Source organism: Hippopotamus amphibius, chromosome 16, assembly GCF_030028045.1.
Source record: "Hippopotamus amphibius kiboko isolate mHipAmp2 chromosome 16, mHipAmp2.hap2, whole genome shotgun sequence".
NCBI lineage: Eukaryota > Metazoa > Chordata > Mammalia > Artiodactyla > Hippopotamidae > Hippopotamus > Hippopotamus amphibius.
In genome coordinates, this window is record NC_080201.1 from 56159757 (window position 1) to 56229704 (window position 69948).

Below are 69948 nucleotides of genomic sequence, written 5' to 3' on the forward strand. Positions count from 1 at the left end.
TTGTCCTAATAATGCTAAACCACTATGTCTCTTTCACTGTCATTCTCTCACAAGTGTTCAGTGGAATTTTCTAGAGGCAACATGACGTGAGATATTGCAGCTGAGCAAATGCAGAAGCAGGTATGAAAAACCATCTTCTGTTGAGTCAGACAGGAAAGAGATTTCCAAAAACATAAAACAATGCCACTCTTCTCAATTTGTTTTTGTTTTGGAAAATATAGCTATATATTTGTAATTTGGGTGAATATGTGATATATGTTTGTTATTGCTGTTTTTAAAAGAGTTTATAAGTAAATATTTCTAATTTCTCATTTGACATTCTTCAAATGTTAAATATCAACAGACTGAACCCACAGAAACAAAAGCTCCTTGGGGCCCTTGATCATTTTTAATAATGTAAAAGGTCTTGAGAACAATAGTTACAGAACCGCTGAGTTAGAAATTACAACACAGTGTTCCCTAGGGCTCCCAAACAAGGAAATGATTATTGGGGGTTGGTGTTTCCCCCTGCGGGGTATAATTGAATTGTGGGAGTGAAGTTCACTGCCTGTTTGTCCTCACTCTGCTTTCTGCTCCCCTCTCTTCAGCCCCTCTCTCCAATAGTTGCCAGGGAAACCACATCAGCACATCCTCAAAGCAAAATTCATTTCTCTCCCTTGTGTCTAGATCATGGTGGCTGGCATGTCTTTCAAGACATTTACATCCAAGGAGCTGTCAATTCCACCTGCCTCTATGTCTTTAAAATGACATTTGATCCTCACCCGTCCTTCCATTCCTCCCCTGCACTGGACAACACTTTTCACTTTGTAGTTTTTCATGTCTATCCTTTTATTTTCATGTGTTCTTGCAAAATGTGCATTGCTCTTTGGAGGCTTTTATGCTATATTTGCATGATTCATTGTATAGTATCTACCTCCTTTTGTTTTAAAAACTTTTTATTTTATATTGGAGTATGGTTGATTAACAATGTTGTGATAGTTTCACGTGTACAGCAAAGTGATTCAGTTATACATATTCCTGTATCTATTCTTTTTCAAATTCTTTTCCCATTTAGATTGTTACATAATATTGAGCAGAGTTCCCTGTTTTATACAGTAGGTCCTTGTTGGTTATCCATTTTAAATATAGCAGTATGTACATGTCAATCTCGAACTCCCTAATGTTTCCCACTTTTTTTAGCACCCGGTGGTAACGTATCTCAGAGCAATCCCAGTTATGTATCTTGTCTGTAATTCCACAGGCTGAGTGGGGCTGCAAGATGGGCATTCATCACATTTTACTTTTTTACTGTCCACTGCTCCAGGGAGAGATACTGATGATAGTTTTAAAGCATGGCTACAAGTTCTTCGACCCCCATCTAGAAGTGGGGTCTGCATCCCCTCTTCTTGAATCTGAATCTGGTCAAGCTTGTGGATGCCTCGACAAGTATGGCAAAAGTGATGCTATGTGTCTCCCAAGGTCAGTTATAAAGGGCTCTTGCCCAGTTCTCTTGGAATATTTGCTCTTGAGATCTCCCTCCCAGGGCATTCCATGCTGTGAGGAAGCCCAACTCACACGGAGAGACCATGGAGGTGCTCAAGTTACCATCTCCAGCTAAGCCTAGTCTTCAAGTCAGCCCAGACCAGGCACCAGACATGACTGATGAAGCTTCCAGATGATTCCAGACCTTAGACACTGGAGTCACCCCAGCTAAGGCACCAGACATTGCGGAACTGAGAAAAGCCATCTCCACCATGCCCTTTCTTTATGCTGACCTACAGACTCCATGAACATAATCAAACATGTTTTATTTTATGCCACTGAGTTTAGAGTGGTTTGTTACACAGCAAAACTAACCAGCACACGCTCATCCCATCCTTACTGCTTTGGGAGGTAACTAGCATCCCCGTGCCTCGATTTACATCCCTGAAAATGGGGGTCACATTCTCTTAGCATCGGCAGGAAGATGGGAGAGGCTGTGGCATGCTCGTGCCCAGTGAACCCCTGCAGCACTCAGCAAGTCCTATTGAGGTTAAGAATCAGTGGTCGGTCACTTCCAGATCACCCACAGCTGACCATGACAGCAATGGGGCAGCTTGCGTAGAGACCACAGCAAACCCCAAGACCGTGTACTGTTCCCATCCCAGTGCCTCGGGCCCCTAATGATCTGCCCCAGCTCATCCTGGCCGCTTCCCCGGTCCTCTCTCCTCCACACCCAGTTTCCCCCTCGCCTCCCCCCAGAGTTTGGGAAGACGGCAAGGAAGGGGTCTGGTCACAGACTCTGGACTCACACGGACGTGACTTGAGTCAAGCCATCTCGCCTGGGCTCAGAATCCAGCTCTGTGTGACTGAGCAAGTCAGTTACCTTTTCTGAATCTGTTTCCTCATCTGTAAAATGCACAGAGCGCCTAAACTTGCGTTTAAATCACCAGAGTGTATTAAGAGATATATAAATAACAGCTGTTGTTGTTCTTGCTGTTAGTGTTGAACCCGAGCCCCCCCACTTCAGAGCTGAATCAGTTTGAGCAAATTATCTCGCCCGCGCACCTGAGCGCTGTGGCAGCGCCTCCGCAGGTGAGTCTTTAAGTAGCGGTCCTGGAGCGCCGCCTCGTGGTCAATGCGGGCGCCGCAGCCCGCACCTGCCAACACCCGCTCCGCGCCACGCGGCGCTGCAGAACTTCAACTACTGCGCGCAGAGCCCCCACTGTTCTCTCCCCTCCGTTCTGGGACCTGATACATCCCTGAGAAGAGGAGAGAGTGTTGAGGGAGGGGGTTCCAGGCCGGACACTGAGACTTCAGGTTCGGGCATCAGATCTATCTCCCCGCGACCCACCCCTCCCCGTCCCCAGACTGAAGGGACTGGCTGGTGTTGGAGGTTTGCACAATTCAAGGTGTGTCATCGGGCTCGTGTCAGCCTGTGCCACAATCACACTACCACACACTAATTCACACACTTACAAACATTTGCACGCCCGCACACTGTAACACACATATACTCCGACATACAACACACACTGGCTCACACACACACTTGCACTCACGAAGACTGACACTGACACACAGATAGAGCCACTCTATTCCCTCCTACATATAAAACACACACACACACACACACTCCAGAGGGCTGCAAGGAAACCCTGCAGAGAGACGTGGATGAGGTAGAGAGTCCCCATGGAGTTCTTGGCCCTGGTGACTATTTTGGACAAAGCCAAGAAGAAGGTGACAGAGAAAGAGCCCCCTGACTTGATAAGCTTGAGCATCAGGGAAGCCGGGAGCAGCATCCCCGACACGGTGGCTCTCATGACCCTGTGAGACATACCTGATGAGATGCTCAAGGGCACCTATGCTTCAGGGCGTGAGTCTGAAGAATGCAGCAACCAGGTCACCCAGAAGGGCATGGAGGACCCTGACTTCTAGCCATTGTGGCCTACAGAACTTCATCAGACACCAAAACCCACAGGGAGACGTTGAAAATCACTGGCCTGGAGCAATAAGAAAGACAAGAAAGATGCCCTGCCCGAGGTCTCATACGTCAGGGCCAAGGACACTTCCGAAACCCGCGTGAAGGTGGAGGAAGCAGGCAGCCAGGTGGGCGCCGTGGTCCTGAGGAGGCCAACGACGACGGGCACCTGCGGGGATGCATCTCCACCATGGCTGAGCTCCAGAGCCCCTCCAAGGGGAAGAAGGCTCCCCGCGGCCCGCGGGCGGGCTGGGGCGAGGACGAGGAAGATGAGGTTGGCCTCCTGGAGCTGGTGGCGCTCCTGGCGCTCCAGGACGTGACTAGGTGATGGAGGAAGAAAAGGAAAAGGCCTGGGAGGACGGGAGGTTTAAATGCGCCAAAGGCAACCTGGGGGAGGTCTTGGCGCTGCTGGCGGCCTGCGGGGACAGGGAGTCGGAGGAGGCTTCGGAGGACGTGGAGAGCGAGGAGTCGGAGCCCGAGGACCCGGCGTCCAGGAAGCCCCGGGTCAAGCGGGCCTGCACGGCCTGCAGGGCCCTGGGTCCCGGCGGGCGGGGTGGCGGCTCCTGCCCCGTCGGGGACCCGCAAAACCCGAGGGGGATGCGGCGGCCCCGGCGGGCAGGACATCGTTCCCGAGACGAAAGCTCAGGACGAGGCGGCGGGAAGCAAGAAGGGGCGCGCGGGCGCCTGGACGCAGACTAAGGCCGGCCAGCCCGGGGCTCAGCCGCCGGCCCGCTCCAAGTCGCCGCTTGGGAAGAAGGCAGGTCAGGGCCGGAGGCTGCCCCCTCGGTGCCACTAGGGCCGCCCGGGGAAGGCGAGGCTGCAGATGCCAGTGGGACCCCAGCTCCGCGCTCCCTCCGCTCCCCCCCCCCCCCCCCCCCCCCCCCGCCCCGCCGGCGGTGGAGGCGGCTCCGGCTGAACCGTGGGCTCTGGGCTCCAACGTGCGCCCCTGTCCACTGCTCCCTCCCTGGTCCTTCCAGTCCCTCCTTTGCAGGTGGCGCGAGCTATCCCTATGGAGGAAGGAATAGCATAACGGGCGCCCGCGGAGGCAGCAGCCTCAGGTGATGGGAAAGTCTCAGGACCCACCCAGCGGGATTGGCTTCGGGTCACCCGGGGTAGCACCGGGGTGAGCGTGTCCGTGGACACCTGGCACCAGGGGAGGCCAGCAGTGCCAGTGAGTTCTTTTTGGCTGTCCGTGGGGCCCCAATCCCTTCCAGAATCAAGCTTCTGGCCGTCGTCTGTGCGCCCCTGTCCTCCATCCCAATCTGTTGGGTGTTGGGCTGTGATGGAGGCTCTGCCACCCACCCGGGCGGAGGGTGTCTGGCAGCTGTAGCTGAGGCAGAAGGCTGAATCTCCCTGCTGGGGGAGGAGACGATTCCAGGAAGAGAAGCCTGAGAGGCAGAGGGGGTGCTCCTGGGGAGGGGAGAAGACCTGGGGGAGGAAAAGGGAGGTGTGGGGACCTGGTGACCAGGAGCAGGGGAGGAGGAGAAGGAAGAGAGGGAAAGACCCACACCAGCCCTGCCCATCTGAAGTGCAGGTGGTACAAATGCACCAGCTCCTCAAGGCCAAGGCCACCTGCTGGTGTCCACAAACTGAATCTGTTACTCAACATGCAGTGTTTTTTTAAAAATGGGAATTACTCGCAACACTTTCAATTTGGGACAATTCACATACGGAGTGTTGGCTTTTCTCTGCAGTACCAGGCAGTGCCCCTCCCATGGACCTGTGGCTTCTCCTGGATGTCCCATCAGCTGCCTGCCAAAGTCCAGCTCTGGCGGGTCCAGGAGTACCCAAGGATGAGTGGCATCGGTGTAAGGAAGAGAGGAGGAGGCCTGTGTCAGCTATGCAGGATCTCCCTTTATTGTCAGAGCTTTGTGTGTTTATATAGTAAGCATATCTCAGAAAAAATCTTTTATGACAGCATATTTTCCCTCAGCATCTACCAGTTTTTTTCTTTTGTTATGGACCCTTCCCGTGTACCCAACTTCCCAAATCTTAGATCTGGAACATTTTCTTATGGGTCAGGGGGAACATTTTACTCTGAAATCATCCCATTAAGTCACAACATCTTCTTGCCCCCATGGGCCTAACAATTGCAATCCTCTTACTACAAAAGGTTATATTGTTCTCATGTACCCTGCAAACGCTGTGACTCTGAGGTAAGCATGTGTAAATAACTTCTTAATCTTATATCTTAAGCAAACTGTAGCCCTTAGCACCCATACCTATGCCTAATGTCTATGTCTATAGTTATGCCTGCTGCAACCATGAGCATTCTGTAGTTTAAAGAGTATACAATAAAAGCCAAACCTCTCTTTTCTCCAGCAATTAGTAACCTGAGGTGCCTGCCTTTTCCACCAAGAAGTGGTGGGAGGGGACTTGGTGGGGCAGACATGGAGAAAGAATGTGTCAAACCCTGGTTCTTTCCTGAGGACAAAGAAACAGGGAGGGGAAGTGGGTGGTAATAACCTAAACATTCCTCTCATTCCTGGTTCCCTAAATGGTGCCCCTCTTCCTAGAAATATTTCTGAGCTTCCCCCAGGGAATGTTCTTCCAGGGGAACCTTGCTCCAGAGGGAAAGAACATGCTGGGCTAATCAAGATTCCTAGTAAGCATAGTATTACAAAGAAACAAAGAACAGAATGTAAAATGGGTGGAGATGGTCTGGGGCCTGTCCTTGCGGAGCGGTCGCCTTGCGATTCTCCTGCTCCGAAATGCCCTACCAAGGACTTCTCGCCTTGCGGTCCTCCTTGGAGCCTGGTGACCTTGTCACAGCATTGGCTTGTCCAGACGGCTCCCGACAGCTGCCCCCACCTCCTGTGGGCTGACTCTCCCCTCAGCGCTGGCCTTGTAGCCCTTGACCTAACATGACAGGGTTCCCCAGTTAGCCGTCTGAGTAAATCAAACGCTAGAGGGGATCCTGTGAGGGGCTGAGGCTGGTCGGAGCCAGTGTCCGTCGGAACTGCCCCCGGGCCTGTCTTTAGAGCAGAGGACGTGTCCCCAGGAGGGAGCCACCGCCTGGCCTTAGAGTCCCTACAAGTAACCTGGCCTGGCGCTGCCAGGGGGTCAGCACGTGCTGTCCGAAGTGCAGACGCTTCCCGGTTCCGTGGGGCACCAGCCCCCTCTGCCCACAGCAATAGTTTCCCTGAATCACCATCTCCTCTGCTGCCTCTTTAGGTCCTCTGGTCCTGGGGCCGTCTGTGTATCTGTGTCCAAGGTCCCGTCCCCAGGAGGTGGGGAGCCCATTGTGCCAGGAGGGCCCCCCTGCATATCTCAGGGGAGGCACAGGGGCCCGGGTGTGTCCCCACAGCCCAGCTGGACTGTGTGAGCCCCACCTCGGGACACCCAGGGGCAGAAGCTGACTCAGGAGCTGCTGCCCTGGCCATGCTTGGAAGTGGCCTCCTTTGGGCTTCAGAGACCTCCCTGGGACAGAGGGGAGCTGACCCTGCAAATGGCCAGGGGCTGGGGAGGAAGCCCCCTCTTCCCCCGGAGGCTGAGGGACATTGGGGGCCTAGGCCTGGGCTGAGGTGCATGGGGTGGGGAGGCCCCACGTGTGACTCCTCCCTGTATCACCTGGGACCCTGCAGTAAAGTGAGTTAAGCGTCCGGCCTGGTCTGAGGGTGCTCCATGCGATGGGGGGGTGAGGGGTCTGAGGTTGGGTGACAGATGCCCCACCTGTCATGGCTATGTGGCCAGAACACCCTGGAAATACTCTGTCTCTGATTTACACCCCGTGTCCTTTGCTTCTTCAGTGCCTGGACCCCCACCTGGCCCTTAGCTCCACCCCCTACCCCAGCATCATCTCATCCTGAGCAAGCCTCGGCCCGGCCCAGCCTTCTCAGGCCCAGAGCTGGATATGTTTGCAGATTGGAACCTAAGAAGCCCCACAGTCAAGACCAATAGTCCACCCCGATCCCTGGTCCCTCGTCCTTGCTCTAGTGGGGATTTCAGCCCACATCCCTCTGAGGGCTGATCCTAGGCATACGACTTTTAAATATGTTAATGTCCCTTCCTCCTCCAGCCATCTTCTCCAGAAGAAGCAGAGTTAGCAGAAATGGCCAGTCCTCCTTCCCGACAATTACCTGGACAGAGGAATCCAGTTGGATACAAGCCTCCCCAGCTCTGGTTATACTCGCTGACACTTCGGTACACAACTAATCAATCAAGAGGTCTGAAATTGGGTGGGCACAGAGAGTGGGGAAATATGAAACATTTAAATTTTACTCCAGTCACTACACCTATATGGACCACCTAAACTCTTCCTTTTTCATCCCTCATCTGATGAGAAGAAAAGTTCATCCGTCTTTTTTTCTTTTTTCTGGCTGTGCTGCACAGCTCCGGGGATCTTAGTTCCCTGACCAGGGATCGAACCCAGGCCCTTGGCAGTGAACTTGAGGAGTCCTAACCACTGGGTCACCCGGAAATTGCCATCATTCAACCTGTTTAAAATTCCATCTTTCTTCCCTCTCCTTCTCCAGCTCTGGCTCTGGGACTTGCAGTGGGCTGGGGCACATCCTCATTTCTCCTCACCCCACTCTTTTGGGCTCTGGCTCCTCATGTTAGAATGGGAGGAGGGAAATGCAGGGAGCATGTGTCATGGTCAATGCCGTGATCCTAGCTGATTTGGTGACATCCAGTTGCTGATGGTCTCATGAAGCTCAAGTGTGGATGCTTTGGGGGTGACTAGAGATGAAGGAGAAAATAATAAAACAAGGTAACAAACTGAGGATGACAGATCATCTCTCCCCCAAGAGGACAATCGACTTAACCCTTGGCTCCAGAGGTATAAAATTAGCAGAGCATATTCCCCAGGAACTAGGATGGGACACCCTAAAGAGCTTCTATTCATCACCTGTTGCCAGGTTGGAAATTGTCTCCAAATCTAGCAGTTTAAAATAACAAAAAGTCATTATCTTGGGACTTCCCTGGTGGTGCAGTGGTTAAGAATCCACCTACCAATGCAGGGGACGTGGGTTCAATCCCTTGTCCAGGAAGATTCCCACATGCCTCAGAGAAACTAAGCCCGTGTGCGGCAACTACTGAACCTGCGCTCTAGAGCCCGTGAGCCACAACTGCTGAGCCCACATGCTGCAACTACTGAAGCCTGTGTGCCTAGAGCCTGTGCTCTGCAACAAGAGAAGCCACTGCAAGGAGAAGCCCGCACACCACAAAGAAGAATAGCCCCCGCTTGCCATAACTAGAGAAAGCCCGTGCTCAGCAACGAAGACCCAACACAGCCAAATGTTAAAAGAAAAAAAAATAGTCATTATAGCTTCTGAGAGTCGGGGTAGAATCTGGGGGTAGCTTAGCTGGGTGGTTCTTGCTCAGGGTCTCTCATGAGGCTGCAGTCAGGATGTTGGCTGGGGCTGTAGTCATCCCAAGGCTTGTATGGAGCCAGAAGATGTGCTTCCAAGATGATTCATTCCCGTGGCTGTTGGCTGGAGGCCTCAGCTCCTCACCATGTGGGCCTCTCCATAGGGCTGCTTGAGTGTCCTCGCAGCATGGCAGCTGGCTTCCTCCAGTGTAGTGATTGCAGAGAGAAAGAGAGCAAGAAAGCCACAGAGCCTTAGGTGACCTAGTCTCCGAAGTCATACGATGCCACTCCTGCCATATCCTACTTGTTAGAAGTGATGCTCCAAGTCCAGACCTTATTCAAGGGCAGTAGAATTAAGCTTCACTTCTTGAAGGGAAGAGCATCAAAGACTCTGTGGTCATCGTGTAAAATCACCACAGAGATCTTTATCATTTCCTGGCTCATTTTCTGCCAAACCCATAAAAATTAAAGCTGCATTTGCATAGGGGGAGAAATTGTTCCCTTGGCAGTTCCTGGGATTTTCTCTATTCTCCACCACAGCTTATGGATATAAAGATTTGCTTGGGGCTAAGAGGTAAAAGGTATGCAATGGACTCAAGAGCAAATTCCTTCATTTCTGAACAGCACCTTCTGGCTATATAGGAATTCACAGTTTCTGTCCTGTCTAGATGTAGGGAACAGTGAGACAGATAGTGAAATTACAGCAGAGATTCATTACAGGGCAAAAAGGAAGCCCGGTGCATCATTAGGAAATTTTTCAGAGACAAATTAAAGAATAATCAGCTAATAGTGACTTAAACATAGCAAGAAGTCAAGCAGTGGGAGTTGCTGGGTTTGATTTAGCAGCTCAACAATGTGAATTTCAGAGTGTGCAATTTCCCTGGCCTCTCCTAGTCGTCACAAAACGGCTGCAGCAGCTCCAGACATCGTATTCAAACACACCGTGTTCAAAGACAGGTAGCAGGGGAATGAAGAAAGCAGGAAATTTCTCTTTAAGGGTGAGGAATCCTTTTCCTAGAATCCCCCAGAAGACCTCCTTTTATATCACTTTGGCCAGTATGGGGGTCACATGCCTAACCCCCTGACATAAAGGTGGGGTTGATTAAGGTCAAGGAAGTTCTATCTGATACCTGAATAAAATCCAGGTTTTGTTAGGAAGAAAGAGGGGCAGGGATAGCTTTGTGGATCGGCAGTAAACAGTATCTCATACATGTTCTGGTTATCTATTGCTGTATAACAAACTGTCCCAAAACTTTATGCCTTAAATCAACATATTTTGCACACACTTATCTCTTCTCCGTGAGGCATCAGCTAAGGGTGACTCTACTGAGAGCTAAGAATTCTCTTCTAAGATGCCTCACTCCTTTGGCTGGCAAGTTGGGGCTGACTGTCACTAAGAAAAGTATTCCTAATTGAGACACATACCATGGAATGTGCTATAGAAGCACTCCCCATGCCTAATCTCACAGAATCTGTGCAGCACCCCTATAATGGAGTTACAATGATCTCCATTTTCTTGAGACCCAGAGATGTTTAGAGCTTTCCCCATCATCACACAAAGGGTGCGTGGTGGAGCTGCACTCTTTGAACCCAAATCTATTGGGTTCCAAAGCCTCACGCATTAAGCTCAGTAATTTCCAGCCCTCTGGATACACTCTGCCTCTTCCCGCCCCTTCCATGAAAGCAGGGCAGAGTGTGGTTGCTATAGAAACAGCTCTGAATCCACTCTGGTTTATAAAATTGAGTGCCTCCCGCCCGTGCTGCCTAAGAGGCAGCCCTCATTTGGGTGTGTTCTTCTGGTGCTGGCAGGACGAAGGCCAAACCTGCAGCATCTGTCTCAGCTTCCGCAGGCATCGGGCACTCAGCACAGCCCCTCACTACATGGGCCAAGGTTAATCACAAGCCGCCGGGATTCTTTGGAGTGGGGGTGCATAATTTCCCCATATGATACACCACCAGCTACGTGGCAACAATCGGGAATGTGTACCCTCCTTAGAGGATCAGTGACTGGAACGACAGACTGATCTAACCCACCGCCGTCACACAGCAAAGGCAAAACCTCTTCCCGAGTGGCTTTTGAGCTCTTGTCTCCCCTACTAGGCTGCGCACTCGCCAAGTTTAGGGATCAGACTGTCCTCAGTTGAGCCCCTCGCTGCCACTGGCTATGTGTGCGACCTTGGCCCTTACCTCCCTGAGCCTCCACGTCCTCATCTGTAAAATTCAACCTCGGGTGTTCTTGTGAAGCTTAGCGGTGATCGTTCAAGCAAAACATACAGTACAGCCCGGGGCCCGAGGTAAACCTCAGCCGTGGCTTTGAAGATGTTAGGAGCCGGAGGCTGGGATGACGACTGTGTGTGGAGCGCCCTCTGCTGGACGATGACATAACAGCAGGGCTGCCCAGGCCGGGGACCACTCTGCATCTCAGAACCTCATCTGTAAAAATAATGGACCGATGAAGCCAACATCGTGAGGTTGCTTGATGACTGATTGCGTCAGTGCGTGTAAAATCACTAGAGTAGTGTGATGAATTAAAAGTAGGTGCAAATTCCTTATCCTTCTCCCCATCTGGAGGTGGAGTTTATTAGAATGAAGTGGTAGTAATGTTGAGGCTGCCAGCTTCTGCTTACTGACTCTTGGAACACTTGCTCTTGGGAAACTCTGTTGCAAGACCCAGCTGCCAGCTTTTGGGAAGCCTAAACCACATGGAGAAGCTGTGGGTAGATGTAGCAGTTGACAATTCCAGCTGAGGCACTAAGAGTTTTTACCCTTAACCATGCTATACCACTTGATGGAGGGTAAAGAACCCCACCCAAAATAGATCTCTTGTAGGGGCTTCCCTGGTGGTACAGTGGTTGAGAATCCTCCTGCCAATGCAGGGGACATGGGTTCGATCCCTTGGCCAGAGAAGATCCCACATGCCACGGAGCAACTAAGCCCATGTGCCACAACTACTGAGCCTGTGCTCTAGAGCCCTCAAGCCACAACTATGGAGCCCGTGCACCACAGCTACTGAAGCCTTCGTGCCAAGGCCCTGTGCTCTGCAACAAGAGAAGCCACCGCAATGAGAAGCCCTTGCACAGCAACAAAGAGTAGGCCCCCGCTCTCCACATCTAGAGAAAGCCCGCTAGCAGCAACCAAGACCCAATGCAGACAATAAATAAATAAATAAATAAATAAATAAATTTATTAAAAAAAAATAGATCCCTTGTATCCAAAGATTCAGATCAAGTGGCTGAGTCAAATACTCCACATTTGCAATTTGGGCTTACTACGCCCCCAGGAAATTGAGCAACTCTGGAAGACTTTTGGCAACTCTTCAAAGAAGGACTTCCCAAGAGTATAGGAGGCATGTACACTGATTAATAGAACTGTCAACAGAAAATTTGGGTACGTATGCATGGTGATGAATCACTCATCTTCTGGTGGAATTATTTTTAATCCAGTTTTTTTTGTTTTTTTGTTTTTTTTGGCCGTGTGTGTGGGATCTTAGTTCCCTGACCAGGAACTGAACCCATGCCCCCTGCAGTGGAAGTGCAGAGTCCTAACCACTGGACCTCCAGGGAATTCCTGGAAATTAAAAAAAAAAAAGTCTCAAGTACTTAGATTCTTCATTGATTAGAACTATGCTTGAAGCTGTTGGCTGCAAGTTCCGAAGGGGCTGATGGGTGTGTGCTTTTGCTTGGGCTACCGTAACAAAGCACCACAGCCCCGGTGGCTTAAACAACAGAAATTTATTTTCTCACAATTCTGAAGGCCAGGAGTCTGAGATCAAGATGTCAGCAGCATTGCTTTCTTCTAAGGCCTCTCTCCTTGCCTTGCAGGTGGCTGTCTTCTCTCTGTGTCCTCACAAGCTCTGCCCTGTGTGTGTCTGTGTCCTAATTTCTGCTTCTTATACCACCAGTCCTATTGCATAAGGACCTTTTAATCCAATTTAAGCTCATTTTAACTTAATTGCCTCACTAAGCATCCTCTCTCCAAATACAGTCACATTTAAGGTGCTGGGGGTTAGGACTTCAAGATATGAATTTGGAGAATGACACAATTCAGCCTATAATTGCTAGGCAGGTGGGGGAAGGTTCTGGTTAGGTTTTTGTTTTCTTTTTAATTAATTAATTTATTTATTTTATTGGCTGTGTTGGGTCTTTTTTGCTGGGTCTTTTTTGCTGTGTGTGGGCTTTCTTTTTAGTTGCAGTGAGTGGGGGCTACTCCTCCTTGTGATGCGCGGGCTCCCCATTGCCGTGGCTTCTCTTGTTGTGGAGCACAGGCTCTAGGTGCACGAGCTTCAGTAGTTGCAGCACATGGACTCAATAGTTGTGGCTCATGGGCTCTAAAGTGCAGGCTCAGTAGTTGTGACACACGGGTTCGTTGCTCCGATGCATGTGGGATCTTCCTGGAGCAGGGATCGAACCCATGTCCCCTGAATTGGCAGGCGAATTCTCAACCACTGCACCACCTAGGAAGCCCCTCTGGTTAGGTTTTAAGAATGTAAGGTCCATACAAACAGGGACCAGTGTCTGATTGTTCACTGTTGTATTCCCCAGTGCCTTGAATTGTGTGTGGCACAGAGGAGAAAATAAACGTTAGTCAAATGAATGAATGAAAGAATGAGAAGATTGCCTATAAGAGACCATTTTAACCCCACTGGTTTTGTGTTGGTTTCTTCTGGAATGTAACTCTCCACCCTGAGGCCATAGTTCCTACGAAGCTGTTTCAAATGTTTGTGGTGGGAAATTTTGTTTATTCATTGCACATTTTAAAAATAGGAAATAGAATTCATCACTCCAGCTGGAAATAGTTAACTCCCTGACTAAAGCATCACTAATCCTGTTATAATTAACTCACCTTGTCTAGAAAGTGGGAAGTCTCCTAGAGTTAAGAAATGGATCCCTGTGGTTTTTCTCCTTCTATAAATTTATGTAAGTAAAAGGAAAATGAAGTTATAGCAGCTTCATTTTCACATCAGCTACCTGGTCTCTGGATATTTGAGTTTGGGACCCCTGTTCTAGTGCTGTCTGGGAAGGAGCATGTATCAGCAAGGAGTGTTTTGGCTACAAGTTACAGATAACCAAACTGACAGCAGACATAAATGAAAAGGATATTTCTTAGCTTTTAATAAAATTTTGGAGGAAGGAGCCTTCTGGTTTTAATTAGTCAAGTATGTTATCAAGAACCCAGAATCTTTCTATTCCTCCACTCATTGACTATTGCCTTCCAGCTTGTGGCCTTATGGTTACAAAGTGGCTGCCAAGCTCCAGGCATCACCTTCTCCACACAGCAAGCAAAAGGCAGGGTGGTGGGGGTGATGACAGAGTCCTTTCCTCTCATGCCTCTCCTCTTTTATCCAGTAGCAAAAATATCTCCCAAAAGCCCCCAGAACACTCATTGGCCAGAACTGGGTCACTGCATACCAATAGCTGCAAGGGAGTCTGGGAAAGAGGGGAGCTGGCTTTTTTTAGCCTTTATAGTATCACAGTAGTACGTGGAAAAGGAGTTGGAAGTGATTGTTAGATCAGCCAATCAACATGATTAACAACTGGGGTGAACTCATGCCCACTGTAAAAATAATTTTTTAGCATTAAAAGAAAGAGAGAGAGATGAAGATGTCCCTTCTCTCCTGCAGCTTCAATGGGAGGGATACTACTTTGTATCATAAGTCCTTCTAAAGAATCAGCTTTGAGGGGACTTCCTGGCTGTCCATTGGTTAGGACTCTGCACTTTCACTGCTGAGGATGTTGGTTGGAGAACCAAGATCCCCACAGGCCACACTGTGTGGCCAAAAGAAAAAAAAATTAAAATTGAAAACAATCAGCTTCGATAAAGTGACAGATTGAGAATAAATCCAAAACATCTTGTTTTCCTGTACAACCAAGAGAGTTAGGTGAATTTTCCTGTTACCAACCTCCTCCATTCTCTGTTCATTTAAGCCTGTCCTTGAAAAAAGAATTTGAACACGAGTCTGGGAGATTCTCTTAGAAATTGTCGCAATTTCCAAAGAAAAATAACCTCCCAAAGAAGCCTACATATCTGATTGGCTGTCTTCCGTGATTATTTGTTGCCATGGTGATAAGATTAAATAGCTGCTCTGTATTTCTTAAAGAATAAATAACCGTAGGTCTTCTCTATCATATCAGGAAAACATTATTTCTATCCTTCCACGAACATTATGAAATAAATACCCACGTCTTTTCTAGAGTCGATTTTTAACCAAAAAATCAAAAGTCTCATCTCCACTAAATTAACAAAAGCAATTAGCAGCGTCTGCTCACCTGCTGATGGCAAGTATAATATCAAGCCCAGCGCGCCATCTGGTGGTCCGTGGGAGAACAGCAGAACTGTAGCTGTGGTAAGTTGCCCAGTTTGCTGTATGTACTGTTACAGCTGCTCTAACAATAATACAACAGGTTTTTTCCTGGTGGTCTTAGACTGACTGGGCCAGAACACTTGACTGCTTTGACCAACAAAATATGACAGAAGTGACACTATGCCAGCCCTGGACCTAGCTTTTAGAGGACAAGCAGCTTCCATCTTGACCTCTTGGAGCCCTGAGCTGCCACGTAAGAATTGCAACTACGTGAGAGCATCCTGCTGAGAAAAGCCTCAGCAGAATCGGAAGCTCCAGACCTGTGAGTGAAGAAGCCTTGAAAATGGATCCTCCAGCCCCAGCTACCTCGGCTGATGCCACGCAGAGCGGAGATGAACACCCAGCCAAACAGTTTCCAACCCCCTGACCCACAGAATTTTGAACTCTAGTTTCTAGGTACTTGATAAGTGTCTACTGGATCATTTAACGGATAAACACCCTCCTTCTCCACGGCCACTTTCCTTTGGCTTCTAGTACCTCTCGCTGTTCTTCCACATCCCGGCTACCCCTGGTCCTACTGATGGTCTGTTTTTCTTTTCTCATTTTCTTGAGCTTCCATCCTCCAGAGGGTTTGCGACCTAATCCCAGAAGCAAAATACCATCCTTTTTGCCGTATTGTATTTGTTAGAAGCCAGTCACTACATCTGACCTTCACCCAAAGGGGTACAAATCCAAGAAGGATGTAAATGCCTGGTGGTGGGATCACTGGAGCCCATCTTAGAGGTTTCCTATCACAGGTACATGAGTTAAGATCATTATAAATGTGACCACGGCTCCATCTGGTGGGAAATATTGGCAAACAACAGAATATGTGACAAGTTGGGAAGTTTTAACAATTCTGATGTCATGAAACACAGAAGAAACACAGGACACCCAGTTGAATTTCAGGAAAACATCAACTGCCTTTTTAAATATAAGTATGTCCCATGCAATGATCCGTACATACTTATTCTAAAAGATAACTCACTGAATACCAAGGGAGGGGCAACCACAGAGCCTTAGGCTATCCAGCCTGGAACTCAGAGACAGGGCTGGTGTGGTTGGCAGAACGATGCCCCCTAAAGATGTTCTTGTCTGAATCCCCCGGAACCCGCGAAAATATTACACTACATAGCAAAAGGGAATGTTTCACTGTGATTAAATTAAGGCTGCTGTGATCAGGGGGCTTCCCTGGTGGTCCAGTGGTTAAGACTTCATACTTCTACTGCAGGGGGCATGGGTTCAATCCCTGGTGGGGGAACTGAAATTCCACATGCTGTGCAGAGTGGCAAAAAAAAAAAGGCTGTTGAGATAGAGAGAGTATCCTGGATTCCCTGGCTGAGCCCACTGTAAGCACCATGGTCTTGATAAATGTCATGAGTTGAATTATGTTCCCCAAAAAGATATATTGAAGGCCTCTCCCCTGGACCTCAGAATGTGACCTTATTTGGAAATAGGGTTGTTGCAGATGTAATTAGTTAAGTTAAAATGAGGTCAGTGGCATATATACACAATGGAATATTACTCAGCTATAAAAAGGGATGAGATGGAGCTATATGTAATGAGGTGGATAGAACTACAATCTGTCATACAGAGTGAAGTAAGTCAGAAAGAGAAGGACAAATATTGTATGCTAACTTACATATACGGAATCTAAAAATGGTACTGATGAACTCAGTGACAAGAACAAGGATGCAGATACAGAGAATGGACTGGAGAACTCGAGGTTTGGGAGGGGGCGGGGGGTGAAGGGAAAACTGAGACGAAGCGAGAGAGTAGCACAGACATATATATACTACCAACTGTAAAATAGATAGTCAGTGGGAAGTTGTTGTATAACAAAGGGAGTCCAACTCGAGGATGGAAGATGCCTTAGAGGACTGGGGCGGGGAGGGTGGGGGGGACTCAAGGGGGGGAGTCAAGGAAGGGAGGGAATACGGGGATATGTGTATAAAAACAGATGATTGAACTTGGTGTACCCCCAAAAAAATAATAAATAAAAATTTTAAAAAAAAATGAGGTCAGACTGGAGTAGGGTGGGTTCTTAATCCAATATAACTGATGTCTTCATAAGAAGACAGGGGCTTCCTATGTGGTGCAGTGGTTAAGAATCCGCCTGCCAATGCAGGGGACATTGGTTCAATCCCTGCTTTGGGAAGATCCCACATGCAGCGGAGCAAATAAGCCCATGCACCAAAACTATTGAGCCTGTGCTTTAGAGCCCGTGAGCCACAGCTATTGAGCCCATGTGCTGCAACTACTGAAGCCCACGTGCCTAGAGCCCGTGCTCCGCAACAAGAGAAGCCACGGCAATGAGGAGCCCACGCACCACAACGAAGAGTAGCCCCACTCACCGCAACTAAAAGAAAGCCCGCACATAGCAAAAAAGACCCAACGCAGCCAATAAAATAAATAAATAAATAAATAAATAAATTTATGAAAAAGAAGAAAAAGAAGACAAGGTGAGGATGCGAGGGAAGGATGCCTTGTAAAGACGGAGGCAGATGGTTCATTGATGCAGCTGCAAGCCAAGGAATGCCATGGCCACCCCCAGAAGCTGCAAGAGGCAAGGAAGGATCCCTTTACTGGCTTCAGAGGGAGCTCGGTCCTGCCAACACCTTGACTTTTGACTTCTAGCCTCCAAAACCATCAGATAATAAATTTCTGTTGTTTCAAGTCACCCGGTTTGTGGTGCTTTGTTGCAATAGGTCTAGAAAACTAATAAAATAAGGAAAAGAGAGAAAGGGAGAAAGAAGATGTGATAATGGAGGTAGAGGTCAGAAAGAGAGATATTAGAAGATGCTCCACTGCTGGCTTTGCAGATGGAGAAGAGATGGTTAGCGACCAGGGTCCTTGGCCTCCTTAATCAATAGAAATTAATCAGAGGCCAGACAAGAAATTCAGGCAAGACTTTACTGGGGCCCGTGCTGCAGCTGGGGGGAGTGGCAAGATTGTTTCTTCTGTGGGGCGAGGGTAGGGTTGTGTCCAGGGATTGGGCAGGAGGGGTGGCTGAGGTGGTTTGCCCACCCCTTAGGTGGTGGTGTGTGCAGGGGGCGTGTGCAGTACCCTGCTTTTGCTCTGGACCCCCTACTTTTGCTCCAGGCTCTTCAAGAGTGGCAGTTGGGTTTTTTGGTCTCTTTGTATCCTTCGTCCAGAATTTGCCCCCACTGGGCATGCATGCAGTTATTTTTGGTCCCATACAGTTTCTTTGTATTTTGTTGCTTGAGGAGAGGTGTGTCCAGGTGCAAAGGGTCCCAGTCCCAGCCTGTCTCAAGACCACAAGCCAAGGAAGGCAGGTGACTTCTAGAAGCTGGAAAAAGGTTAGGAAATGCATTCTACCCAGAGCTTCCAGCAAGAGCACAGCCCTGCCAACACCTTATTTTAGCCCTCTGTAACCTGTGTCAATCACCTCTGCTCCAGAACTGTGAGATACTTCATAGGTGTTACTTTAAGCCACTAAGTTTGTGGTGATTTGTTACAGAGACAACAGGAAACTCATACAGCTGCGCTGAGGACAAAGATGCAGGCAGGGAGGAAATGTCATTAGAGAGAGAAGCATAGGGATGAATGAGGTCAAGGTGAAAGGGTGAAGATGCCAAGAGGGTCTGAGCACGGGGCAGCCGTGTGTTGTGCACAGGTCAGGGAAGAGGAGGCCTCAAGGGAGGCTGGCAAGAAAGAAGCCATCAGAGAGATGACCGGAGTGCAAAGGACAGAAGCCCAGGGCTGATGCCTGTCACTCATGTAAACAGTTCAGAGCTCCCACATCTCAGGGCTGGTCCCCATGTCATCTCTGTGCTGATGGCTTCCCCATGTGGCTCTCCCACCCAGCCCTGCCGCCAGAGCACCGGGCCCTGTTTGGTTGCAATTACATGGAAACCATGGGTGATGAGTTCCAAAGGTATAAATGGGAAACTTGAATGGAGAGATTGGGGACACAGTGTTTCCCAGTGAGGTGTGGTCAGTGTGCCGGTTCCATTGGGAAAATGTAAAATCCACAAGAACAAGAACTTATCTTTCTTGTCGACCTCTGGATTCCTAGGACCTAGAACAGCAGCTCTTGAGTGCACCGGCCCCTCCAAGAGACATCTGGCAATTAAACCTTTTCAGTTGTCACAACTGGGATCAGGAGTGGAGGTGGGGCTACTGTCATGTGGTGGGTAGAGGACAAGGATGCTAAATGTCCTACAGGGCACAGGACAGCTCCCCCCCAACACACACACACACACACACACACACACACACACACACACACCCCAAAGAATGATCCTGCCCATGGCAGACAGAATAATGACTCCCAAAAATCTCTGTGTCCTAATTCCCAGAACCTATGAACATGTTAGAGTACATGGCCAAGAAGAATTAGGCTTGCAAATGAAATTAAGGCCACTAAATCAATCTAAAATAGAGAGAATAGGAATTCCCTGGTGGTCCAGTGGTTAGGACTCCTCACTTTCACTGCCAAGAGCAGGGTTGATCCCTGGTCAGGAAACTAAGATCCCACAAGCTCAGCCATAAACAAACAAACAAACAAACAAACAAATAGAAAGACTTCCCTGGTGGTCTGGTGGTTAAGGATCCACCTTCCGATGCAGCGGATGAAGGTTCTATCCCTGGTCGGGAACTAAGATCCCACTTGTTACGGGGCAAATAAGCCCATGAGCCACAATTGCTGAGCCCATGTGCTCTGGAGCCCAAGCAGAGCAACTAGAGAAGCCCGTGCACCACAACAAAGAGCCTGTGTGACGCAATGAAAAGATCCTGTGTGCCACAACTAAGACCCAATGCAGCCAAATAAATAAATAAATAGGGAGATTATCCTGGATTATCTGAGTGGACCCAAGGTAATCATAAGAATCCTTAAAAGTGGAAGAGGAGGGCTTCCTAGGTGGCGCAGTGGTTAAGAATCCGCCTGCCAATGCAGAGGTCACGAGTTTGATCCCAGCTCCAGGAAGATCCCACATGCCGCGGAGCAACTAAGCCTGTGTGCAAAAAAAAAAAAAAAAAAAAAAGTGGAAGAGGAAATAGGAAGAGAGAACCAGAGAGATGGCAGCATGAGAAGGACCTACCTGGCCTGATGGTCCCGGCTTTGAAGATAGAAGAAGGGGCCACAATCCAAGGAAAGCAAGTGGCTTCTAGAAACCGGAAAAAGCAAGGAAACAGATAAAAATTCTCTACTAAAGTCCCCCAAAAGGAATACAGCCCTGCTGACACCTTGATTTTAGCTCACTAAGACCCATTTTGGACATCTGACCTCTTGTTAGAACTGTCAGAGAATAAGTATGTGTTGTTTCAAGCCAATAAATTTGCAATCATCTGTCACAGAAGCCATAGGAAACTAATACAGGCCCAAGATGTCAATAAATTTGGTGTCAAGAGAGTCTGGCCTAGGGAACTCCCTGGTGGTCCAGCGGTTAGGACTCTGTGCTTCCACTGCAGGGGGCCTGGGGTCCAATCCCTGGTTGGGGAACTTAAGATCCCACGTGATGTGGGACCCCTCCCACAAAAAAAAAATTCTGGCCTAGAACAGAGCCTGACACACAGTAGCTGCTCAAAAGATATTTCTTGAAGGAATGAATGTTTGAAAGTTGGATCTATACAAAGGATTTCCTTCTTGTGACAAAATATTGTTTCCTGGCTGGTTCCTTAGCCAACAGCTTGCCAATAAGAGGTGCCTTTCCCCATAATCACCTGTGTTCATTCATTCTGGAATTTCATCTTTAACCTTGAGGCTGAGATGACCACTAACTTGGCTTACATGTTTGCTACAGGGAAGTGTGTTTCATTATCATGTGTTCAGGAAATAGAACTTACTCCTCAAGTTTGTGATTTAACCCTTAATGACATTGTCATTAATCTAGTTATAATTAACTCACCTCGAGCAGAAAGGCCAGAGAAACTCCTGGAGTTATGAAAACAATCTGTGTGCTTTGCTTCCTATCATAAGTTTATGTGAGTAAATGTAAAATTAAGTTCGAGCAGTTTCCGGTTTTTTCTGACAGCTTAATTGGTATATAATTCACATACCATAAAATCTACCCTTTTTTTCCCTTTAGGTTGCACTGCATAGCTTGTGGAATCTTAGTTCTCTGACCAGGGATTGAACCCCAGGCCCTTGGCAGTGAGAGCTCAGAGGCCTAACCACTGGACCACTAGGGAATTCCCAAATCCACCCTTTTAAAGTGTGCTAGTCAGTGGTTTGGGGTATATTCCCTGAGCGTGCAACCATCAGCACCATCAATTTTAGAACATTTTCATCACCCCAAAACAGAAATCCTGAAGTGTTCAAATAAAAACTCATGCATCGATGCTCATAGCAGCATTATTCATGACAGCGAAAAGGTAGTAACAGCCCAAAGGGCCATCAACAGATGAATGAGTAAACAAAGTATGGCATATCCATACGATGGAATATTATTCAGCCATAGAAAAGGCTGAATGTACAATTCAGCCATAAAAAAGGAATGAAGGGCTGCTACATGCCACTTCTTTTCTTCCCCCACCATGCTCTTCTGGCTCTTGCTTTTTGGGCCCTATGGACACCTTTGTAATAAATCCCCTGCCTTAAATTTCCTCTGTTTGAAATACCTAGAGTAGCTTCTATTGAGAACCCACAGCTCTACAGAGCTCAATTTCTGTGTGCGTATCTCTGTTCCGGGCAGATCACAGCTGGAAAGGGAGCAAGATGAAGGGTGGTTATTATGACAATGCCACAACCAAAGAAGAATTCTAGGAAAACAGAACTTTTCTTCAACCTCTACCCATTCAGGCTGACCTGGGACAAAAACCCTTGTTCAGGGGTGTGTAGGGGATGGAGGTGGGGAAGGGGTGTGTGTTACTCTAGATGCCACTGAGCCTATGGGTGGAAGAAGGGAACTCAATGTCTTAGTCTGCTCAGGCTTCAATAACAAAATACCCTTGATTGGGTGGCTTTAACAACAGACATATATTTTCTCACAGTTCTGAGGCTGAAAAGTCCAAGATTAAGGTGCTGCTTTTTGCCTGTGATGTCAACCAAGGAGATTCAGAACCAACCCTGTAAAATGGAAGTCCCCAACTATTAACCAAGGGCGTGTGAAAAAGTGATTTTAAATTTTTAACAAAAATAGTGTTCAAAATGTAAAAAAGAGGTGATGTTCTCTCTTCCCTGCAGCTACACACAGAGATAGTTTTGCATAATAAAGCCCATCTAAAGAATCTGCTCCCTAAGGAAACAAACTGAGAACACCCATCTGGTTTTCCTGTGCAATCTGGAGGCTTGAGTTCCTGTCACCAACCTGTTCTGTTCTTTTAAGACTGTCCTTGAAGGATAAGTTGAACAAAAGAGTCTTTGAGAGTCTCCTAGAAATTGTTGCCATATCTTCAGAAAAATAACCTCCGAGAGAAACCTGCAGTTCTGATTGGTTGTCTTCCTTGACCATTTGTTGCCATGGTGATAACATTATCTCTGTTATTAAAAGGAATAAATACTTGTCGGTTTTCTCTCTCTCTCTCTCTCTCTCTATCGCTCTCTCTCAATCAGAAGAGGATCGGTGGCATTTTCTCCCACAAACATAATGAAAACAAAAGCCTGTGACTGCTAGATTTCTTACTTTCAAGAAAGACATTGAGAATCCTGTCTCATTTAAGTGAACCAAAGCACTCAGCCCCAGGCATAGTCAGATCTGCACAAATGGCGGTAGCTATGGTCACCGCGATGGCAGTGAACTGTAATCCTAACTACATCAGAGCGCCCGCTGGTGGGGAGGAAGAGAACAATAAGGCTGGCCCTGCTAGGAGACCCCTCCCCTCCCTTCTCTGGATCGCTCACCACCACCATTCACCTGTTCAGGCTTGCGGTAGAGGACAGAGGGAGGACAGAGATCCTTAGAGATTCTGCAGAGGTGGGGGAATAGTCCATCCTCTCTCACCACACACTATGGACACCTACTGTGTGCCAGGCATTGTTTTATGACTTCCACACTATCCAATCTCATAGCAACCCCTTAAGGAGGGGATCTGACTTCCTGGCTTTCTACAGATGAGGACTCCAGAAACAGAGAAGTTAAGTCTCTTGCCCAAGGTCACACAGCCAGAAACTGGAGGCGCTGTGAGTTATGTAAACCCAGGTGTCTCTGACTCTAGGCATAGAAATTCAGCACAGAGGAAGTGTGGTGGGATCCAGAAGGCTCCCCATCTACCTTCAAGAGAGATTATCCAATAAGAGGCTTTCAACATCCAGCCATATAATATTCCTGGTAAATTGTGGCTAACAGTTATTGAGCACTTGTTATGTGCTATGTTCTTGGCTAAGCACTTGAGATACATACTCTCACGAAATCCTCCTGATAGATTTAGGCAGAAAAAGTATTATTGTGCCTATTTCGTAGAAGAGGAGACTGAGGTTCAGAGAGGCCCATTAAACTGCCCAAGGTTACACAGTGGGAAGTGTCGGCATCAGGATTATGAACTCACGTCTGCCTGGCTCCAGGATTTGGGTACGAGTGTGGCCCTGGCTCAGTGTAACATTTTCTGATTCCAGTCCCTCCATATCCACGGATTCCCCATCCATGGAGTGGACCAACCTCAGACCAAAAATATTTGAAAAAAATTCCAGAAAGTTTCAAAAAGCAAAACTTGAATTTGCCATGCTCCAGCAACAATTTACATAGCAAATACTCTATATTAGGTATTATAAGTAATCTAGAAATGAGTTAAAGTACACATGAGGATGTGCGTAGGTTATATGCACACACTATGCCATGTTATGTAAGGGCCTTGAGCATCTCAGGATTTTACTCTCCATGGCAGGGGTGGGGGTATCTTGGAACCAATCCCCTGTGGAGACCAAAAGACAACTGGTAGCTGCTTAGTTTTCTTGTCCCGGTTATCTATTGCTGCGTAACGAATCACCCCCAAAACCTGGTGGCTTAAAACAACAATTATTTATTTTGCTCACAAATCTGTAATTTGGAGAAGGCAGTGACAGTACTGTGTTCTACACGGTATCACCTGGAGGGCATCAGAATCTGTTTTCAAGATAGCACACTCGGGACTCCCCTGGTGGTGCAGTGGTTAAGAATCCGCCTGCCAATACAGGGGGCACGGGTTTGATCCCTGGGCCGGGAAGATCCCACATGCTGCAGAGCAACTAACCCCATGCACCACAACTACTGAGCCCACTTGCCGCAACTACTGAAGCCTGCTCGCCTAGAGCCCATGCTCCACAACAAGAGAAGCCACCGCAATGAGAAGCCTGTACACTGCATCAAAGAGTAGCCCCTGCTCTCCACAACTAGAGAAAGCCCGTGCTCAGCAACAAAGACCCAATACAGCCAAAAATAAAATAAATAAATTTATATATATATAAAAAAGATGGCATACTCATGTAAGCTGTCTTCTGGGAGCTCAGTTGGAACTGAGGGCTTGAGGTTTCATTTCCTCTCTACGTGGTCCCTTCCTCTGGCTGCTTGAGCTTCCTCACAGCATGGCAGCTGGATTCCAAGAGCAAGCATCCCAAGAGAACAACTCAGAAGTGTGTAGCATATTTACAAGGTAGCTTTGAAATTACGTAACATCACTTCCACTTTTTAATCAAGGCAGTCACCAAGGCCCACTCGGTTTCCAGGAAAGGAGACACAGACTCTACTCTTGATGCAGGAGTGGCAAGGTTTTAGAAGAGAATATGGGTTTTGAGACATTTTTATGCACCTCCAGAAAATGAAATCTGCTGTACTTCTGAAGGCGGCATAGGGTAGAATGAATTCTCTCACTTGATCTCTCCTTGCCCACTCTCTGGGAGAAGGGGGTGTTTTACTGGGGGAGGATGGGAGGCTGAAGACCCTGCCTAGCCTTGGTGTTGGAACCCTAAGAATCTAATAACTGTTTTGAGGACAAAAGGTGTCATTTGGGGAAAGGGTATCTCTTTGCGAGGATGTTTAAGGATTCATGGTCTGGAACTGCCTTTTATTGACTGGCTTACCAAACACCTCCAAATAATTTAGTGGGTAATTCTGGAACCAGAATAGCACCAAGGTCAAGATCCCAGTCTTTGGGGCCAGGCAGGCCAGGGTCCAAACCCCAGCTTTGCCACTATCTGTGTATCTCTGGTCCGTTGCAACCTCCCTTTCCTAATTTGTAAAATGGGAATCAAAAGAATAACTGGGGCGGGGCGGGGCGGGGGGGGGGGGGTGGTTAGTCCAAGGAAGACTGAGGTGCCAGATGCATCGATTAGAGCAGGATCTGGAGCAAGAACCAGTATTGATGTTTCTGGCAGCTGCTTCAGGCCCACTGTGGCTTACATTTATAATCGTTTATTCCATTCATATGGTGCCCATCCCAGCTTGTGGGGAGTTCTGATGGGGACAGGGACTGTGAACCTGGATGACCCAGTTGTAGCAGCTTGTGCCCCCACAGGGGCAGGGAGCAGCTCTGGCACCAATGGAAATATTGATACATCAGTTTAACCCACAAGGACAGATGCCCCAAGGTGAAACATGCAGTGAGCTCCCAGAGTACAAAGTCGTCCCCTCCAGAGATTTAATGTCTGTGATACTTTTTACCAGGCAAGAAAAGAGGGTGGCAGAAGTCTGTGCAAATGGTCCCATGCACTGCTGGTCTAATGATTATAGACATGAATGGGGACCCCTGGGAGCATCTTTGCTGAATATGGCCCCTGCCATTTCTGCATTGGGAGAGAGTTACTGAAAGGATTGAGATTAGGCTGCCCTACACTTCTGGGGTGAAAAAGATATGAAGAGGGTTTACAGTTTATATAAAGACAGAAAAGCACTGCATAGAGCCCTGCCTTTGAAGAGTTCTGTACATTTAGGGACCCCAACGTTTAGACTAGATAGTTCTTAAGTAGCAATCTGTGGGAAAAAAGGAAGTAATCTAAAGCAAGCAGAGGGAGGTTTGGTGAGAAATGATATTTACATAGCTTTGGAGTATCTCCCTACAGATTACTTGTTAATTACAAAAGGAAAACGAGTAGCTTTACAATGACACCATCTCCAGTAATGGGACAAAATACATTGTCTGCCTCCTGATAAGCTACACTGAAGACCCAGAATGACTTCTATGACAGTCTTTCTTTTTGAAAAGTATATAACCTGAATCTGGTTGTGAGAAAACATCAGACCAACCCAAATAGACATTCTACAAAATAACTGACATGAGATTTTCAAAACTGTCAATGTTGTAAAACACAAAGAAAGACTGATGAACTGCTCCAAACTAAAGCAATATGATAGCTAAATGGAATATGTCATCCTGGGTAAAATAAAGGGGAAAAAAATCTTTTTTTTTTTGATATAAAGGTCATGATTGGAACAACTGACAAACTCTGATAAAGGTCCGTAGTTTCGATAATTGTATCATTGCTGAATTTCCTGATTTTGATCATTGCACTGTATTTTCATAGGCAAATGTTTTTGTTCTTAGAAGATTCACATTTAAGCATTTAGAGGTAATGTGGCATGAGGTCTGCAAATGACTCAGAAAATATATACATAAACATATAGATGGATAATAATGCCATATTTAATCAATTCTCAGTTGCTCATTTTAACATGTCTGAATGCAGGCTTCCTCTTCCACAAATGTCAGCCAGGCAGCGGTCAACCTGCAGATGTCATTGGCTCTCTGCATACACCCAACCTTGTGCATGAGTGACAATGGCTTGGAAGAAAATTCTAGAGACAAAAACAGAGCACCCTTGAAGAAATGCTGCATCACGATAGCACCAAGAATGATATCTTGAGTAGCAATGACCCTAAGCAAAAAGTGAATCTGTACTTACCTAGAAATAATCCTAGAAAAGAAACTGATGTAGTATTAGAACCAACTTCAGTAGGAGGCTGGATTCGAGATCACTTATTAAAAGTCATAAGGTCAATACACATCTGTCTGCTAGAAAATGTGGGAAATTGTACCCCATTCACATTGTCAACAAAAACTTTAAAATATCTAGAAATAATCCTGCCCCAAATTAGTAGGAATCAAATGAGGACATTTAAAATGAGGACATGCCAGTTCTTCCCCAAACTAATCCTTAAAGTTAAGACAATCATAGCTTTAAAAATCCATAAAATATCAGTTTCTCAATATCAGCCTCCCTTATAGCTAGAGGTGGCCATGAACAATATTTAGGTCAATAGGATGTGATCAGAAGTGATATTTGCAATGTCTAGGTCATCTCCTGTGGCAAAGGATAGCCGGTGTCCATCAAATCTTATTTCCTCTTCTTGAGAAAACAGCCAGATAGGTTTCCCAGTCTCTCTTGCAGTTACATCTGGTCATGGGGCTGGCTTCTGGCCAAAAAAAATGCAATCAAAAGGCATGTGCTACGTCCAGCACAAGTCACTATGTCATCTCTGTGTTCTCTCTTTCCCCGAATTCTGGCTGGACAGAGGATCCAGAAGAGAATTTTGAGTGTGCCGTGGATAGGAGAACCATAAAAGAGAAGGAACTGGGTCTGTGAAGACCATCTGCCTAAAAGGAACTGCCACTCACTGTGTGAGTGAGATATAGGCAGTTTTATTGTGTTAAGCCACTGAGATTTGGGGGCTTATTTGTTACAGCATCTCAAATTACTTACCCGAACTACTGCATCTTCTCAGTGACAACACTAAATGCCCTTCTTTGCCTGTTTTTTTGCCTTCCTGCTAATTGGGAAGTGGCAGCAACTGTAGCAGCTGCTTGGGTGCATTCATGGAAGCCACATGTGGATGACAGCAGGGCCAACCCACCAGCCCTGGATGGCTTCATGTAGTGATGCTGGGGCTGAATCAGCTGCAGGGGCTGACTTTTGGGGGAAGAAAGGGAGTTTGAGGAAACTGCTTTGGGAGAAAATGTTTGGAGACAAAATAGAAATGAGTAAAGAAGGGGATTAAGAATGTGTCTCCATGTCATAGACAACTTAACTCTCCTCTTTTTTTTTCTTTGGCACACGGGCTTAGTCGCTCCGCGGCATGTAGGATCTTCCTGGAGCTGGGATCGAACCCGTGACCTCTGCATTGGCAGGCGGATTCTTAACCACTGCGCCACCTAGGGAAGCCCAACTCTCCTTTTTTTTTCCGGGAATTTCCCAAGAAAAATCCAAGACATTTCCATGAGGTAGATGACACCCCTCTCTCTTGCTAACCCAACCCCAGTTTTGTCCAAGTACCGGGTAACAATGTGCTCAAGGAAGGTGTGCCTTGCCCCAAAAGGTGAACTTTGGTCTAAACCTTGTTCCTGTTTGCTAGTGATTGATTTAGGAGTGACCATGTGAGCCATTTTGTGTCAATGAAACTTGAAGGGGTTTTGAGAAAAGGTTTATCGTCTCTGATAAAGGGAAATAAAAGAAGCTTATTCCATTCCATCCTGATTTCAGTTACTGCCTTGGGAAGTAACGTCTGGAGCTGTGGCAGCCATCTTGCCACTATAAAGTGATAAACCTAAAGACAGAAAATACTGAAGATACCAGAGCAGAAGGAGAGAAAAATCTGGGTCCTTGGTTACATCATTAAGCCACAGAACCAGTCCCCATCTGACCCTGCCTACAGACTATTATGTAAGAAAATTTTTTAATAGAAAATGTAATGAGGTAAAAATTACAGATAGGTGACCAATTTAAGGACACTTGCAGCAATCACTATAAAAATGCAAAGAGGTAGAGTTAAAAAAAAGCAATCATCAATAGCAACAAGGACACTCAGAGCCCAGATCTTAGTTTCTGACATCATTCTCCAATAAAAGGAGCCAGAGCTCCTCAGAGAAATGGTTGGTTGTAGGACTGGAGCAGGAAATATACAAGATAAGTCTGGAACATCCTATAAAGTAGTAGCCAGATAGTAAGAAAGTGCTAACACACACACACACACACACACACACACACACACACACACGAGGCTGGTGGAATCAGTAGGTCACAATGAACATCATTTCTGAAACATGAAATGGAATAGGAAAGAAAATATCAGAGTACCTTGCCCATAGTGAGACTAAGTTCGGCTTCTGAAATTTTTGTTTCAGACTAAATATATAGTTTCTGAAAATATATATGAAATATGGCTGGGTTATGATGTAAAATGTGGTTCTTACTGTGAAGCTCATTCAAAATAATTTGAAAGCCACTAATCAAGAATATGTTTAAGAGTAGAATTGCTAGATTTTAGCAAATGTACATGTTCAATTTGTCTATAGAGATGGTCAAATGGCTCTCAGTGACCAAGACCATGGTATGGTCACCAAATTCGGTTTCTTGTTTCCTCTTCTGGGACACGTGAGAAAATACACTTCTCCTCACCCTTAGCAGTGATGAGGGACCATGTTGCTGGTTCTGGACAATGAAATGTGAGCTGAAGTGACAGATGTGCACTTTTACTGAGACAATGAAAACTCCCCAGGACATTCTTCAATCTCTCTTCCCCTGCTGTAGCAACATAGAGGACTTCAGGAGAGACAAAAGAGCCTGGGACACTGAGTCACCACATGGAGGACAGCTGTCCTACAGAGAAGCCAAGAGCCTTGGTGGATTTTATGTGGGTGAGAAAAAATCTTTGTGTTAACTGAGATTTTTGCAGCTGTTACTGTACTATAACCTAGCCTACCCTAAATGGGACACTCACTAGAGTCTTTGTATCAATATATTCTCCCACCAGCACTGTAAGAGAATCTCCATCTCCCCACATGCATCTAGTTATTTTTTAAATATTTATTGAGTAATTATTATATTCCTGGCTCTGCTTTTGGCATTGAAGATACAACATTGAACAAAATAGAAAGATCAGACTTCATGGAGCTTATATCCCAGTGGAAGAATCAAATTTTAATAGAATAAATAAGAAAAGTATATTGTATTTGAGAAGGTAGTCACTCCTATGAAAAAAAATAAGGCCAAGAGAAGGGAATTGGAAGTGTTGGGTTACAATTTTAAATGAGATGGCCAAGGTAGGCCATCAATGAGGATGTGTCATTTGAGCAAAGCTAAGGAGGAGACAGACATATCACATGACTATTGTGGGGTGAGCTTTGAAGAAGAGGAAATACTACAAAGGCCCTAAGGCAGGAGTCAGCCATATGTGTTCAAGGAACAGCAAACAGGCCAGTGTGGCTGGAAGAGAAAGGGTGAGAGGGAGAATGTAGGGAGGTGAAGTCAGAGAAATGAGGGTCACCAGATTGTGGCGTGGCCCCAGCAATAGATACCATTATTGGACTTGGTGTTGGTTCAGATGATGGATGTGAACTGGGGTGTTATTGTGATTTTAATTTGAATTTCTCCAATAATAATGGGGTTGAGCCTTAGTTTATTCATCATTCCCGAAGCTCAGAAGATTTGAAGTCACTATCAAGATTCCTGCCTGGTTGTAGCATAGGACAATTCAAGGCCTGGAAGTCCAGGTGGTTCCCTGTAAGGGCACTAAGATCATTTCCCAACCCTGGAAAAGAAGGTGCTTTGAGATTAGGATCATCAGATTTAGCAATTAGAAATACAGGACTCCAGTTAAATTTGAGTTCCAGATCAATGGCAAAAACTATACTTGAGTGTAAGTATGTTCCATGCAAATTTTGCTCAAAAATATTACATTGAGCAAAGGAAGCCAAGACCAGAAAAATTCATACTATATGATTCCATTTCTATAAAACTCTGGAACAGGCAAAACTAATCTCTAATGACAGAAGCCAGAACAATGGTTGCTTGAGGGGGACAGGAATTGACTGGAAAGAGCCACAAGGGAGCTCACTTCTGGGGTGACGGAAATGTTCTATAGCTTGTCTTGGGTGGTGGTTACATGAGTGTACACAATTGTCAAAACTCATTGAACTGAATATTTAAGATCTGTGGCATTTTATTGAATGTAAATTATGCCACACCTAGAAAAAAAGTCATACAGTTGACTCTGAACCAGTCAGAGGTATGGAAGTAGGACGTGCGGATTGGTTTACACCTGAACCACACGACCCCTCACTAAAGCAGGCATAAGAGTCAGCTTCCAACAAAGCAAGGGCAGTAACCAAAAAGGGGACATGCATATGTTTGACTGTTATAACAAAGTGATCCAAGATAATAGTGGCTTAAGCAATATAGAAATTTATCTCTCTCAAATAAAAGTCTGGCACTGGAGATGAAAGAGTGGGCTGGGTTTCATTCAAATCCTGACTCTGCCCCCTACTGTGTGACCATGGGCAAGCTACTTCACTTCTCTGTTTTTGGTCAAGCCTTCCTATCTCTCTGGTCTTATCTAATTCCAGTGGCAATAAAGTAGCTTCATCAGGTGGAAAATGGAAGTAACAAACCCATGGGATGTTGTAAGAATTAAACGAACTAATGGATGCAAAGTGAGTGGAATGGTGCCTGGAACAGAATAAGTGCTCAAACGTGTTAATAGTAGTACATCTATTATTTCACAGGCCTAAGTAATTCAGAAGTTAAGGTCTGCCTGGCAGAAATCAAGACTCAGAGATTGGGAGAGAGAAGGGGAGGAGAGAGCATGAGGCTGACTTCATTTCACTTATTTGCTCAGCAAAAGTTGACTGGGTCCCTAGCCTTCTCTGTTTCAGGGCCGATGCTGATGACCAAGACAGAGTTTAGCCCAGCTCACATCCATCAGAAATTCTTCTGTTGCAAGTGACAGATATTCAACTCAAACCAGTTTGGGATAAATGGGAAATTTTAATAGCTCATATAATCAAAATCCTGGCGTGATGCTGTGCAGCTGGCCTCAAGAGCACTGGAACCAGGGAAGTGAATGGCAACAGGGCTCTCTCACTCCATCTCCTCATTGCTTCTCCCTGGTATCACGTTTATTCTCTCCTCCAGGGTGGGAACATGGCCACAGACAGCACCAGATCTCTCTCTCTCTCCACACAAAAAGAAAAGGCTTCCCGCCCCCAAAACTCTACATCCAAAAACCCAGGGAAGGACTCTCATTGGCTCAGCCTACATCCTGTTCCAGGTGGGACGTAATGACTGGCTGACTTGCCATTCCTCAGCCAGTCACCGAGAGGGGGGCGGGGCACGTAATCGAATGGCAGCTCCCATTCTAAACAAGAGAAAGGGGGGCGTTTCTGAGCTCCAGTAAATAGTCACAGCTAACCTTCGTCCTCTTTTTCCTCAGGGCTGAAACCCTGGAACAAGGAATGCAAGAGTCAGGTGGTCCACAGGACAACAGCACGATGGTTGAGAAGTTTCGTCTCCCCAGCCCAACCAAGCACGGGCCCCGACATTACATCAGGCACCCAATTCAGACTTACTTAATGAACGACTGAATGAATGCCCTGTTCCCAGAGGGTGTCCCAGTTTCACAGACTCTGAGCCAATTAGGAGTGAAGCGGGGATAGGGGTTCCGGACACCTGTGGAGTATGTCTACGGGCGCAGACACCTGCCCCAACGGGCAGAAACTTTAGGCGAAGCGCGAAACCTTGAAGACCCCGCCACCTCTTAGAGCCCAGCTGGGGGCGGGGCTTCCAGTCCAAGCATTTTGGATTGCACCATCTTCCATCTGTTAGAGGGGAGAGCCAAGAAAGTGCTTCTGCATCTCCCCACCCCTTTACCACTCCCTGACCACGAAGACGATGTATTTGCTTCTCTAACAGTCACACAATCTTCCCCTTCGCCTTGTTACGCCTCACAGCTCCACGCAGCCACACGTTTCAGGCTGCCCACCACCACCACGCAGTGGCTCGCCCCAGTTTGACGCATTGCAGGGAAGGCCGGACCAATCGGCACCGCGCTCTCATTTCCGCCATGGCCCGGGCCCAATAGCGGCGCAGCTCACACAGGGACGCGTCACGCGCCGCCGAGCCGTGCCCCTCCGCCTAGGAGGAAAGTAGAGTGGGACCAGGGGGCGGGGCGCGAGGAGACGGAAAGTAGTTCCGCGGCGGGTGCGCGCGCGCGCGCGCGCGCGCGGCCGGCCACAAGCTCAGCCCTGTGCGGGGTCGGAGCGAGGGATCCGCGGGCCCGGCTCTGCGGAGAGAGCCGCGGAGGGATCCGTGGGAGCGCAGTGCGGCGGCGCGCGGAGCGGGCGGGGCGGGGCCGGGCGAGGCGGGGCGCGCGCGGCGGCCGTTGAGGGACCGTTGGGGCGGGCGGCGGCGGCGGCGGCGGCGCGCGCTGCGGGCAGTGAGTGTGGAGGCGCGGACGCGCGGCGGAGCTCGAGCTGCTGCAACTGCTGCCGCCGCCGGAGGAACGTTGATCCCCGCGCTCCGGACACCCCGGGCCTCGCTATGGTGAGTGAAGCTGAAGGGCCGCCGAGGCTGGGGGCTCTGAGGCTGGCACGGCGGGGCAGGACCCCCGAGAGCGCGACTGGACCCAGAATGGGGAGCGTTTGGGCCCCGGAGAGCTCCTCTGCGCCCCCTCAGCCCCCCTATCGGGGGCATTCGAAGCCAGAGCGGGACGTTTGGATCCCAAAAGGGGGTTGGGGGCTTCCAAAAGCGAGTTTTAGCATCCGATGCGGTGTCTAGTCCCCAGAATGGGCGTCTGAGCCCTCCAAGGGGGCATTTGAACCCAGGATGGAGCATCTGCACCCTCAGAGGGGAAGGGCTCTTGGACCCAGGATGGGGTGTTCGGTCGCTAAGGTGAAGTGTTTGGATTCCAGGGGCGCGAGGTGAGAAACATTGGCTAGGGAAGGGGCTGATGTGTGCCCTGATAAAGGCTTTGGGTCCTGAGAGGATGCAGGAAGGGGGATCGGAGGAAAGCCGGGCTGCTGGGCAGCTCCCTGAGAGGGGGCGGTGAGTAGCTGGGCCTGGGCGGGAGGAGGCTTCACTTCTGCAGATGAGACCCTTGAGGAGGGGAAAGGGGGTTCTCCAAAGACCAACATTGCAGAGGAAGGAGGAGGAGGGTGAGGTGCAAGCTGGAGCAAGGAGAGCCTGGGGTGGGTGGCAGCTGAGGTTAGAAGATGCTCTGGAAGCCTAAGGGGACCAGAAAGGATTGGGGTCAGGGAAATGGTTAAAAGGGGATAGCGAGCTTGCCAGTGGTGGGGGGACTGGGGCCTGATAGTTGATGTGGGGGCAGCCAGGGAAGGTTCTGAGGTTACTGGCGGGTTAAGGCTCTTGAACTAGGAAGGGAGGCTGGGTTTTGCAGGGGAGAGTGTTGTGTTTGGGTCTAGGAGGAGGTGGGTTTCCAAGGTGAAGGGTAGGAGAGGACTTTGCCTCGGGTGGTGAGAGGTGAGGTGGAAGGAGATGCAAGGACGAGGCTGTGTTGGAGAAAAATGAATGGCAACCAAGGTGGGCCTAGGGTTGGAGGTGGATGTGGGTAGCTCCTTGGAAGTTTGCAGGGCAAAGCTGGGACAAAGACTCTTCAGTCTGGATGGGGAGTGGGCTGCAGAGGCCAGAGGGAGTGGCTCTAGGGTCCCCTTCCCAGGAAGAATGGGGCTGGGTAGAAGGCACGGGGCAGTGGGAGCAGGTGGGCGGAGTTGTTCGGGCCCCTATTGCGCACTGAAACCGCATGAAATGGGGGTAGGGAGCAAAGTTTGGAACCTGTCAAATGAGCCAGCTTTTTAAGCCTCGAACGTCACCCCCTCGCTGCCCCTTTCAGACCAAGAGAGCTGTTTTTTCCAAACAGGAATGATGGTTTTCTCACGGTCTCCAGCTCCACGCACCGCTCTGCATCTCCTCACTTGTGCCAAATGACAGTGCAGTACAGTGTGGCGTCGGTGACAATCGGCCGCCTGTTCCTATGGCCTCGGGGTGGGGGCTGCAGAGCTTGACTTAGTGAGGGCCTCCAGAGGGACCCCTTCGTCGGCCCGAAGGCCACTTGTTCCAATCAGGGGCCCTCGCTGAGTGCTTCTGTTAATTCACACAGCAAGGGCTTTGAGAGAAAACCAGCAGACCAGTTCTTTCCTGGTCCCCGCCACCCACAACACCCACAGCCCCCCCCCAGGTTCAGCCTCGGAACCGTGCGCAGCCATCCTCCCTGGCAAGCCGCTGCCGTGTATCAGATCTCATACTTGCTGACACAGGCCTGATGGCTTCTCTCGCCGCTACCCCATTTTCCCTCAGCGGAACCTTGCTGAAGGGGCGCTGCCGAATCACGGGCAGGTGTCAGAGGCCCCCCCACCTCCCAGATAGGACCTGAGCTTTGGCCCTACTAGTTTCTCTTTCCATTTGTAATCAGCAAGGTATGGGTGGGACAAGTCACTGGTAACTGGCCTTGGACTTTGGCCTGAGCCCTGTGGCTCCTCCTTGGCCCGGGTGAGGGGCCCTGGCCTTGGTTTCTGATCTCATCTAACACCGTTCTCTGGCACTGGATGGGGGCTGGGGCAAGCCAGAGAAATAATACCCTCTTCCCTCCCCCACCCCAGGTTTTTTTTTACCCCTGTCCAGCCCCTTGCTGGAGCTTAAGATGAGGGATATGGAAGCAGGAGACCAGCTGGGTTATTTTGGAGACAGTTTTCTGTGAAAGCTGAAAAGCTTCAGATCTGGAAAGGGAAGAAGACCTGAGAAGGGGTCCCCAGCGGTGATCCGTTTCCTGGGCAGCAGCCATGCTTTGAGATCTCCAGCTGGGAACTGGGACCTTTCCTTCCCCAGGCAGGGGAGAGGTCTCCTAACAGGGAGGGAGAGAGTGCGAGCCGTGGGCCCTCCAGGCAGAGCCACGCCTCTTTGCAGCAGCCCTATAGCAGTGTGGCAGTGCCCCCTCTGCGCCTTGCAGCCTGGCGGTGGGAAGCGGCAGACACCAGCCTGCAGAGCCGCTCTAGGGGGTTCTGCAACCTGTCCCAAGCGCTTTACCCCAGCCCCTGCCGGTGCTGTGGTAGGGGTGCTAAGGTCCCTGACTGGACTGGCTTTTTCCATCCAGGCCGGCGGAAGAGGATGAAAACAGAGGGAATGGCAGCCCTCCTCCCCAAACGGCTGCGCTCCCCTCTGCCTCTTCCCCTGCCCTGGCACCACCTGGCCTTGGTAACCAGAAGCCCATCCTCTCTTCTCACTTTCCCCCAGCAGCTTCCTCGGGTGTCAGGACCTAGGGGATCAGCTCGGGCTTCTTTGCCCATAGAAGCCAAGGGAGACGGAGGAGCAAGGGGCTCGTGGGCCTGGGGCTGCCAGGCTCGCATTCAGGAGTCTGGCAGCCCTGGGTCTTTTTTGAAAGCGATGCAGAAGTATCTCCATGGGCCTCCTAACCTTCCCTTTAGACTTTGGACTTTTCCAGAACGTGCATGTGTGGTGTTTTTCCTTCTCTACCTTCCTGCTACCCCCTGCCTTAGCCATCTCTCCTCTGTCATCATCACTTTAATTTCCCCTCACATTCTGCCTGTTTGGGGCTTGGCCTCAAGTTTCTCTTCCCTTAGATTAAAAAAAGAGAGAAAGAAAAAGGACATTTTAGACCCGTTCTAATGTGACCGGTCTTCATATTTGGGATGGGGTGAGGGGATTATTGCTAGCTTCCCATGGAAGCTCTGGAACCTTTATGCAGGATCGTGCAGATACACACAAGGGTATGCGTTAGTCTGGGGGTGGCTCTCAGAGTCAAAGCTGGAAGCCTGCTGTAGACGTGGAGCCCCTTTCCCCTAAAGCTAAATGTTGGGCTTTAGCCCCCCTCATGGCTCCTCCCTGCAGAGGATGCCTGCACCTGGCTGGTTCTCAGCACACCCGTGCGGGACAGGCTGGCCTTTGCTTCTCCTCTGCCCCGCCCCCAAGCCCCGCATGCAGCAAGGGCTGCCTGCCAGGGCCGCCTGCCAACTGGCCAGTGCCCAGAGTTAAGGGCCAGCAAGGGTTAAAAACTGCAGCGCAGCGGCGGGGGGAGCCTCTGCCACCACTGCCTGCTGCAGTCCCCTCCCCAACACGCCACCCGCTCTTCCTGCCCAAAAGAAACGGCAGAATGGTGCCCACGCACATGAGAGTGGGGTGCTGCCCCCCGGCCTGACCAGGGTTCTTGCAGGCACGTGGAGTGCCTCGGAGCCAGTAGTTAGGATAATTGCTGCTAGTTGGGTCCACCATGCTTGGACCTAATGCCTCCAAATTAGTGACATAGAAACTAGCAAAGAGCCCCAGACATCTTTCCTCTTCCCTACCCAGGGACTGGCCTGTTTCAGTTTGGAGCCTTCTAGAGCTGCCTGATTAGGCCTCTAGGGCACCTGCTCCCCTCACGCAGCCTTTGGGGCTCCCAGCAGCAGGGATGGCACCGAGGTGTGAACCCGTGCTGTGTCAGTGCGTCTGGGTGGGGGCTGGGGCAGCTTTTCTCCCCACCCGCCGAGGCTCCAGAGCACGGGGTCGGACTGGGCACCCGGGGGTCCGGGTGGTGTGATCAGGCGCTGTGTCGGGCTGGCCCAGGTTTCCAGCCCACCTTAGTCCCCGGCTTCGTGAACCGCCAGACTTTACGCCAGGTCCTGGCTTTGGCGTGACCTCCCTTGCCCAGGTACGTGGAGTGCTGTGTGGAACCGGCCTCACCAGAGGGGCCGGCCTGAGCGAGGAAGATGTGCCAGCCCGTGACTAACGTTCTCCTTCCTGCTTTTCCAGGCTGACCAGCTGACTGAGGAGCAGATTGCAGGTGAGCTCGCCTCCCTCCCTCCCTCCCCTCACCCTGAGGCAGGAAGGCCTCTGCATCCCCAGCCAAATCTCACTCCGGCCGGGAGGAGCATCTGACAGATCAACTCGTGTGTATAAGAGCTCACGCGTGCCCCAGTGACACCAAAACCCTACGGCGCTGCGCCCAGCCCTCAGCAGACGGTGTTCCTCTCCTGGCCATGGGTCATCAGGGGCTGCGGGGTGAGCCCAGCTCTAGCTGCTTAGGCTCAGAAGGTGCACTCCCTGCCTCGCTGTGGGCTGCAGAGCTCCTGGCCCACTTTAGGAGCCGCCCAGGAGATGGCTCGTCACTCCCACCTCTGCACTCCCCTTTGCACACGCTTGCAACTCGCTTTTTCCTGGGCCAGAAGTGCCTTCCCCCAGCTCTGCTCTTTACACTGGCTTTACACTGGCAGCTCCTTCTCATCCTTTGGGTCTCGGCTCAGCTGTCCCCTTGGAAAGGAGTTCCCTGACTCCCTCTCAGATAGACAACCTTCCTTTACTCTGCATCACGTCCCTCTGTTAACTGCATAGCCTTTCTCACTATGTGAAGTTATTTTATGATGTCTTTACCTGCTGTATCTCCTGTCACTAGATGAGTTCCTTATTTGGGGGCTTTTGTGTCAGTCCCTTTGTTTGCTGTATCTTTGGTGCCAACATGACAGGTGCTCTGTAAATTTTTGTTGGCTAAATAACTAAAATAAATGAACAAAGGAGTGATCACATATCTCCCAGTAAGCTAAAACAAATCCCTGGATCCTATCTAATTCATTTTTGTAGCTGGCCCCCCATCCCCCAAAACCCAGAAAGTCGCAGCTGTAGGAAGTACTGTGTGTTGTGTAGGTTTCTGTGCCCCGCTCTGTCCAGACTGTGAGCTGCTTGAGAACAGAGACCAACTCTGAGTTAAGTTCCACAGCCAGGGGTCAGCACAAAGTAGCCCCTGGGCCCCAGCAGCTACCCTAACCCCAGCTTGGCTGTCAAGTTCAATGGGCTACATGTGACAAGGACTGAAGGCCCAGCTTCTGAAGTGGGAGGAGGCAGGAATGGACTTGGCCTTCTCGCCTTTCCTCCCCCACCTCCCCAAATACACAGTCACACTTTCAGCTTCTAAACTTTGGCTCCAGTTGGCTACAGGTCCCACTAAGGAAAGCCAGAGAACCACCTAGTTTAGTGATCGTGAGCGCGGGTGCCCACCTGACCCCCTCCCCCAAAGAACAACAAGGCCTCAGCACGGGGAGGTGCCCGCATCCCCAGGGAGACTCTTACAGTTCTCCAGGGCTCAGGGGCTCCCGCCGTACCTGCCACCCACAACCCCCACTCTGCCCTCGGGTAACACAAACACACTCCATATCACCTTCCCCACCCCGCCCTGTCCCCATTAGCAAACTGCCCACCACCTCAGCCCAGCCCACACCCTCTGGGAATAGGCTGCCAGGCATCTGTTCTCTGAGGGTTGGGGGTAGCGCGCACCAGGTGCCAAAACAGGCCCAGTGGGAGGGCAGGAGCCACGTGGCTCTCTCCCCGCTCCTGATGCGTCCCCAGCTGTGGCCTTCCCACTCAGCGCCACTCGCTCCTCATCCTCCTGGCTTGGCAGCCGTCCCCTCTCCCTCCCTCCCCTCACCCACCCCACGCATGGTCCATCAGCCCTGCTCTGCTGCCGACCACCCCCACACTCCACCACACGCAGTGCTCGGCTCTGGAAACCGGGGGACTGGGCTGGCGGTACCAGTCAGGAGGGATGCCGTGCCGAGCAAAGGCGTCCTGCAGCCCCTCCTTCCCTGCCTCTCCCAGCCAGTTACCCTTAGCTGGCATTCTTCAGATGGAGGCTTCCCCTTGGCTCTCATCCCCTCCGTGACATTGGTCCGTTTCATCATTTGAGGGAGAGGCTGAAGCCAGGGACCAAAAAGAAATGTAGAAAAAGCTCAGGCCACTGTCAGCCCATTTTCCCCTCTGTCCTCACTGAGCTAGGCTGACAGAACAGGCAGCTTTACCTGACACAGAGCAGATGCTCAGTAAGTGTTGACTGAAAGAAGGAAGGGGCCGGCCCTGAGTACAGGGGCGAGAGGCTTGGGCTGGAATTGAAGTCTTGTTCTGGTTTCTTCAGGCGGGCCTGACTCTTTCGGCCTGTCTCCCGAAGTCAGGACTTCCCTGTGTCCTTGGCCTCTGACTCCTTGTCTTTCTTCCCCCAGAATTCAAGGAGGCCTTCTCCCTCTTTGACAAGGATGGAGATGGCACCATCACCACCAAGGAGTTGGGGACAGTGATGAGATCCCTGGGACAGAACCCCACCGAAGCCGAGCTGCAGGACATGATCAATGAGGTGGACGCGGACGGTGAGCCCCACGGAGCGGGTGGGCAGCCCCACTCCCGGTCCCCCTCACGACCACGGGGAGGCTGCTTCTGGTGATGGGGGAGCCGGTGTCTCCTCTGCTAGGGCTCTGGGCTCGTCTCCCAGGGCCCAGGCCCAGAGCATCCCTGCTCCCTTCCCCACCTTGCAGGGAACGGGACCATTGACTTCCCAGAGTTCCTGACCATGATGGCCAGAAAGATGAAGGATACGGACAGCGAGGAGGAGATCCGAGAGGCCTTCCGTGTCTTTGACAAGGTGAGCAGGCCTCTCCCAGCATGGCTCTGGGACTCTGGCAGAGAGTGGAACAGGTGGGGTCCCAGGACGCCCTGCATAACTGGAGTCAGCACTTCCAGGAGGCCCGGGTCCCGATGCCAGCCCCGCTGCCAACTGGCCCTGCCACCTCAGGAAGCCCCCTGGCCCTGCCGAGTGAGGTGACTCACAGCCCCTGTGCCGCAGCCTCTCTCCCGCCGCCCTCAGGGAAGAGCCTGGCGAATGCCTGGACAAAGCCCTTGTCTATCCCCTGACACCCAGGATGGCAACGGCTACATCAGCGCCGCGGAGCTGCGCCACGTAATGACGAACCTGGGTGAGAAGCTGACCGATGAGGAAGTGGATGAGATGATCAGAGAGGCTGACATCGACGGAGACGGCCAGGTCAATTATGAAGGTGAGCCCACCTGGCCCCTGTCTCTGGGCCAGCGGGAACTTGGGGAAGAAGCCACTGGGTTGGGGGCGCGGCATGGCTGAGCCCCTCTTGCCGGCTGACCTCCTGCCTCTGTTTCCCTCCACAGAGTTTGTACAGATGATGACTGCAAAGTGAAGGCCCCTGGGCAGCTGGTGATGCCCGTTCTCTTGATCTCTCTCTTCCCGCGCGCGCACTCTCTTCAACACTCCCCTGCGTATCCCGGTTCTAGCAAACATCAGTTGATTGACTGAGAATCTGATAAAGCAACAAAAGATTTGTCCCAAGCTGCATGATTGCTCTTTCTCTTCCTCCCAAGTCCCCTTCCATGCCCCTGCCATCTCTTCCTTTTGCCCTCCCCCGTTCCATTCACATCTTCCAAGGCCTGCTGCATTCATAAGATGAGTCCCCCAGTCCCCTTAGGGGGGGCCTCTGCCCTCCTCCTCCAGCCCGGGTGGCTCTCGTCTGTTTCGGTTTGTTTCTTTTCCTTTGTCATCTTATTTTGGGTGCCGGGGTGGCTGCCAGCCCTGTCCCGGGTCCTGCTGGGGAGGGGCCGAGGCCCTCCGGAGGGCTGGGCAGGAGAGCACGCCTTCGCTGTTGCATGCGACCAGCCCTGCGATTCCCTGTGCGGAGCCCAGCAGCCTGTTGGGGCCTGGGTGCCGAGAGAGGCGTTCCAGAAGGACTGAGGGCGGGGGAGGTTCCAGAGTTGTGGTGTTGACTGGATGTGGCCCAGGAGGAGGTCAAGGGGCGAGGGAGGCTTGGAAGCTGGCATTCTTTTACCACTTGAGGAGGCCAGCTCTTAGAAGGGGCCGGACAGAGTGGACAACACTCACATCCCGTCGGCTACTCTTCTGAAACCATCTGACTGGCTTCCTGAGGTTGGGCCGGGGGGGGGCCGCTGCCCTGGCCCCTCTGCACGTCGTCCAGCCTGTGTTCCTGAAGTGGTCTCAAGCTGTCCTGTACATACCTGGTGCTAACATCCCACGCCGCTCCCTCGTGACACCCCCGCCCACCCGCATCGAGGTCCCCTCGTCGGAACGGATGTGGGCATGGCTGCTTTGTAATGTGCTGGTTCTCCTTTCGTTTTTTCTTTATGCCCCTTAAAACATTAATTTTGCCCAAAACCATGCTGGGCTAGCTGAGGGGCGGGGAGAGGGAAGATGCACCCCACCACGCTCTCAAGAGAACATACCTGCAATAAAACAGTCCTGCCGGCCAGCTGCTCCGGAGCGCCGGCGGCCACGGGCAGCTCTGCCTCCCGGTCAGCCGGCCCCTCCCGCTTGCCCGTGGTGACTTGGCTGCCTCCCCCATGCCTGTGCTGTCTCTGTGCCCGCCTCTCCCCTCGCCCGCCTGCCTGCCCCTCACTCCCCAGCGGAGAGCATGATCCGTGACCTTGCTTCTGACTTTCGCCTCTGGGACAAGTAAGTCAACGTGGGCAGCTTGGTCGTCTGGATTTTTTTTTTTTTTTTTTTCCTGTTCATTTCACCTGCCCTCCACCCCCACCCCATCCCCAGGTCGATCGAGTGGCTTTTGCTGGGACCTGCCCAGCTTTGAGAATCTCTTCTCGTCCACCCTCTGGTACCCAGCCCCCAGGGTGGGGAAGGGGAGGGATGGGGCATAGTGGGAGACCCAGCCGAGAGCTGAGGGTAAGGGCAGGTAGGCGTGAGGCTGTGGATGTTTTCAGAGTGTTTTGGTTCGGGTTGTTTTTTTTGTTTGTTTGTTTTTAACCGGGCAATATTGTGTTCAGTTCAAGCTGTGAAGAAAAATATATATCAATGTTTTCCAATAAAATACAGTGACTACCTGACTCTGCTCTTCCCCTCTTGTCTTGGTTTCTGGGCCTGCTCCCTGCACGGGCCTGAAGCCCTGCCCTGGAAGAGCCTGTCCTCCATGCTCGCTCGAACGACGTGTCCTCAGCACTGCACAGCCAGAGTTCTGGTCCCAACCAGACTCATGGTGGTTGAGGGCAGGAGTCTGTCTTGTCAGGGCAGCCAGTCAGCCTGGAGTGCTCGCCGTTGGCCAGCACGCAGCCTGCACCTATAGGCAAGAGACCGACCCCCCCTTAGTGGGGGCGTATCAATCACACGAATGACTGCAAGATGAGGCCTGAGAAGGCCCAAGGCAGGTCCGTCATGTCACAAGAGCATCCCAGCTCCCTGGGGAGGCAGCATCAAGCTGAGCCGTGAAAGGTGAGTGGTTACCTGGCTGTGCGGGGGAAGGAGGGGCATCATCCCAGGGAACAGGAAGGCGGGTCAGGCCCTGGGGGCCTAGCCAGGTGGGCCATTCTCCACAGGGCACTGGCCAAGAGGTGGCCAGTGTCAACCAGGCAGCCTGAGTGCCGAGCTGGAACTCACAGCAGGGAGAAAAGAGCCGTGGTCCTGAGCTCACAGCTTCAGTCAGTTCCTGGAGGGCACAGGACTAAGATTTGAAAGAAAAAGCCCAGAACAACTGCAAACCCTAGAAAGCTGCTCAGCGTCCCCAAGCTAAGTGGGGATGTGAAAAAGAAAGGGTGGGAAGCCCCGCCCCCAGCTGTCAAACCCATCCTCTTCCCTCTCCAGGGGCGCGGGAGTCACTGGTCAACAGGTCATGGAACACCTGAGCTGCTCATGGTGGACTGTGGGGGCTGGGCAGGAGGCGACCAGAGACAGCTCAATGGGGTAAAAAGACTCCCGCTCACCTTCACCTGGCCTTGGGAGGGTGGAGAAGCCTGGCAGGGCCCAACCTCAGGGGCCTTCCTGTGGCAGAGAAGAGTTGGGGCTGGATCTTCCCAGTGTGGGCCCGTCACCAGAGCCCAGCATCGTGAGAGGGGAAGTTGGGAGCAGCAAGCCATTTTTCCAAAGCCCCAGCTTCTGTACCCCCTTTTTCTGCCGTCTGGCAGTGGCTCAGCACGGGTACAGTAAAGGCAATAGAGTGTCATCGTAAGACTCGGGGTCCGGGGCACTTAACCACATGCATGGGCTCAGGTAGATGACTCTCTGCCCCTGTCTGGAAAGTGGGGCTACGATAACACGGACGCGGGCTAGCCGAGGCTTGGTGAGCCTGCAGGAGCCGGGCCTGGGGTGCAGTGAGTGCCCAGGGAGCAGAAGCCACTTTCCATTGGGTTCTTGCTACTCTACAGGCTCTCTTCTAAGCTGTGTTTCCATGATCTCGTTGAATCCCTCTAGCAGCCATTTGGGCTGGATGCTATTAGTCCCCATTTTGCAGACTAGGAAACTGAGGCCTAGAGAAGTGAAGACACTAAGCAGAAAGTGACAGAGCTGGAATCAGAGCCAGATCTGACCCAAGGAGTCCATACTCTCAGCTGCCTGGCTTTAGAGTAAATAGTCTTTTTTTTTTAAGATGACTTCAGGTAGGCTAGAGACAGCCAATGGGATGGCTAGGCTGAGGCTGGGGTCACAACTGTGGAGGCTGAGATGCGAGCTGCCTTCTTAGCAGCCAAGATACCTGTGGAAAATTCTGGTCGAGAAGAAGACAGGTTTTGGTGACTCACAGAATTGGGCTCCAACTCAGTGTGACCACTCACTGCAGTGTCTGTACACTCACTAAGCCTCAGGTCCCACCTCTGTCACTTCCAACCTGATAATCTTGGAGCAGTGACTTCACTTCTCTGAGCCTCAGTTTACCAGTCTGCAAAATAGAGAACAGGAAGCACCTCTCAAAGGAGGGTCATAAAATATTGCGCCACTTTTTAGACATCCTCTCATTTACTTCTCACCCAGGCCAGGTTGAGTCCTAATAAAACTGAGTGCCCATTTATGACATGCATCCTCCCCAGTGGGCGTATGAGCACAAGGTAAGTTATCATCAAGAGCTGACAGGAAGGGGCTTCGCTGGCGGTCCAGTGGCTAAGACTTTGCGTCTCCACTGCAGGGTTTGATCCCTGGTCGGGAAGTTCCGCATGCTGTGGGGTGCGGCCAAAACAAAAAGCTAAAGGAACGGAGGCCAGGGTCATCGGGGACAGCTAAAACCTCGTGCACCACACTTCTTGGAAGTGGATGAGCTGGGACTTGAACCCCAGGTTATCCACATCGCAAACGCCCACACTTTTAACCACCGCACTGTGTTGCCTGCACTTCTCTACCCTTCGTCGTTTATTTCCCTCCTTGGGCCCTGTGTTTTGAAAGACTTTTACTCCCGTGCAGCCTGCGTTATTAAGAAGTCATGACTTCCCTTCCCCATGCCTTATTAATCACAGACACAGAGATGGCACTCCGCGCGGCTAACGGACACGGGCAGGCAGGGAGGGGCGAGCATCAGCTGATGTCTGTCGTGGAAGTCATTTCCAGCTCAGGCTCACAGATCCGCTGGGCCAGCTCAGAGCCTACCGTGAGAAAGTGACGAGATGGGGGGGACACATCGGGAGGTGCCCAACTGGGGCCCACAGGAGGGAAATCCAGATTCCCCTCACTTCCCTGAAGGGAACTCCAACACAGTGGCTCTGGAACCGCTTCTAAATGTCATTCCTAGTGTGGCCAGCAGGTGGGGCAGTGACCGCAGAAGGCCCGAGAGTGGCAACTCCCAGGGCACTGGCCAGGGTGCGAACGTGTGCGCGTGCTTAAGTCCATCTGCGCTCAAAAGGCAGAAATGAATCAAGAAATGAAATTAAAAGTGAATAAAGTCTCCTTGAGGGAGACAGACCTGTTCCTAGCATGTCACTTTTCTTTTTCTTTTTTTTATTTGGCTGCGTGGGGTCTTTTTAGCTGCAGCATGAGCGATCTTTTCATTGCTGTGCGCATCAGAGCGCAAAGGCTTAGTTGCCCTGTGGCATGTGGGAGTTCAGTTCCCTGACCAGGGCTCGAACCCACACCCCCTGCGTTGAAAGGCAGATTCTTAACCACTGGACCACCAGGGAAGTCCCCTAGCAGGTCACTTCTTGACCCCAACCCCAGAACAAAGCAGACGCCTCCCTTAAACCATGTTCTCAGTACATTCCACAGCTTATAAAATTGTATTTTTGTTGCTTATTGTCATACATACTTCTGTGATTATCAAATTGTCACCCCCCCACTGGATTGTGAGCGAGGTAGGGTCAAGGCAATGTCAGTCACTGCTATCTCCCCAGGAGGCCCAGAGCAGCCGTGGGCCCAGAGCAGGCTCAAGGGAATGTGTGTTAAATGAATGAGTAAATGAACAAGAGAGGAAAGAAAGGAGACATCAGAGGCCAGAGTCAGAACTGTGAGCACAACAGAAACACTCTCTTGGGACTTCCCTGGTGACGCAGTGGTTAAGACTCTGTGCACCCAATGCAGGGGGCCTGGGTTCAATCCCTGGTCAGGGAACTAGATCCCACATACATGTCACAACTAAGAGTTTGCATGCCACAACTAAGGAGCCTACGAGCCGCAACTAAGACCTGGTGCAACCAAATAAATATTAAAACAAACAAACCAACCAACCACTCTTCTTTACTTGCCTCATTTCCTTCCAATCCTCAGCCTAGCCATCTCCTGACCTAGCCATCTCCTCCTCCAAGAAGCCCTCCCAGAGGTCCCCTGAGACTCCACCCTCCCCAACCCCCAGCCCTGCCCACTCTGAACCGTGAGCCCCAGGAGAGCAGGGCCAAGGCTGTCTGTCACCGCCGTGTCCCCAGCATCATAGGGACAAAATCTGACATACGGTAAGCCCTAGATCAAAGCCTGCTGAAGGAATAAACAAAATGTCTGTGCTACAGCAGACTGCGGCACGGGCCATTGTGGAGGCCCAGAAGTACTGAGAGTGCCTGAGAGGAGTGATTAAGTCTTCAAGGAGGAGGAACAGCCTAAGCAGGACCTTAAAGGGCAAGGGTGTGTTCGACAGATGGAGAAGAGGAAACACTCTTACGGGAAGGGTGAACTCAATGAGCAAAGAGGTGTAGGCCCCAAAGGTCGCGGGCTCTTTGGGGAAACTTCGTTATCTGCTGTGGCCAAGCAGAGAGCGTGGGAATCGACCTTTGGCCTCCGGGCAGTGGGAGCGCTCGGAGTTTGGCAGGCAGGGGAGGGACCACTCAGACAGGACCTCCAGGCAGGACCATGGCAGCCAGCAGAAAGGCTACCCGAGCAGTCAGGGGTCAGGAACCAACCAGGAGAGGAGCTTCCAAATCATCCTGGAGGGGCCACGGGAGTTGTTTGAAAATCCCCGCCCTGGACTTTCAGGGCCACACATCCAGTGTAGACATCCAGGCCAGAGCTGGTGGGGGTCTGAGAGGAGGGGGGCAGATTCCTGTGATGTCAGGCCTGGTGGGTAGCAGAAAACGAGTTTCCAGGCTTAATCTTCTCCTCCCCCTAATCCACATCTGAAGAATAGGACTGATAATGGCACCCACCTCGGTGAGGATGCTGTGGTCCAAAAGCCCAGCCCCTCAGTGTCATCCAGTGAGTGTTAAGGGGCCAGAACTGACCCACCTTCCCGGGGCAGCATGGAGAGAGGAAGCAGCCCTGCCCCACCTTGACTCCTACCCAAAATGCAGCCCCTCCACCCCATCCCTTCTGCAAGGTCCTCCAGGGGCACTTTTGGGCTGGTTTGTTCCCACGGCCAGGTTTGGTACCAAAGGCCTGACCCCATCTGGTGTTTCTTGACCTGTTTTTTGGTTTGTTTTTGTACAAGTCAACATGTTTATTACTATATTCGAGCAATACAATGTTACTCTGGCAAGACTGCTATAAAAGCTTCTAAACTTCCTCATTTTTTTTCAGTATTACATGTTTTTTTTTTTATTGTGGTAATACATCCATAGCATAAAATGTACCATTTTAACCATCTTAAAATGTCAAAGTGACATTTAGTACATTCACAACATTGGACAACCACAGCCGCTATCTAGTTCCAGGACATTTTCATCACCCCAAAAGGAAACCCTGTACCCATTAAGCAGTTGTTTGACTTATTTTTAACTCTCGCAGATACCCCTTCAAATGAAACATAGTGACTGGGGGGAAAATGTCAAAACAATGGAGAAAAGTGTTGTATTCAAACCACATTTGCCCAGATGCCAAAGACAACAAAACCCACCACCACCACCACCACAACAACAACAATGGCAGTAACAGTAACACGTATTATGGGTTTACTCCCCGCTAAATTGCTTTCAGGGGAAACATTTAATCCTCCACACAGCCCTGTAGGCTAAATTCTAGATTATGATCACCATTCTATGCAAAAGGAAACCAAGGCAAACTCATCAGCCCAACAGTGATCTGGGCCAAGGAGATAAAAGGACAGACCAGGGATTTCCTGGCGGTCCAAAGGTTAGGACTCTGCACTTTCACTGCAGGGGGCATGGGTTCGATCTCTGGTCCGGGAGCTAAAATCCCGCAAGCAGTGAGGCATGCCCAAAGAGAAAAAAGAAAGAAAAGACCAGCTCCACCTGCAGGATGCGCTTTGTCCTCACTGTGTGACCTGGGGCTGGTGATTGCCCTCTCTGGACTTTGCTTTCAGCCTCTGTAGAATGGCTCTAATAATAGCCAGCTGGAGGAGGAGGGTACAACTCACGAGGAGGTGGACTCACTTTAGCCGCTGCTATGGTCTTTGGGAAGCTTATGCCTCATCTACTCCTCCACACCTCCCCAGGGGCATATTTACTGTTTTAACCCTGAAGCAAGTGAGAAAGGGGAACCAAGGCTGGAAGGAGTCTGGGGGCTTTCCCATTCACCTCCTCCCACCACCGGAAGCATCACTCCCTTTCATGCTCACTCCTGGAAAACCCTTGAATTCTGTGCCCGAGGGCAGGGGATGGGAACAAGAAAGGAGGGAGGGTGGATGGCTAGACCTCACCCCAGCAATGAGAAGGGGAACTGAAGACTGGAAATCACCCCAGAGGAGTCCAGGGTGGGGCCAAGACTGATCTGTGTCCCCAGCAGCTGGTAGAGTCAGCGCCCACTATTTGTTGAATGAATGAATGAATGAATGACATTTTTGTGTGGGGTCCAAGGACACAGGCAGTGAGGTGAGGCTCTGCGAGGGGGCATAGGGACAGGCATAGGACTTAGGTCTGAGTCCTTGGGCGGTCCCTGGGTTCCGGACCTCCCACCCCCTCCTTCTCCAGCTTCTCCCATAACCCACAGCCCCGCCATCCACATCTTGCAACTCACCAAGCCATGCAGTTTCCCAGGCACCTGTCCAATGGTGTCGCCCACAATGCAACAGTCTCGCCTTCTTCACCTCCCCTGGGGGGACCCGGCCTCCCAAGTCCGATGGGAATCAGAAGTAAAGGGGAGGCAGGGAGCGTGTCTGAGAATCCCTGGCTTCCATGAGGCAGAGGGAGGGTGGCTCTCAGAGTGGGTGGGGCAAGGGTAGGGCTGTCTGCTGGGGATTTGGGGTGGGCATCCAGGGCACCCTGAATGAATGAGGGTCAGAGACAGAACCCTAACCAGAGCAGACCTGAGCACACAGAAGCTGCTGGGAACTTTTCCAGCTTCTAAATATTTAGACAGTGAGATGGATGCGTGAAGCGAGGGCCAGACCAGGCCGGCCAGGCCACCGGATATTTTGGGAGAACTGTTCTTTTTATGCTCCAAGATAATTGTTTCCTCTCCCTCTCTCGCTCCTCCCACAGCCCATCGCGGCCACTGCGAAGGAGAGGAAATAGCAGCTGATCTCCCCCTGAATCCAGGGGGTCAACGTTCTAGCCGGCAGGGCTCCAGGATCCATCTCTGGGCTTGTCTACCCGCAGCCATCAGTCATGTCCCTGAATTTCTGGCTCCTGCTCCCGGAAGACAGGGCAGGAGATCACGGGGCAGATGTCAGCAGAGAGAGCAGGCTGCCTCGGACTGCGCTTTGGACGGTGTTCCCACAGTGCCGCTGGATGGCTGTAAGGCAGGCGAGGGTGCCCCCTGTCCCTCGCCCCAGGCTGACAAAGGCACGCAGCTCCCCTCCTTCCCCCCTTGAGCAGTGGGGGCCCTTGAGTCCTTCCTCCCTGAGGTGGGATGGGAGAAGGACGTCTGCAAGTTCCCTTGGCCAGGCCTCAGGCAGAAGCAACAGAACCAAAGCTTGACCCTCTGGAAGACGGCCTTGCGGAAGAGGATGAAGACCCAGGGGTCCAGGATGGGGTTGAAGGCGTTGAAACGGAAAGCGAGGAGGTCCCCCATCTCACTGCTGTCCGGGGCGATGGCCTGGGTGAAGCCGCGGATCTGAGGGCAGAGTGAGGTGTCAAGAAGTACCCACGAGTCCTCTGCCCCCACCCCCCCGCCCTCGGTCCCCTCCCCCCACTTGCTCACTGAGAGAAATGATGGAGGGATGCCCTGTCAGAAGAGGAAGAAAATAAGATGAAAACTGAATAACAAGTGCATCCGGGGAGCAGAGGGAGAGAAAGCCCCAGGAGACAGGCAGCAAAGCCCTAGAGGGAGAGAGATGGGGCGGCCGGGCTGGGTCCCAGGGCTGTGCCTGTGTGTGTCCAGTCTCTGCGTCCTTTGTAACCCCCCAAAGGCTTGACGACCCTCAAATCTAGCCCAGCCCTTGCATTTTACAGAAAAAGAAACCGAGGCCCATAGTATAGACAGGAGGACTGGGTGCCCCAGGACTAGGGTCGGACCTGCTGCAATTTGGGAGGGGGCAGGGCGGGAGTTCCTGCAGGGAAGGGGTGAGGCCAGGAGATCCCAAGGGCAGATGCATGGTGGGGCTGGGGAAGTGGGGAGCCCAGTGACAGGGAGATCAGACTCTGGCATCAGAGAAGCCCAGGGCGCAGACCTGCCTCTGTGTCATCTTGGGCAAAAGACATCCTCACCCCTCATCTGTAAAAGCCATGACAGGACAGAGATTTCGGCACACTTCTAAACCTCTTTTTTTTTTTTTGGGGGCACACGGGCTTAGTTTCTCCGCGGCATGTGGGATCTTCCTGGAGCTGGGATCGAACCCGTGACCTCTGCATTGGCAGGCGGATTCTTAACCACTGCGCCACCTAGGAAGCCCCCTCGGCACACTTCTTACTCAACACTTGTGGAACAGACGCGGAAGATCATTTTGGAGACTATCAAAGAAAGGATTTCTAAACCACTGAGCACAGGGTGTACAGACAGCAATGAATGGTGGATCTTATTATCACTGCAGGGGTAGGAGAAGGTTGGTAGGGGGTGGGATTGGTGGAGCTGCGGGGCTAGAGATGTGGAAGCGGGGAGACAAGGGTCAGAAACGGGGCAGAAGCAAATGGGGAGAGACTTCTCCCGCAAGTTGGGAGCTGTTTTCCCCTGGACAAAGCCTCTGACCTCTGAGTCTCAGTTTCCCCATCCGTGAGATGGGCACAAACAGCAGAGGATCGAGCTGGGAGCTCCCCTCCTCCCCCGACCACCCACCGAATCTGCCCAGGGGGACTCACCGTGAGGGGCAGGGAGCACACGGCCATGATACTCGTCATGAGGGCCAGGAGAATCAGATGGTCCACCTCGTCCTCGCCCGTCCGGGGGCCGGGGAACAGCGAGCCGTGGTGGCGCCTCTGCTGGCGGTACATGCGGCAGAGGCTGAGGGTGACCGAGCCGTTGCAGAGGACGATGGCGGCCACCAGCAGGGCCACGAGGCTGGCGTAGGCCAGCGAGAAGGCGCAGCCGCCCAGCTCGGCGGAGCGCATGCGGATGAAGCACCAGCTGCCCGGGCAGTACTGCTGGTGTTGCCCGAGGCCCAGCAGGGGCAGCGAGCAGAAGACGGTGCAGAAGGCGTAGATGGCGGGCAGTGCCAGGCGGGCACGGCGCGGCCCGTCCAGCTGCGCGTAGAGGTAGGGGTGGCTGAGCGCCAGGCAGCGCTCCACGGCCATGGCGAAGAGGATGAGCGTGGAGGCCAGGCCGAAGAAGGTCATGGCGAAGGCGAAGGCATCGCACAGCGCCGGGCGGCCCCGGGCCAGGCCCAGCAGCGAGCTGTTGCGGGCATAGGCCACGAACACGGCCGGGCTCAGGAAACACGTGCCCAGCAGGTCGGTGACCGCCAGCCCGGTGACCAGCACGGCGAAGGCCGAGGGGCGTGACTGCCGCCGCGCCCCCAGGATGCCCAAAGCCAGCCCGTTGCCCACCACGCCCGCCACGAACATCAGGGTGCTGGTGGCCGGGCCCACCGAGTCCCGCACGTATGTGAGGTTCCGGCACGAATCTGGCATCCCCGGCCTCCGGCGGCCGCCCCGGGCCGGAGGGGTCCCCGGGGGTGGGAGGGGGCGAGGGAGGGGGCGAGGCCGGGGAGCCGGGTCAGCCCCTGCGATGCCCACCGCGCCGCGATGCCCACCGCGCCGCGCTCCCGAGGGCCTGGCTGCAGCTGGAGGTGGGGGGAGGTGGTCCCTGTCAGCTCACCGCAGTTCTTGCTGTGCGTCTGGCTGCCTATTTCTATTTCTCTCCCCTCTGTCTTCCCCAGGCTCCCTCTCCCTCTCTTTCTCCCCTGTTTCTTTCCTTCGCTACATCGGTCTCTCAGTCTGGTCCTTTCCTCTCAAGCCCCTAGTTCTTTCCTTCTCTGTCTCTGTCTCTTGCTGTGTGTCTGTCTCTGTCCCCTCCCTGGTCCACCCCCCTCTGCCTCTCCCTCCTTCCCTCCCTCTCTCCAGACAGCCGTCTATCCCCTTCTCTGCACTTCTGCTTTCACAGCCCCTTCTCACCACACCTCTGCGGTCTCTCTCAGCCCCTCCTCTGTCCCCTCGCTCCTTCTCCAGGGTCCTGCTCTCTGGGTCAGTCTCCGAGTGTCAGCTTCTCCCCACTTCCCTCCCTCCTCCCTCCCTCCCTACTCATCTTGCCTGCTCGCCCCAGCTTTTTCATTTCCTCTCTCTGCCCCGCCTTCCCTCCCCCTGCTTTCTCCGGAGGTCCCTCCGCTCCCTCCCGCCTTCCCTGGCCTGCTCCCTCCATCCCCCCTGCCCAGGACATCCATCTCCCGCCTCTGCCTCCCCCTCCCTGTGTCCTCTCACGGTCCCCATCGCTAAGCCACCTGCCACCTCCGCACACTCAGGACTCTGCCGCCCTTCCTCCCTTCCCAGCGTCAGCTGGCCAGCCGGCCGGGATGGGAATCACCTGAGTCATCGTCACTCTGGAGCTGGGAGCTCACCAGCAGAGACCTGGACAGGACCTGAGGGGCACAGCTGACCAGTCTGCGAGACTGGGGTGGCCTCTGGTATCTATTCTGGGCTCAGGCCCTGCAAGGTTTGGACATTGCTGAAGGATTGAGAAATGACCAGGAAATTCCTCTCTGATGTAGTGTTTTCCAGGCACAACTGAGATTTCTGTTCCCTGGACACAATTCACTCCTTCCACGAGGCTGGGGGAAGAGGTGGCCCTGCCAGAGAAAAAATGCCACTCCCTGGAGCCCACCCCCAGCTCACGTGCTCACCCAGCCCGCAGAACCCTGGGTGCCTACGGGGTGTGGGAGAGGAGGGACTTGGCATCCGCTGGTGGGGGACAGCCCCCCAGGATTTCCACAGCTCAGTATCAAAGGGGAGCACCCTCCCACCCTCTTGCCTCTCACCCCAGCACTCCCAGGCCCCAGGCCAAACTCTGGGGACCTTGACTTCAAGGAATAATATTTTAGCCACAGACAGCCGTCCAGGGCTCCAACACTGCTGTTCCTTAATTTCTCCCACCCTTCCACAAACATCGCCAGCCAGTGAGGTCCCTGCTGCCAGCACAGCCGTCACCAGTCCCTGTTCCCACTGAGCCCATGGCTTCCCATGCAGCCTCCCCACCCATAAGGGCCAGATGGGACCTCAGGGACCTTCTCAGATACCCGTTATTTTTCAGGGAGGCAATTTAAGTGCAGAGATGACAAATACAACATCTCACTCTATTTGACTGGAGTTTCTGGCCCGAGTTGACCACCTCCTTGCTATGGGATGGTCCCAGGCCAGGATAAGAAGCCGGTGGACCTCAGTTTCCTTATCTGTACAATGGGGCAACACTGGCTTCACGGGCCTGGTGGCCGACCATGGCCAGTGTCCCATCCCAGACCCTTCTTTGTAACAAGGAGAGAGCCTGTGTAGATACTGTATCACATCCAAGGCCAGGAAGGATGCCCCTGACCCCAAGGACTGGGCATTGGGCAGCTACAGTAACTTCCCCTCTCCATCCGCATGCCACCCCTGCTTCTGTGACCACAATCCTCTCCCCTCACCCCTCCTCCATCTCCCTATCACCCATGCCCAGCTGGCACCCCCAGCTTCCGTCAGAATGGGTGCCCCAACTCCAGCCACACCAGGGGCTCCGAGAATGATCACTCAGCCCCACTCGGAGGGTGCCTGTGCGTGTGGGTGTGTCTCAGGCCCCTCAGCCACGTGACCTGCCCCGCCCATCCCCCCACGCCCCCCCATACTCCGTGATCCCCAGGCAAACCAGAGGGACCTCAGGAAGTTCTATCATATTAATGAAGGCTGATGCCTGGCAGGCTTGTGTCCTGTCTCTGCATCCGGGGATTTGCAGGGGTGTGGGGAAGGAGGTGCGGGGCGGGGGGTGGCGGCGAAGCTCTGGTTCCCGGAGCCTCCCTGCCACTGGCTTCCTGCCCCCACCAGGCACTGGTGAGCATTCAGGAAGTCCGCACTGTGCCCATGCCCAACAGGGCCTCAGACAGGGCAGGCCCCTCCAGGCCTCAGTTTCCCCACATTTGCCGCTGGGAGCCCTGGCAACCCTGGCATCAATTCTGTTCTCCAGAGCAGGCAGGAGAGGTGGCAACTGTAGCTCGTTCCTAAGGAAAGAACGAAGGGTCTCTGGGGTCCATGCCAGCGTGGGACACACTCACCGCACAGCAAGGGCACAAAGTTCCCCCTTCCACCCAGGTGCCCTGGGGTGAGAGGTCACCCCAGCTGGGCTGGGCTGGGCTGGAGGTGGGGTGGCTTCCGGGGTTGGGAAGAGCTGTGGGAAGGAACGGCTCTGGATGGGTGACTCAGCACCCTCCCCCTGCCAAGCGAAGCTAAGGACAGGACTCAGGCCTCCCCAGAGGGACCCCGGGGGCAGCATTGGGGGCGGGGCGGGGAAGAATGGGTACCTGGGAGGAGGTGTGCTAGGGACTGTGGATGTGTGAAATTCATGCGGGGGTTTATGTGACCTAAGCGAGCGTCGCGCATCGTATCAGCATGGTAAATGTGTGTGTGTGTGTGTGAGTGGTGGGCATTCTTTCCTCTAAGGTCTCTCTTCTTTTTTAATATTTATTTATTATTTATTTCTGGCTGTGTTGGCTCTTCATCGCGACCCACGGGATCTTTTGTCGTGGCGCGTGGGCTCCAGAGCGTGTGGACTCTGTAGTTGCAGTGTGCTGGCTTAGTTGCCCTGTGGCACGTGGGATCTTAGGTCCCCAACCAGGGATAGAGCCCACGTCCCCTGCATTGGAAGGTGGATTCTTAACCACTGGATCACCAGGGAAGTACCCCTTCTAAGGTCTCTTTGTGCATCTGTTGTCTATGGGGGTCTGTTTATTGGGGCCCACGTGTTTCTTTATGGCTCTGTAGGCCCACGTGTGTCCATATGTATCTAAGCCCTCGATGTTTTTCATCAAACAGCTGCCTTGCCCTTGCTGGGATGTTATTGGAAGGTTAGAGACGGAATTCACCCTACCTGCTTCTAGGAAGCCCTCAAACAGCTACCATTGGTATTGTTATTCATTCAACGAATCCTAATGCACTCACCACGTGCAGAGGGCTGAGGGCTGGGGTCACAGGGGGGCTCAGAGGCTACCATCCGACGGGGGCGCGGTCCCAAGGGGCGTGCGACAAGTGACGGGAAAGGAAGGTCATAGCTGGAGCCTGGGGCAGGCCCTCAGCTGAGTCATGCCATCTGTCTGGGTGGGTGTCCTCTAGAGGACAAGCACCGAGCAGACCAGGAAACGGAACCAGGATGGACTCTCCCACGTCTGCCGGCCAGCCTCTCCAGCCGCCTGCCCAGGCCCGCATCTGGACGTGCCGCTGACCTACGAGGTCAGCTGGCCCTGGGCCCGAGCCTCTCGTGGCTCTCTGGTTGCCATCCTTCTGGCCCTGCCCTGGGAGGAAGCCGGCTGCCCCTCATGCCCCACACACGTGCCACCAGCTGCTCACGCCCGCCAGGCCCGCCTGTCACCTGTGCCCACTCACTGCTGTGAGAAGCTGCGGTGCCTCCATCCGGACCCATCCCTCCTCAGCAGGCCTCAGCCCCTACAGCTAGAGGCTAACCTTCTCAGCCCACCACCCTTTTCTTCACCCCCAACAGGCCCTTGCTACCTACTGGCCATGGCTTCCCTTGCCGCTCTTGGTGTCCCTGCTCTGTCGCCCCGCCCTGCCTTTGCCTGGGCTGTGCCCCTCACCTGAGATCCCCTCACTTCATCCTTCAAGGCCCCCCTTTGAACCCCTCCAGCCTCCCCTGAAGTCATCCATCAGGGTCCTCCCACTCCAACCTCAAGCCACAACTGACAAGGTGACATCACCTCCCCTTGCCCGTCTTCCATGTCTGTAAGATGGAGGTAAACAGAGTCCTTTAGGGGGCTACTGTGAGAATTAAGGGAGGTGGGGCTTGTGAACCTGGACTTCCTGTAAGTGATGGCCATGATAATGGCTCCTTCTGGCTCTGGGCTACCCCCACCGCCCACACCTGGCTCTTCCGTGCCAAGCACGTGGGGGGTGCGGAGTGCAGAGGGAGGACCGCTGGGAGGGGCAGCCCCAGCCCTGGAGTTTGGGGTGAAGTGGGAGGGAACCCCTGGGTGCGAGCACTTCCCGAGGCGTTCACCGCTCCTTCTCTTGGCCTCGCTCTGACTCCAGCCTGGGCCTGACCCCAGAGCTGACCTCAGAGCTGGGGATGGCAGGAAAGAGCAGCGGGTAACCAGAAGCGGGTGCTGCGGAGTCATGCCCGCTAATGAGATTATCCAATTTGGAAGTCAGTCACCCAGGACCTGCTCTGGCTTCTCCTCCCTCCCAGCCTCAGTCTGGGTGCAGGCTCACCCAGCCCCCTCCTTCTCGCGGCAGAAATTTCCTCCCACTCCCTGCGCCCTACCAGGACAGCCAGCCCCACGTCTCTTCAGCTTCCAGTCCCCAAGACCAGCTCCAACATCCCGGGGCTCAAAGGGTCTAAATCCCAGCAGTCCAGGCGCAAGAAATCCTCATACTCCTAAAGCCCCAAGCTCCGGAATTCTAGGCCGACAAGGGAACAGCACACCAGCATCCTGGCACCACAAGGTTCAAAGACTCCAGAATTCCAGCCCTCCAAGTTCCTGGGATTCTAGATTCCTTTGTATTTCAGGTTCTAAGGTGCAAGGATGCTGGGTCTGTGAAATTCCAAGATCCTTCTGGCAGCTTCCCTCCTAGCATCCCTCCTCCCCACCCCCAGCTCATCCTTGGCTCTCTCTGTCCCCTGTCTCCCCAGGGGCTCCCACAGACATGATGCAACCGGGGCCGGAGCCGGCTGAGAGGTGGGAGGCAGGAGGGAGATGTAATTACAGCTCCTTCTGCCTCAATTCAACAGGAAGCTCAGAGTTGGGGCCCAGGGGACCCTAATCCAATGTGAATAATGGAGCACTTGCCAGACGCTGGGACAAGCCCCTCTCGGGGGAGGGGACACCCAGTGAGCCATCTCCATCCGGATCCAGGGGTGCAGTCTCTAGACAAGAGGGAGTGAGGAGAGGAGGGGTCGCAAACTCAGTGGCCCTCGGATAAACCAGTTAAGATGATTAACCAAACCCATAGTTCATCCAGTCTGCTTTTTTTTTTTTTTTTTTTTCTGGCTGCGTCGGGTCTTCACTGCAGCAGTCAGGTTCTTCTTTGTTGCAGCTCGCAGGCTTCTCTAGTTGTGGCGCGTGCCACCCAGCATGTGAAATCTTAGTTTCCCAACCAGGAATTGAACCTGCATCCCCTGTACTGGAAGGCAGATTCTTAACCACTGGACCAGCAGGGAAGTCCCTGCATTTCTTTATTTTCAACAGAGACACAGGTTCAAGACATTTTACCTTTCTCTTTGTTCCTCTGGAAGAAGCCCCCCGCACAGGCTCTGTGATAAATACTATCCAACCCTCAGCCTCCTTAACTGGGAGACAATAGGGTATGGTGGCGACTTTGACAAACTGGAAAGCCAGCGCCCCATCTCATAGCCTGTGGTCACCCGGCAGGGTTATGCAAGTCTAAGGTCACCCAGACCTTCCCAATGGAAGAAGCCAGAAATAGGGGCTTTTCGGTGAAGTACTACTATTTAACTGCAGGCTATAGGTCCTGCAGACCACCAATGTGTAAACACAGGACAGGAACCAGGGCTTTCACAGTCACCTGTGTCCCCAGAACAAAGGGACAGGAAAGAATGTATACACTAATTTGCCTCCTGTAGCCACACTTCTCTCTTCTCTGGGTCCCCAAGCTTTTGGTTTTGTTTTTTGGGTTTTTTTTGTTTGTTTTTGGCCACACCCCGAGGCATGAGGGATCTTAGTTCCCCAACCAGGGATTGAACCCATGACCCCTGCAGTGGAAGCGTGGAGTCTTAACCACTGGACCACCAGGGAAGTCCCTTGGGTCCCCAAGTTTTAGTACCACCATGTCCCAGCTCAGATGTCCTCTCTTTCAGGAAGTCCTCCCTGACCTTCAAGCTGAATTGGGAGTTCCCTCTGAATTCCCCCATCCCAGCCCTGCCCACTCTGAATCATCACTCTCTGAGGGCAGGTCTGTCTCTCCCACTGGATTCTGAGCCCCAGGAGCCCAGGGCCAGGGCCGTCTCAGTCATGGCTGTGTCCCCAGTTTCCCAGCACAGGACCAGGAGTGTTTGGAAGAATGAATAAGTGAACAGAGAAAAGTTTAGTGCTTAAGGAGAGGGTGGCCTGTGACAGGGAGTAGCCAGATGTGAAAAAAAGGGGGTGGAGTCATTCAGGGGACAAAAACGGTGGGCACTGGGGATTCTAAGAGCCTTCAACCTGGGAGGGAGGTTAGGGAAGAGAGGCTAGCTGAGAGCTTCAGCGGGGGCTGGAGACCAGTCTTCACCCCATTATCTCCTAGCTTGTGACTTTGAGTAAGGGACCTCCTTTGGCTCAGTTTTCTCATCTGTAAAATGGGTGTCATACAAGTAGTCAGCTGCTTTCTGGGGCTGTTGGAACGCTTAAATAAATTCAGGATCGCGGAACACTGTGGAGGCCAGAGCCATACCCCCTCCGCATCCACACATCCCACATCATCCCCCCCGCCCCACGACACTCCACACACACTCAGAAGGGGTGAGACAGGATGCCGGCTCCCCTACGGTGGCCCCAAGCTCTGCACGTGCCTCAGTTTCCCCGAAAGCCATGCACCACCACAGTCACCACGTTTATTGGATTCACACTTTGACGGGGGAGAGCTCAGAGAAGGACGCAAAAGAGGCGCTTGTCGCGGAAGGGGTTCTCTGCGGCGGGTACTGGCGTCACCAGCGGGTCGTCTTTGGCGTGAGTCTCGCAGAAAGCCAGGAGCTCGGCAGCGGCCTGTGACACCTGAGGGCACCCGGGTGGAGATGCTCACGCCCCGCCCCTCCCCGCCCTTTGCCTGGGCCCCTCCTCGGGTTAGGCCCGCCCCTTATCAGACCCCGCCCCCTTGCTCAGGCCCCTCCCATCCCCCGGGCCCTCTCTTAGGCCCCGCCTCAGGTCTGGCCACGCCCCTTATCGGGCTCCGCCCCCTTGTCCAAGGCCCCTACCCTGGTCCAGCCCGGTTCTGAAGGGGATCTTTCCACCCCGGCTCCCTGCCCCACTCCCAACACTGACCAGTCCCAACCCCAGCCCCGGAGCCCCCGCCTTCCTCCCCACCCCGACCCAGCACCTTCATGCGGTCGATGTTCACCTCCAGCTTCAGCTGCTCCACCGTCTTCCGGGCCTCCGCGATCTTGGCCATGTTGTTGGACATGGCTGCGGCGGAGAAAGGGTTAAAAGCTGGCGGCAGCGGGAGCGGAGGGATAGGCTAGGGCAAAGCTGGGTCCCCAGATAGGGTTGGCGGCCGTGGGGGGACCCGGTAACAGGGGCGTGCGTGGAAGGGCGCACGAATGGTGTGCCCAGAGGCAGGTGGAGGAAGGCACCGGAAAACAGAAGAAAGGCGGAGAGATGGAGATCTGCGCAGATGGGGGACCAAGAAGCCGGCCGAAAGAGGGACAGATGAACAGGGAGGAGAGGGGCAAGAGGTGGGATGGAGGGGTGCACAGATGGGGTACCCAGAGGCAGGTGGAGAGAGGAACAGAGAGAGGAGAGGGAAGGCGGAGGGAAGCACAGATGGGAGGCTGAGAGGCAGGTGGAGGGAAGGACAGAAGGACAGGGCCACAGGTGTTGGATCAAGATCCAGGGATCCAGGTGTCCTCACCCCCCGGGGATAGAGCATGAGCCAGGAGGGGGGCCCTCCCCAGGCCAATTAGCGGTGGCTCTAGGGAGAAGAAGGAATTAAGATCACGGCGGGAGGGGCGCAGAGGGGGCCTCATTAGGGCCTTGGCAGCAGCTGCCCCCTCCACCCCCCTCGGGGAGCCCCCCCACCCCAGCTCTGGCCACCTCAAAGGCTCCTCTTGCTCATTAGCAGCCGGAGAGAGGGCTGGAGAGGGGGGCAACCCAGCCGTGACTGGGAGAGGGGCAGACAGGATGGAGAGAGGGACAGATAGAGGAGCAGAGGAAGAGACAAAGTGACAGAGGGAGAGACTGAGGCACGGCGGGAGTAAAGAGACTGAGAAGTGTTGAAAGATGGAGAGATGGGGGAGGGATGGAGTGATGGAGGGATTAGAGAAACAAATAGAAGGGTAAAGAAAGGGACAGAGTGATATGGGGGGGAGAGAAGCACAGAGGGGACAAGGGGACAGAAGGAGGATAGAGAAGGGGAGATGGAAGGGTTAGGGAGGGATAGAGTGATGGAGGTGGGAGAGGATAGACAGAGAGACAAATGGAGCTATGGAAGGAGGGACAGTGATAGAGGGGGAGAGAGAGGCATAAAGGAGATAAAGGGACAGAGGAGGGAAGGGGCAGGAGGACAGAGAGAAGGAAGTGGAGGGGCAGGAGGAGAGATGGAGTGATGAAGGGGGACAGAGAAGGGCACATGGAGGGACAGAGGGAGAGACAGGCTGGTGGAGACGCAGACTATATAGTCATTCGTTCACACACGCATTCATTCATTCCCAGGCAGAGGGACTAGCTGTCAGGTTCAGGACCAAAGCATCCTACCTGTTGCTGCTCAGGGCTGGGATGGCGGGCGGGTGGCAGAGGCTGGGATGCAGCGTCTGGGTCTCCCCTCAGCCCTGCCCCGCCCCCTCTCCTGGGGCACAGCCCCTGAGGACCCGCCTCCTCCTGCCACCGCCACCAACCTCCCTATCGCCGCCTCGCATCTGTCTCTATGGGTCCTCTTGTTATGTCTGTCTGTCCACCTCTTTGTCTTTGTGTTTCTGTGTTTCTCTCCCATCCTCTATCTCTCTCACAGTCTCCCCTCTCAATCTCTGTCTCTGTTTCTCTCTCTAACACACACACACACACACAAACAATCACAGGTAAAGACAATCTCTCAAGATGTGCCCCCTGCTGTGCTGCATTTATTCCACAGTCACACACATCTCTCCTGTGGGTCCCACACAGCCTCTCACTCCATTACATATGCTCCGCCACCCTGTCACACCCACCACCTCAGGGTCACCCCATCCCAGACGACCCCTGATCATGCAGACTCACACTCACAGTCCCTTGCAGAGAGATGCACAATATCTCGCTGTGTCACACGGTGCTGCACACAGTCTCCTGAACCACCTGTGCTCAACACACAACCTCCCCCAGCACCACCATCACACGGCCTCTTGAAATGCCACACAGCCCCTCACGACCTCTCCAAGCGTGGCCTGTCATCCCCAGTGATACTTTACACAATCACGGCCAGAGAGACTATCTCAGAGTGTCAAGTGTACACACACTGTTCCGCACAGCGTTGCACACAATCTCTCAGGATGTCTTGCCGAGCCTCACACAATCTGTGTCACACACAGCTGTCACCCTTACACGGCCATCTCCCAGTGTCATACACTTACACACACGAGGTTTCTCTCACACACTCATCTGAGTGTCCTGGACAGTTTCACACTAACACACCGTCACGACCCTGGGCCAGTCTCTCAGTGTCCCACATGATCTGTTACGCACTGTCACATCCAGCTTCTCATACGTCATCAGTGTGGCTGACACATCCTGTCTCTCACACTCACGTGGTCACTCTCTCACACCCAGCCGCCCCCACCCCCAGGCCTCTCGCACAGCTTCTCACGTCATTACTTGGTGCATCACACTCATTCATGCTTGCCCTCTCTCACACAACCTCTGCCCGTGTGACACACACAACTCTCCTGTCCTCACCTTGTTGCACACTGTCACACGCGATCTCTTGCTCTCGATAAACAGTCCCCCAAATAGTGTCTCCGGGACACCCAACTTCACGATGTCACACGCAGTCACCTGTATGTCCTCTCAGTCACCTCACATCCAAGGTCACACACAACGTCTCGGTGTAACACAGTTTCACACAGTCACACCCTGTTTCTGCTTGCCACAGAAAATCTCTCAAGGTCACACAGTCACACACAACCTCAGGCGTCACGCGCGATCTCAAAGTAGTACACACACAGTGAGTCTCCTGGCATCACACCCCACCTCCCGGTGTCACCCACGGGCGCCCACAGTGTCCCGCGCTACGCACACCCGTGCGGGCACGCACACTCAGCTCGCTGTCTTCTCCTGACATCCCCCTGATGGCCACACGGGGGCGCCCGCGGCCCGCCGAGCAGCCCACCCGGCCGGCGCCGAAGCCGTAGGAGGCTGCGGAAAGCCGGAGGGCAAGGCTCCCCCGCTGGCCGGCTGGGCATGCAGACGTGGGAAAGAGACATAGAAAGGTGGAGGGAGCTAGGGAGCAAGAGCGAGAGCATTGAAGATGGACTCGGACGCAGAAATTCAGAGAGAGAGAGAGAGATGCAGGGAGAGACAGAGGCAGAGATAGAGACCTAGGGACTAAGAGAGACAGAGACGGGCGGAGGGCTGTAGAGAGAGACAGAGACAGAGAGACGTGCAGGGTACAGGAGAGACACCCAGACAGAAAAGCACACAGACGGAAATAGTGACCGAGAAACACAGACACCCAGAGACACAAACCAGAGCGGGGTACAGAGACAGACATCGCAGACCGTGCCCTCCGCAAGGGACCTGACGGCGGAGGCGGGGCCTGCAGAGGCGGGTCCCCGGGGCCTGACCTCGGGGCAGCCAAAGGGGCGTGATGGTTTGGGGGCGGGGCTTATAAGGGGCGTGTTCGGGGCGGGTCTGTAGGGGCGTGGCCTGAGTGAGGCTTGCAGCCAGGGGCTCGCTACTCCGTCGCCCTAGTGGGCTGCGGGAGCGGCGGAGGCCGAGGCCGAGGAAGAGGTGGAGGTGGGGGAGAGGAGCGTCTCTACTGCAGTCAACCCGTCCCAATTCTGTTTTTACCGCCTGGACAGGGCAGCGAGACCGGCTGGGAGGGGATACGGGCCTGGTCCCTGGTAGCGATTTAATAGGGGGCTATCGGACCCTAGCTCCCCTCCCCCCTCCCCAGCGGGAGCAACGCAGCCAGGTGGGGGAGGGGAACCAGGCTCACATCTGGAAAGCATCAGGCGCGCCGGACGTGCCAGGGCCGCGGGCCCGGCTGCGGAAGAGCGGAGGGGAGTTAGGGCGCCCCCGTCTCCCTCCCTTAGCGGGGTCGGCCGGCGCCGGGGAGGGGCCTGGGCATACGCCGAACCTCGGCGCCTCCCGCAGCTGGTTTCCATCAGCAGTTTGGGCCCGGCAGCCCCCGAGGAGGAAACACAATTTAGAGCGGGGAAAGACAGGGTGACGACCCAATCTCCCCTCCCTCTCTCCGACGGCAGCCAGAGGCTTGGGGGCGGGGGTGGGGGGGCAGACGCACAGGCGGACACTGCCTGAACCGAGTGTAACCTCCATTCCTCTTCCCAGTTGCGGACCTTTCCACCCTACGCATAACCTTAGTTTCCAGATGTGCAACCCTAACCTGTGCTGCACAGGGAATTCCGCAGCCTCATGATAATGGTATTACTGTCCTCATTTTCTGGAGGGAGAAACTGAGACCCTGGGTGCGGATTCAATTCTGTCTTTATTCAAGAAACGTGCAGTGGGACTTCCCTGGCGGTCCAGTGGTGAAGACTCCGCGCTTCCAATGCAAGGGGTGTGGGTTCGATCCCTGGTCGGGGAACTAGGATCCCGCATGCCCCGTGGCGCGGCCAAAAATACGTATTTGAAAAAGAAAAGAAAGAAACTGTGCAGTGAACGCCAACAGTAATTGTAGTATCGAATACCTAATCCGTGCTGAACATTGCCACCCGGATGTCTGGAGAATCTCAAACTCAGTGGTCCAAAACTGAGCTCCTGATTCCACCCGCCAAACTCCTACCACAGTCTTACCCATCTCAGTTGAAAGTAAATCTTTGGGGGTCAATCTTGACTCCCTTCCCCGTCTCACACCCCACAACTGATCTAGCAACAAATCCCATTAACTCCATCTTCAAAGTCTGTCCAAAATCCAGTCATTTCTCACCTCTTTCACTGCCCCCACTCTGGTCCAGGCACCAAGCACTCCAGCTTGGACTGTTACAGTCGTCGCTCACTGGCTTTCCAGCTTCTACCTCTGTCTCCCTCAGCCTGTTTCCCACAGAGCAGCCAGAGGGACCCTGTTTAAAACAAATTCCCTGATAATAATAGCAAGGGTTAGTGAGAATGTGCCCAAACTGGAACCCTCATACATTGCTGGTGGGAATGTAAAATGGTGCTGCCCTTTTAGAAAACAGTCTGGCAGTTCCTCAAAAGATTACAGAATTACCAAAATACCCAGCCATTCCATTCTTAGGTATCTACCTAAGAGAAATGAAAGCATATGTTCACACACAAACTTGTACATGAATGTTCATAGCAGCATTTTTCACAACACCCCCAAAGTGGAAAAAAAAAACCCAAATGTCCATCAACTGATGAATGGATAAACTAATTGTGGTATATCCAAACAGTGGGCTATCATTTGACAATAAAAAGAAATGAAGTACTGACACATGCTACAACATGGATGAACTTTGAAAACATTATGCTAAGTGAAAGATGCAGTTACAAAAGACTACATATTGCATGATTCCATTTGTATGTCCAGAACAGGCAACTCTGTAGAGACAAAAGTAGATGAGTGGTTGCCAGGGGCTGGGGAGACTGGAGGATGACAGGTAAAGTGTGCAGAGTTTCTACTTGAGGTGATGGAAATGTTCCGAAATTTACTGTGGTGATAGTATAGTCACAGCACAACTCTGTGGCTATAATAAAAGCCATTGAGAAAACACTGATGAAAAGACATTGAAGAAGACATAAATAAATGGATAGACATCCCATGTTCATGGATTGTAAGAATTAATAGTTAAAACGCCCAGTCTTTTCTCACCTTCTGAGATGGCCCACACTCTGTCTGCGGCGTGTTTCTCTCTAAATCTCTAAATAAACTGCTTACCTATCACTTTGTCTCTCACTGAATTCTTTCTGTGATGAGACATCAAGAACCCGAGCTTCATTAAGTCCTGAAACCAGCTAGACCAACTCCCGCTCATCCTCAACACTGTTGAGGACGTCTTCTGTGCTGTTTCTTTGTGACAAAATTTTGGGCACTAACTCCTGGTTGGGAGACTGCCTTGGAAGGGATAGCATCTAAAATCATATTTTGTACTCTGGCCACCTGTTACAAAAAGTGCTTCATCATCAACGAGGTTCATAGAAAAGCTATGGAAGCAGTTACAACAGTATCACACCAAGATGATGGCTATGTGAGGATTCCAGCCCATACTGACTTAAAACAAAGAGATGTCCTGCCCCTGGGGCCTCTAGATCAGACATCCAGAGATTTTTACTCCCTGACAGGCAGGGTCAATGCCACTACTCAGCCTTGAAGCAGTTACAGAAGATACACTATCGCCCTTCTGCTTCCTATAAGCATATGGGAGTAAAACCTCTGAGGGGGGAATGAAACAGGAGGGAAGGGGGCAGGGCACAGCATTTGAAAGAATGACATAGCCTGAGGATATAACATAAACTGATTAGAACCAAATGGGTCCAAGATGGCAGACAAGTCAACTTCCAGGTGCCATGAGAGTTCCAAAGCTGACCACCAGGATCAAAAAGTGGGTGGTGGCCCAATCCTGGAATACTTTGCCCACTTATTAGTCTATGACATTACCCACCTTTACAAAAACTGACAACCCCTTACCTTGGTGCGTTTTCTCACTTTCTGGGATGGCCCATACTCTGTCTGCAAGAGTGTCTCTCTAAATCTCTAAATAAACTTCTTACCTATAAAAAAAAAAAAGTCTATACTACCCAAAGCAATCTACAGATTCAATGCAATCCCTATCAAAATTCCAATGGCATTTTTCACAGAAATAGAATAAACAATTCTAAAATGTGTATAGAATCACAAAAGACCCCTGAATAGCCAAAGTAATCTTGAGAAAGAAATACAAAGCTGGAGGCATCATGTGCTCTGATTTCAAACTATATTACAGAGCTATAGTAATTAAAACAGTATGGTATTGGTACAAAAACAGACACATAGGTCGACAGACCAGAATAGAGGGCCCAGAAATAAACCCATGCATACATGATCAATTAGTTTACAATAAAGGAGACAAGGATGTAAGATAGAGAAAAGATAATCTCTTCAATAAAGGGTGTTCCAAAAACTGAGCAGCCACATGAAGAGGAATGAAACTGGACCCTTAGCTTACACCATACACAAAAATTAACTCAAATGGATTAAATACTTGAACCTAAGACCTGAAACCACAAAAGTCCTAAAAGAAAACAGTCGGTAAGCTCCTTGACATCAGTCTTGCAGATGATTTTTTGGCTTTGATACTAAAAGCAAGGGCAACAAAAGCAAAAATAAACAAGTGGGACTACATCAAATTAAAAGCTTCTGCACAGCAAAGGAAACCATCAACAGAATGAAAGGGCAACCTACAGAACGGGAGAAAATATTTGCAAACCATGTAGAAGATAAGAGATTAATACCCAAGACATATAAAGAACTCATACAACTCAATAGCAAAAAAAAAAAAAAAAAAAAAATTCTTATTTAAAAAGTGAGCAGAAGATCTGAATAGGATTTCCCTGGTGGCACAGTGGTTAAGAATCCATCTGCCAATGCAGGGCACATGGGTTCAAGCTCTGGTCCGGGAACATCTCACACGCCATGGAGCGACTAAGCCAGTGCACCACAACTACTGAGCCTGCGCTCTAGAGCCCACGAGCCACAACTAATGAAGCTGGCGTGCCTAGAGTCCATGCTCTGCAACAAGAGAAACCATCGCAATGAGAAGCCCACGCACCACAAGGAAGAGTAGCCCCTGCCCGCCACAACAAGAGAAAGCCCACAAGCAGCAATGAAGACACAACACAGACAACAACAACAAAAAAGATCTGAACATATATTTTTCCAAAGAAGACACACAGATGGCCAACAGGTACATGAAAAGGTGCTCGACATCACTAATCGTCAGGGAAATGCAAATCAAAACCACAAGATACCACCTCACCCCTGTCAGAATGGCCATCATCAAAAAGACAAGCTATATCAAGTGTTTTTGAGGATGTGGAGAAAAAGGAACCCTCATACACTATTGCTAGGAATGTAAATTGGTGCAGCCAGAATGGAAAACAGTATGGTGTTTCCCCAAAAAGTTAAAAATAGAACTACTGTATGACCCAGCAATTCAACTTCTGAGTATTTGTCTGAAGAAAATGAAAACACCACTTTGAAAGGATACAGGCACCCCTGTGTTCATTGTAGCATTTCTTATAATAGCCAAGATTATGGAAGCAACCTTAGTGTCCATCGATGGGTGTATGAAATTTGAACAGAATGGAATGTTATTCAGGCCTAATAAAAGAGGGAAATCTCGCCATTTGCGACCACATGGGTGGACAACAAGTGATACAAGTCAGACAGAGAAAGACAAATACCGTGTGGTCCTCACTTATGTATGGAATCTAAAAACAAAAACAAAACCAAGCTCAAAGACACAGAGAACAGACTGATGGTTGCCTGAGAGGTTGGGGGGATGGGCGTCATGGGTGAAGGGGGTCAAAAGCAGATTTCCAGTTATAAAATAAAGGCATAGGATGTCATGTACAACATGGTGACAATAGTTAATAATGCTGTATTGCATATTTGCAAGTTGCTGAGAGTCGATCTTAAAAGCTCTCATCACGAGAAAAACAAAGAAAAGAAACGAAAGCCACTGAGCTCTATCGTTTATATGGGTGAATTTTATGGTAGTGAATTATATTTTAAAAGAACTGTTAATCCCCTCTTCCCCCGCAAACACCTAAGTCCCTCTTCTGCTCTGAATTCTCCCATGGCTCCCATCTCCAGAAAAGTAAAAACCACAGTCCTCACCATGGCCCACGAGGCCCCATGTGATACAGTGGTCCCTATCATTTTCTGCCCTTTCCTCCCCTGTTCTCCCCCTCACTCTGCTCCAGACATGCTGAACTCCTAGCTAGTTTGCCAACACACCAAGCACTGTTTTGGCTTCAGCACCGGCTGACCCCTCTGCCTGGGAGGTTCTTCCCCAAGAGATCCACAAGCCCCACTATCCCACCTCCTTTAGGTCTCTGTTCAAATGTCATCCTCTCAATTAAACGACCCCTGATCACTCTACTTAAAATTACAAATTCCTCTGCTCCCCTATCCCTCCCAATTCCCTCATATTTCTGCTCAGTTCCCCCACCCCACAGTCCTTATCACCTTTAAAAATTATAGAATTTATATATTTATTATGTCAACATCCCCTCCTGCCCCCCTCTTGCCCCCATCCCTGTGAGCAGTTTCTTGTGTATCCGTTTAGAGATAATCTATATAGATATAGGGTCACAGGGCAGTAGCTAACAGCATGGACTCTTAGGCAGCCTGAACTTAAATTCTGGCTTTACTACTTATTGGTTTCAGGTAAGTCACCCAAGAGATCTGGGCCTTGGTTTCTCCACCTGTAAAATGGGAATAATAATTACATCCACCTCCATGAGATTGTGAGGATTAAATGAGTCACTGAGAATAGAGTCTGGCATATAATAAGTGCTGAGTGTCAGCTGTTGTTTTGGGTTTTTTTAAGACTAAGCACTAAAATCATAAAAAGGAAGAAAGGTCAACCATCTTGACCACTGAATGGCCTGTGTATCCTTACACAGTCCCTTCCCTTCGCCTTTAGGCTTTAGTTGCCCCTTTTATGAAACACAGATGGGGCAAATATTCCCAAGAGCCTGAGAAGCAATGACTTTTCCCAAAAACTTTAAAAAATAACTTTGGGAGTTCCCTGGCTGGGACTCAGTTGGGACTCGGCACTTTCACTGCGGTGGCCCCGGCTCAATGCCTGGTTGGGGAATTAAGATCCTGCAAGCCTCGTGGCATGGCAAAAAAACCAACCAACCAAACAACAACACAAAAAAAACCCCAAAACACTTTCATTTATTCTTTTTTTAAAATAAATTTATTTATTTTATTTACTTGTTGGCTATGTTGGGTCTTTGCTGCTGCACACGGGCTTTCTCTAGTTGCTGTGAGCGGGGGCTACTCTTCATTGTGGTGTGAGGGCTCATTGTAGTGGCTTCTCTTGCTGTGGAGCACAGGCTCTAGGTGCGTGGGCTTCAATAGTTGCGGCACATGAGCTCAATAGTTGTGGCTCACGGGCTCTAGGGCACAGGCTCAATAGTTGTGGCGCATGGGCTTAGTTGCTCTGTGGCATGTGGAATCTTCCCGGAGCAGGGCTCGAACCCATGTCCCCTGCATTGGCAGGCGGATTCTTTTTTTTTTTTTAACTTTTTATTTTTTACAATAAACTGCATATATTTAGAGTTTACAATTTGGTATCCCAATCTCCCAATTCATTCCCCCCCCCCCAACCCTCCCCGCTTTCCCCACTTGGTGTCCATATGTTTGTTCTCTACATCTGTGTCTCTATTTCTTGGCAGGCGGATTCTTAACCACTGCGCCACCTAGGAAATCCCTATTTATTCTTACTGTAAAAGGAAATATCTGTTTATCCACACATACCACCACTACCACCCACACCTACGGGGCAGAGACTTTTTCTGTTTTGTTCCTTACTGTATCCCCAGTGCCCTAGGTCAAAGCAGCAAGACATACCCATTCTTCATACTGTGGAGTCAGGTGGGGGCTGGGTCCTAGTCCTGGTTGCCTCGTGCTGTGTGACCAGGGTGAGTAATAGCCCCTCTCTAACTCTCTATTTACCCATCCATGAAGTTAGTATAATTATTGGGCTTACCCAATAGAAAAATGGGCAAAGGGTGTGAACTGGCAATTCACAGAAGAATTACAAGTGGGTAAATAAACACAAAATGTGTTGCATCAAGAGAGTAAGGGGCTTCCCTAGTGGCACAGTGGTTAAGAATCCGCCTGCCAATACAGGGGACATGGGTTCGAGCCCTGGGCTGGGAAGATGCCACGTGCTGTAGAGCAACTAAGCCTGT

The 69948-nt window shown here is 51.6% G+C and overlaps 3 protein-coding genes and 1 pseudogene across 3 annotated transcripts; 2 read left to right on the top strand and 2 right to left on the bottom strand.

Annotated features, from left to right (window-relative positions):
- Nucleotides 1-3306: 3306 nt before the first annotated feature.
- On the top strand, nucleotides 3307-4138 carry LOC130838128 (paraneoplastic antigen-like protein 8B; annotated as a pseudogene).
- A 28854-nt stretch (nucleotides 4139-32992) lies between these two features.
- Nucleotides 32993-42379, top strand: CALM3 (calmodulin 3). The gene is made up of 6 exons (XM_057712727.1): nucleotides 32993-33277; nucleotides 37496-37526; nucleotides 39730-39873; nucleotides 40039-40145; nucleotides 40422-40557; nucleotides 40682-42379. The coding sequence occupies exons 1-6, from the start codon at nucleotides 33275-33277 to the stop codon at nucleotides 40708-40710; spliced, it is 450 nt and encodes a 149-aa protein (XP_057568710.1). The 5' UTR covers nucleotides 32993-33274; the 3' UTR covers nucleotides 40711-42379.
- A 4839-nt stretch (nucleotides 42380-47218) lies between these two features.
- Nucleotides 47219-52166, bottom strand: PTGIR (prostaglandin I2 receptor). Its single transcript, XM_057712263.1, has 2 exons — nucleotides 50858-52166; nucleotides 47219-49676 (listed from the first exon to the last, which is right to left on the bottom strand). The coding sequence occupies exons 1-2, from the start codon at nucleotides 51623-51625 to the stop codon at nucleotides 49290-49292; spliced, it is 1155 nt and encodes a 384-aa protein (XP_057568246.1). The 5' UTR covers nucleotides 51626-52166; the 3' UTR covers nucleotides 47219-49289.
- Nucleotides 52167-58753: 6587 nt separating this feature from the next.
- Nucleotides 58754-60632, bottom strand: GNG8 (G protein subunit gamma 8). Its single transcript, XM_057713337.1, has 3 exons — nucleotides 60586-60632; nucleotides 59213-59298; nucleotides 58754-58890 (listed from the first exon to the last, which is right to left on the bottom strand). The coding sequence occupies exons 2-3, from the start codon at nucleotides 59294-59296 to the stop codon at nucleotides 58762-58764; spliced, it is 213 nt and encodes a 70-aa protein (XP_057569320.1). The 5' UTR covers nucleotides 59297-59298; nucleotides 60586-60632; the 3' UTR covers nucleotides 58754-58761.
- Between the last annotated feature and the right edge of the window lie 9316 nt (nucleotides 60633-69948).

What these genes read in the sequence shown, in the direction of transcription:
- GNG8 (XM_057713337.1), bottom strand. Translation starts at nt 59,296, where the DNA reads ATGTCCAACAACATGGCCAAGATCGCGGAGGCCCGGAAGACGGTGGAG. An exon ending in TGAACATCGACCGCATGAAG is followed by an intron (nt 58,891 to 59,212) that starts GTGCTGGGTCGG and finishes GGGTGCCCTCAG; the next exon opens with GTGTCACAGGCCGCTGCCGA.
- PTGIR (XM_057712263.1), bottom strand. Translation starts at nt 51,625, where the DNA reads ATGCCAGATTCGTGCCGGAACCTCACATACGTGCGGGACTCGGTGGGC. An exon ending in TGTGCTCCCTGCCCCTCACG is followed by an intron (nt 49,677 to 50,857) that starts GTGAGTCCCCCT and finishes CTCTGCCCTCAG; the next exon opens with ATCCGCGGCTTCACCCAGGC.
- CALM3 (XM_057712727.1), top strand. An exon ending in CAATGAGGTGGACGCGGACG is followed by an intron (nt 39,874 to 40,038) that starts GTGAGCCCCACG and finishes CCCACCTTGCAG; the next exon opens with GGAACGGGACCATTGACTTC. An exon ending in CCTTCCGTGTCTTTGACAAG is followed by an intron (nt 40,146 to 40,421) that starts GTGAGCAGGCCT and finishes CCTGACACCCAG; the next exon opens with GATGGCAACGGCTACATCAG.